This window comes from Amphiprion ocellaris, chromosome 8, assembly GCF_022539595.1.
Source record: "Amphiprion ocellaris isolate individual 3 ecotype Okinawa chromosome 8, ASM2253959v1, whole genome shotgun sequence".
Taxonomy (NCBI): domain Eukaryota; kingdom Metazoa; phylum Chordata; class Actinopteri; family Pomacentridae; genus Amphiprion; species Amphiprion ocellaris.
In genome coordinates this window covers 20,616,935-20,687,485 of record NC_072773.1, presented here as the reverse complement: position 1 = coordinate 20,687,485, position 70,551 = coordinate 20,616,935, and the positions used below count along the sequence as shown (strand labels likewise).

Sequence of the window (70,551 nt, the reverse complement as noted above, 5' to 3'; positions counted from 1 at the left end):
AAGGTGAGTGTGACACAGGTTTGCTGTACATATTCTATATACACATGTATGACATTCTATAGTTTGAAAAGAGTTCAAGGAAGGACAGAAACTCTTTAGTCATCCATTACATGACAAAATATGACAGTCTAAAAACTTTAAAAAAAAAAAAATTTCAGAAGTAGGTGACACAAGTTGATATGACAGTAATAAAGTGTAAGCAAACTATGCTGAGAGGTCAGCAGAGTAAGCCAAGGGGTTAAAGTCACTGGGAGACTGCAGTTAGCAAAGAAATCAATTGACTTCATCACTCCTTGCCAATCTTTCTGCAAGCTTGCCAAAGGATATTTCAGGTGATTCGAAAAAAAAAACGATATTAAAGCAATCCCCATTTTATAATCACACACTGGATTGACAAGATCTACCAACTGAGGGTTGGAGCTGATGTGTCTAAATCACATTAAAACGCTCGTTTCTACGCAATCATTTGTAAACGCTGAGACCGCACAACACATGTTAAGGACCGTTTAAATAATTACACGTTGGACAATTGCCTAAAATCTGCACGTGAAGGTCAACGAGGGTGGTGAATAAACACAAAGTTGAAGCTGAGTTTAAAGCCAACCCGAATGATTTTGAAAAGCCAACCACTGCAAAGCTTTATTAGTGACAATTAACGGGACAGGTGAAGTGTAACACGAAGTTGTCTGATCACTACCGATTGAAGAAACCTGTACAAGCTGTGACAATACCAGGCCAGCAAAAAAGCAACGCTTTCCAAGCTAACGGTAGCTAACAAGACAAGTTCACCAACAATACAAGTCAACGTTTTCCGATTTTCGTGTAAGACAACAAGAACTTGGGGGTACTGGTACAATCATTCATACAGTTTAAGCAATTTTTCGTCACTCTCAACTGCATTTTACAATGTGGCTGACAGTGCTAAGCTAGCTAAACGTTAACTAGCTTGCCATTACGTCGTTAGCCGGCTAACCTTAGCTTAAAGGTAACGTCCACAGCTTTGACTTAAAAGTGACATAGAGGCCATTTCTACTTCTCTTACCTTTGAATTGAGGAGTTTGGGTGCTAGCCTGCTGACAGTCAGAAACGACATTGTGTCTGTGTTAAAGTGTTATTTCACTTATTCTTTAGAACTAAGGAAGCCGCTGCCAATGCACCGCGGAGCTGGTTGAAGGTGCCCCTCCAGAAAGCAGAAGGTTGAAGAGGGATTCAGGCCTGTAACTACCGGCAGTGTTGATTGGACGGTGCACCGGATGAGCTCGATAGCGTTGAGGAATCTGATTGGTCGAGGCAGGATTAGGTGAATTCTGATTGGATAGCGGTTCTGCTTTATTCTGCGACGACAGCTGATGATCAGGGTTTATTCAAGAGCAGACTATATCAAGTATTACATTATTTTGTTTACTTGGAGTGAAACTGTGACAGTCCTCCTCCAGCGAACCTTATTTGACTAATTTAGCATGGATTCTCCGATATATTCATTTCTATGTGCTCCTGCCCAAGTAAAGCTAAAAGGATTAAACTAAATGGAAATTTAGGTGTCCACAATGTAAAATGTGGTAACACTTAATTGCTTGCATTTACTTAGAATCCCATATCTGACGGAAATAAGATTATGCCTGTTATTTGTTGCAAATAGTTTTAAGCTGCATTATCATTCTTGAAATCTGAATGGCATATGTTGCAAATACTGCTTTGGAAATCAAAAACATGAGTCACCATGGTCTTTGTAATTATTTGAAGCAAATGTTTATCAGTGTATGGAGCCCTGCTCAGTTCAGGGGAGACTTAATGAGTGTTTGTGAACAAATATTACATAAGTGATCACAGTAGATAATATAGGATTGCCTAAATATGCTATTTGGTTATAGAGGTGCAGTGGCTTTAGAGAATTCTAGTTTTTCCCACTTTCCCAGTCAGAAAGTCATAAATGCCTCAGGAAATATATGCTTGATACCTGGGGAAGATTTTTTAAAATTATATTGTGTAGTCTGAATTATGTCCAACAGCAATATTAGGCTCTGTTGGCTCTAGGCTCCGTTGTGCAGTGCCGATGGGATCAAATAACATTATCACAATCCTATTGGTATCCAGGAATGAAGCTAATCTAAGCCAGTAAACTAAGGGGCCACTTTTTTAAGTGTTGCAAATGGGGAGGCAAACAGTTTCAGACTTTGAAAACTCTTAATTTAGAACAAGAAGTGATGTGAAAGTGCTGGCATGATAGTTTTTTCATCATCTCTCCAAATGGCTGTGTTCAACTACAGCGCTGATAGTTATGGAAGTATAAAAAATTATTTCTCGCCATATAACAAGATGTTCAAACTTTATTTTCAGGGACTGCTGGAAAAAGAAGTAGCTAGTTGTCTGGAGTCAGTGGCATTCTTTTCAAACCAACTGCATGCATGCTTGATAGTTTGATGGCAGGCCCACTAGCTTTCTAAACTTTAACATAATGGCTCAACAGTTTGTCGAAAGAAATAATTTAATTCTGCAATACACAAGAAAATGTCAAGATGTATCAAAACAGAAACACTGTGCACTTTCAAATACAGTACACAGACAACTATGTAGATGTTCATTCTTGAATTGGAGCTTGTGGTAAATAGTCTCAGTTGCATATTCATTCTTAATCACACAATGCAAATAAAAACAGTGGATAAAGTCCACAAAATGTATTTGGCACATATAGAATGATCCTTATGCTTCATTTAACTTTATTTTAGCCGGGAACACACTGTAAAAAAGACAGAAACTCCAATTTCCCCATTGCATCTTCATGATTGTGCTGGGTATGCCCTGGCCATTAACCAATAGAGACAGTCTCCATTGTATCGTAGAGTTTGGGATTTGAATCTGTTCCGTCAGAGCTGTCCAAAATGTTTTGGTTTCATAAGACTTGAATCTGCCTCTGAAGGCGATCCTGGTTCATTCATTAAATGCGGAAAGAAAACGTCAAGCATTTTATGCAATCATTAAATGCGTAAGGCCGAAGTCTTATCAAAACAGGCCCCTTCACTATCCATTTTTAAAACTCATCTTAAAACACACTTTTACTCCCTGGCTTTCGATCCAGCATGAGACACCGATTTTATTTGTTTTTAGTGCCTTTATTGTGTATCTCTGATTTTATTTGTTTTTAGTGCTTTTATTGTGTATTTTTGTATTTTATTTGTTTTTAGTGCTTCTATTGTGTATTTCTGATTTTATTTGCCTTGTTCTGGATGTACAGCACTTTGGTTCAATCTGTGGTTGTTTAAAGTGCTATATAAATAAAGCTGGATTGGATTGGATGGAAAACATCAGTTAAGTATTTTTTAAAGTCTGCAAGTGTGTTCCCGGCTTTTGGCACATGTTGCACTTTTGACCCCTACAGACGATATTTAAAACCTGCAAAACACACAAAATGCAATGTAAACTAATCCACATCATGCAGCCATTACGACATGCATGTTTTAAAATCGTTGTAAACTTTTGGCAGAATCAGTAGCCGTCTAGTTCACATCATGTCATGTGAATTCTGTAAACAAACAGGGCCTCGAACATACGATAAAACAGCAGAAATAATTGTGTGCAACACCTTATACAGTACATAAATTTTTCCAGAAGTTGTAGGAGGTGATATGATGTGTTTGGTCCCCACTCCTGTGCTCTTGTGCCTGGTTATCCGACCCAAGGTAATGCATAAGATGGCCTACAGTCCTAAGAGAGTCCTTCCAGAAGAAGGGAAGGGGAACCTCGGGGTTCAGTCGTCTTCCTCCTCTTCGTCCTCTACGAGATCTAGGACAGCGCTGTGCTTCAAGCAGGTTTGGAGGTAGTTGACCACAGTCCGCTGGAAGTGCTGGATGCTGCGGGGCTCTCTCAGGATGTGGCCCTCGTCTGGGTACAGCTGGAGAGAGTAATTGGCCTCCACCTTCACCAGTCGGCTCAAGAGCTCAGCACTGTGCTGGAAATGTACCCTCGCTTTGGTCGAACACACACAGGTACGCAAACATATGTATTATGTAAGGGACATGCACATAAAAAGTAATTCTGGTCAAATTGAACAAAATCTCACCATCTGCAGTTCCGTGTAGAATAAGAAAGTTCTCTTCTTTCAGCTTGTTAACCTCCTCCAGCACCGATGCGGTCTGAAGACATTTAACATCACAATATTAATAGTTTAAAGGGTACAATTAGCTAAAATTATTGCAGTCTATTGCAACAACCCTGCAATAAATCGCACTTTGAGGTTTTGATTACATTTTGATTACATTTTATGATCTTTTTGGATGCCATGCTTGTGGTACTGTTGAATTAAACTGTGTTATAATGGGAGGTTGCTTCTAATATTTTGGTTGCCCCAGATGTATCATAGATGGTAGATGGGTCTACTAAAGGCAAATTCAAGTTAATCTTAGAGGCTAATTTGGTGTTAAATTGTGTTGCATTATGTCAAGAGACATCCAGTGATGGAGTCGTTACTCAAAAAAAAGTAATTTATCACACATCACTTGTTACTTCTTTAAAAAACAATGCATTACTTTACTTATTTGCTCCCTACGGAAAGTAATTAGTTACACTACTTCTTAGATTAATTACTTGATACTCTGCTATATTGCTTGAAAGACATTATCCTGCGATCTCTTGACAGAATTATAACATTAAACTTTACATTTAGCTACATATCAGCACAAATTTCTCTCCTAATGAGGAAAACACACATAAGATCTTAATGTTATGCTCTTTAATAAAAAAGAAAGAGCCATGAAGGCTCAGTTGTATGTCTAACAGAGTCAGATTTGCACTGACAGTGGACCCTGCAACACAACCAAAATGACCATGAGGCTAAATCCTTAAATCAGTTTGAACACAACATTATAACCTTCATGAAAATAACATTTATTACAGGGTTGTCCGATTACATTGCATTAGTTTTCATTGATTAACTTGCAACTGAGTGTATGTCCACTTCTGTTGTTGCTGTTAAAACATCAAACCCTGAAAAGTTGAGTTCTCCAGCTTCAGAACCTCACCGAGTAAGCGTGTTCCTCCTTTGCTGGAAGACCAAGATACCTCTCTGAGAAGGCAGCACCTGAAAACAGTAGGATCATTTTTTTTAATGCACAAACTGCCTCTGAGTTTGGACACAATTTTTATATCCTCATTCAATGAGTATTTAATGGCATGATCTCAACTCACTGTAAAGCCTGAAGTCTGTTATTGGTGCCACAGCGGCTGTGCACTGAAACAACTTATCTGTTGTAGCTAACATTTTGAGAGTCAAATAACCACCAAATGCCTGTAATGAGATATAGAAAAGCATTAAAATGTGCCTCAGCTCTGGAAAGAACTGAGCTTTTAAATTAAAAAAAATACTGTAACCTTTCCATAGAGGGCCATCCGGCGATCATCAATATAAGGCAGTTGCATCAACAGCCTGTGGAAACATCATAAAAGTCCTTTAATTTTTCAATTAACAGGCTTTATTCTCTCATTTCAGTTATATTGCCCTATATTGTTGCATAACTGCACTGACTCGACAACTCCCAGATAATCTTTGACTCTCAGTGAGCCGAGCTTGCGTGGATCCACAGCCGTGATCTTTTGTCCGCGGCCGACCCCATTCCTGCCGTCCACCCAGGCCAAGGCCACGCTGTGTGTGCTGGAGAGGACCTGAGGCCAGTCGAGGGCAAATTCCTCTGTCACAGACTGGCTGCCAGGAATGCCGTCACTGAGAGACAAGACAAACAGGATCAGCTAGTGCGGCGATAGTTGTTAAGATCGGAGGAGTAAAGGAAAGGTTAGAGGATCATAGGTTGCAAACCAGATGACTTTGATGAGCTCATGGCTGCTCAGCGTGCTCGTTCAATGACACTTACACAATGATGAGGAGAGGGTGCAGGTTGGCCTCGTAACCCTGAGGTAGAGATAGCTTCAGGTGCAGATCTAAGAAAAGTAAACAGGGCTTGAACTGTCCATTTATGGGTCAGACTTACTACTACATTTAGACATTGTGCCTGACATACATTTGAACCCCTGAACCACAGAGAGAATTATCTTTCACTATGATTTATTATTATCTCAGTACTAAGTACAAGAAACTACTGCTTTGGTTAATGCTTAACTGGAGTCCAGACAGAGATGTTTGGTTATCAGTGCTCCATTGTTACTGCTGATATAAGACAATCTGGATGAATGCTATCTAACAAAGTAAAAGCATACAAAAATGTTTTCTCTTTGTTGTACCGTGGTTGTCTGCTGGGAGCGTCCTGAAGAGAGTCTCAGGGAGACTTTTGTCCTCCAGAGCTTTAGACAGAAGGTTGTTGTCCTCCAAGATGACATATCCTGCAAGAAACAAAACACCACTGTGTTATATTTTAATTCTGAACTTCAAGACAGACACAGTAGAGCATCAGCTTGTGGACCAAATCGTCATCATCTCCATGCAAATTGCTCTAACTGAGAGCCACAGACAGAGGGCAGTGTTCACAAGTATCTACATGATTGGATTGCTCTCTGCAGGCTATCAAGGGAAACTGCAGAAACCTGGTGTGTGTGTGTGTGTGTGTGTATGAATGTGTGTTATTATACCATTAGTCAGACAAGCAGATGTAACACTCACTGGAGGGGTCCTTTGTACTGTGAACTGTCACTTTAGGGATTCCAGGGCCTGGGGAATTTTTCAAATGACAACATTATAAAACCGACTGTCAGAGTAATGTGAAGCTTTCACATTTATTCCACAAGTTTGAATGCATGGCTGTGTGTCTGAGTGTCTGTGGGATTTACCAAGGCAGTAGAGAGTGAAGTGGGTTTGATTGGGGCTGAAAATAGCTTTAAAGAAGCGACATCCGTCTACGAGGTTACAGGAGATGCACTGGCGCTGAAACACTCCATCCAGGTCCACACTTAGAAATAAAAGAAAAAGGGGTTATTGGCCACACTTAAAACAGGTCGGTCTAAGGCAGCTTGATTTGCTTCAGGAGAAGGTCAAATGATAGTGTCCCGAGACAGATTATTCAGGCAGTTGACTTTTCAGAAACAAATGGGGTTCAATAAGGTTAGACATAAAAGTCATTATATAGATTGCTGTTAGGCGTTGAGTTTCTAAATGTCCCTCTTACAAATTTCATACAGAACTAATCACAGACCAAGTTTAAACAAACCATCTCCCCTCTTCATCATGAGCTATCTCCTGAAGCCTAAAGCTATGTAAGCTAATAAAAAGATATGAAAGCTCGAAGGCTGATGAGGGAACAGACAAGTGTGTTTATTACAGTCGAGACCATCAGTCTCAAGTGACTCAGCTACAGCAACACACAGAGACCTCGTCCACTGAGATGTGATTTTTTTGTCATAACTGAACTCTTGTCTTGATAGGATTCCCATATCAATGCACTGCTGAGTGCAGTTACTCTTCTGATTGCTTTTTAGAATTAACAGACATTCACGGTCCCGAGACGATGCATCCTACTGATATTACACCTAATATTCCACAATGAGTTACATATTATTGGATTTAAGTAGAATGTCTTGACAACAACAAGATGAACTGTAATAACTCTGGTCATATCTTGATATCTCATTCAGTACCACAGATGAAAAACAAATGAAGTACATTATAGTTTGTCACATTTTATGACATTTCTGCAACAATAATGGCATTTCCATCAATCTCAGCTGTAAATTGATGCTACAGTGATGATGTATGCTATATGTGACTGCATTTTAGGTACTGAAATTAGCCTCTTCCCTTGTAAAAACTGTATTCATATTAACTAAAACAGCGATTACAGCTATCACAATTACGTTACATGCTAGCAGAAATTGTATTTCAATATATCTACATCTTTGATTGCTTTGGTCAAAATTTAAAAAAATATATTTTAAAGATTTAGGAAGTATCAGACAGGTAATTAATCAAATTTTATTTATTTTGGACTTTTCAAACAAATGACTGACAAAATATTGGATATTAAAAATATATTTTAAAGCGCACCAAAACAAGAAAACTAAATAAGACAAAATAAGAGATGGATAGTTAAGATATGAAAAGATATTTTAAGCAATAGAAAAAAAAACAATAAATGTGGCTGTTTAAAACATTTGATAGCTATTGCAGATATTTGATTCTTCACTTCCATTCCTCCTAGTCCAAGCGAACATTACAGATTCACGACGTCACCCTTCCCACAAGAAATGATGCCATTTTTGCCATTCTTGTGCATTGTTCTCAGTTTAGGATATCCACAGTTTCACACATTTCAGTCAGATTCTTAGAGAAAATACTCCTCTTTCAAATATCTACAGCTCAGTTGCTGCTTGACTTATTTTTATGGTCAGGTATTCCAAGTGAAAAAAGCAATTTCAGATATCTGTCAGTATACTATCTAAAACACACTGTGACAAGTAACGACACCATTTGTATATCAACAACTGGGCGTAGAAATGCAACTGTGGATATCAATGACAGAATTATGTCATTGTCACAAATACACTGCAGATATTTGCGTGTCATAAATCTGAAAGGAAGAATGATGTGTTTGATATCTGATGTGACAGCTGTGGACAGGAAGACTGTCATTGTGGAAATCGCAAATGCTCATTTTGACAAGGAGGAACTGAAATACGGATAGCTGCAATACATTTCCACCAGAGCCATTAAATGTTAAAATGACTTACAAGCTCAGGGTGATTTTTCACAGGGAGGTTTCATACCTGTAGAGATGTCTGCTCTGTCTGGATTCCTCTGTGCTCAGGAAATAACTGAGGATGAGAAAAACAAACCACATACACAGCCAATTACTTGCTGCTTAGTCAAAGCACTGCACATCATATTTGTGTGTCTTAACTTCATCCTAATTATTCTGGGTATCAATTATTCATGACAAGAACCTATCTTCACTTATTTACATACTTCAGCATGTTAATAAAATCAGTCTGGGATCACTTTTACTTCCTGAAGCAGCATCAGTGATGGTAAATTCAGTCCGTTCGATGTGCCTCACGGTATCAGTCATGTTGACTACCCACTGCTGCATAAATACTTTAAGATAGAATTACTTGTCTGGAGGCAAAAAGCAGCATCACCCCAAGGACTCTGAGACTGAAAATAACTGACTAGATTTACAATTGACTTTGCCTGCTTGTCTGCGGTGGTCACACCCCAGTAAATCGTTTCATGTGGGAGTTTTGCCCCCAGCAGGATAAAGACAGATTTAAGTAATAATCTGCTCTGGTCAAGTCCAAGTAATCATTTGTTCTCTTCACATTCAAAGTGATTTCCTTTGGCCTTTTAACTGAGGTTAATGCTACATGTTAAAATAGCTTCTTGAAAGCAATTTTTAATTACAATCGTATCTCTATTGTTCTGACCTAATGAAGGAATTAGCTCTCCAGCAGTTGACACATCTAGACCTTACTCTCCAGAGATGATCATTTTAATGATGGCCAATATTCAGCTCCACCCCTGCTGTCAGTCGTGTCTTCACAGTAAGAGGCTGAGAGCTGATAAAGGGTGATTTAAGTCAGCTCCACACACTGTGGCTCTCACATACATTTTTCCAGCCTTCTCGTCTAGAGCGCAGAGCGAGGTGACGTCCCAGCTCCCCGATGTCAAGAAGCGAGGAGGGACGGAGGGGATGGCAGGCTGCGTTACACAGAGAAACAGAGATGAAGAGAAATGTAGAAGCAGTCACAGATACAGAGTAAAAATAGGTGCAGCGATACAGCAAGTTTGTGTCAGAGGACAGGCACGAAAATGGAGATAGGTTCATGAAGTTAAACCTAATAAAGACAGCGATGGTTTAGAAAAAGTAATTTTGAATTACTATGTTTATTTTTGATGTTGGGACTGAAGCTAGAGAGACACGGAAGAGTTCAAGCAACATACATGAGCACAAAGATGTGGGCCTTCACTACCCAACACATGCCTTAAATTCTAAATTAAAATGAGAAAAGAATAAACAGATGTCATTCCCTTCTACATAGTTTTTTCAAAAAAGCACCAGTAAACATTTTTAATTGCCCCGCTTCGGATGAATACGTTGGTGGAATGAATTACTTCAAAAATGTGAATAGCAAAGGACCAAGAACATATTAATCAGAGAAATGACTCCTGAGAGAAAAATGTGTTTTAGCAATTGTTTGTATAATTAGGGAGGAAATAAATGCCATCAAATTGCTTTGCTAATTAAAATGGCGGAGATAGTGTGAAAAAGCAGACTTCATCCTCTGTGCTGCTGAGATCTGCAATCACACAGTTTTTCGTTATATCCTCCACCCCTCAACAGCCACTTTTCTCAGAAGTTAACTGTCCCAAAACTGACCTGAGCTGTAAGACCAGCAATGTGGTGAAACTCTCCCCGAGCGCCTTGTTTTGCTGGCAAGATCGTGTAAAAAACAGAGCTGTCTGCTGAAAACAGTGGCACGTCCTGTTGAAGAAAAGTATGGGGTCAAAAGAAAGTCAGCAATGATAAATAATAATCAGAAATAATTATAGATCATAATAAATAGGTGTACACAGATGGTAGAATGCAAGCGATACATACCTGCCGCTGGTTTTGCATCATGTCCATGGTCATTTTGTGTTTCTGTTGATTTCAATTTCAAACATAGAAGAAATTATTAGTCACACCACTTACATAGCATTTTACATCAACATCTAAAACAGATTTAAATAGCCTTGTATAAATATCACTTACCATGTTTATTAATTATTAAAAAAAGCAGTAACACTGAACTGTAATCTGCAAGCCTTCACAGAGGGGCCACGGCAATAAAATGCTGCAGTACATCACTGAAAATTCTTCTCATGCAGCAAATGACCTTAAATATTAATCCAGCCAGCAGAGATTTGGGAGCTTAAGGAAATCAATCCTAACTCCCAACACTGTGTAAATGAAGCACAAATTCTATTAAAGCTGTATACTGCAGCAGAGGCCGCACAGATTACTAATGTGGAACAAGTGATGTCCGCTCACCTCTGAGCATGCCCCTGTGGTGGCCTCGCACACGCAGAGCACTGATTGGTTCTGAGCTCGGTTCAGCCAACGAACCGCGAGCCGAGTGCTGCTGATCCAAGTCACCATGGAGATGTAGCTGTCTCTGAAGAGGCGATGCGGAAAATGATACACGGGGAAAGTATTGGAAAGTGATGCAAAAGCATAAAAAACAGAAGAGGAAGCAGTGAAGGGGACTGAAATTTGCACGTGTGTAATCATTTCTGACAGGTGGTGCCTGAAGCCTTAAAGGTTTATTTTATTTTCACATTCACTAAGATGTACTACCTGGCCCTGAGGGAGTCGGGAGGCATCATCTCCAGAGTGTGAGCCGGACCATACAGATTCACCACAAGCAGGCTGACTGATGGGATACTTGAGCCCGCCTGAGCAGATGCAGAAGGAAAAAATGGTCAAATAAACTTCTAAACTTATAAAGTCCTTGCAAATCTTTTTAGCCACGCTAGCAGCAAGAGTGTAGGGGTGGCAAAGAGGGTTTATCAGTCAGTCCTTCTACTGCTTGGTTCAGGCGGACATACAGTCACTCCAGAAACTATTCAGATGCCTCACTTTTTGTACAGTTTATTGTGTTGCAGATTGAATTGTATATTAACAAAATTTGCACATTTTCAATCCACAACAAGCACTTTAACAGCCACTATGGATTTGTGTCTTCTTAAGGAAATCTCTACAGGCTTTGCAAAACTACAATTGGGCAGTTTGGGCAGCTCTAACATGAGCTAAATTAGTTTATACACAACATTAAATTGACGGTCTGAACATTTTTTTGCAAATGAGAGATCTGACTTTTAGATCTTTTAAAAATTTGCCAACATTTCTATGAACACACTTTTCCCTTATCATTATTGTATAGGTGTAGAATGATAGGGAAATGCTAGTTTAATTTATTTCAAATAAAATCTAGTACACAATCAAGTGTGCAAAACTTCAATGACTATTGAAATTTTGGATGGAAATAAATGTCCCCACCTGGATAAATTGTAATAAATTAGATTTTCTGATAATTTTTCATGTAGAGGTCATCATTTTAATTTGTCTTACAAAACTAAAGGCATTTCCAAGTAGCAAACGTTAACATGCAGACATGCTAAGCTAAGATGGCGAGCACCGTAAACGCATCTGCTAGCGAGCATTGTGAGCATCTTAGTGCAGCATCACGGAGCTCCTAGCGTGACCGTTTTATAACCAGTTTTCACCTTGGGGTAGGGGAAGAACACGTTGGAGGGGTAGAGACCACCTAGGAAGTGAGGTATTTCCATCACAGGTGTAGCAGAGTTATTGATGCTGAGGTAAGCAAGCCGGGCGCCATCCATAGACCACCAGTGGGCTGCATATGTCAAGAGCACCTCCTCTGTTATAGAACAGAAAGTTTTTCATGTCAGACTCATAGCATAACTCAGCTTTTCATGACTGATGTTGTAAACCTGCCTCAGTGTGAAGCTGGACAGCATCCTACCTTCGTAGGTCCAGTCAGAGAGTCCGTTCATCACATTCTGCTCCAGGTCAGTGGATGTGAGGCGCAGTGATTTGCTGGTCACACTGGGCTTGTAGTAGATATCTCCGTCAAACACATAGGCCTGGCATGAGCAGCACAGACAGACAGCACCAATCCATCATCAAAGACAGCAAGGTTGCAGACTTCAGAGCTGGCTGCCGGATTTGAGCAGCGGAAACCGTCCAAGATTGAATGAATCATTGGCCAACACACACACGAGTGAGAGCCAATACATCTTTACTTGCCAGTTAATATGCTGTAGATGAGCACTGACATAGCAGCAAAAGCCAATTACATTACAGGGGAGGTAGATGAATTATGAGTGTAAAACAACCCCATTATAGTACACTATAGACACTGCGGCTGGAGTTCATCTCATAACGACATGGTACCATTGATGGTATCATGATGTAAATTATGTCAAATGGAGGACGCATTCATACATAGACGGTATTATATAGACTGTGAGGGGTGTGAAAATCTGCTTATCATATTGGCAGTTTGAACTGATGCAGCTTATAACACATAGATCCGGTATATGAGTAAGCGCCTCACGTACCAGCTGGTTCCCCTGAGGTCCCCAGGAAGCATACTGTATCACTGCCTTCTCCTTCTCCGGAGGGTTAAGCTCCTGCAGATCCCTGGAACACACACAAAAACTCAGACGTAAGCCATCCATTAGGGACGTCTGTCCCATTTGAAGCCCTGTGAGGTCCGTCCATGCCCTGCCCTTGACAGAGCTACTGCACTGTGAGGACAAAAGAGCAAGATGCAGAGAGGGAAAACAAAACAGAGAATGGGGTTGCTTCATGCAAGAGTGCAACATTTTTGTTTCCATATGTCTAGCCACACTTTTATCTTCCTCAGGACAGGCAAACATTTCCCTCTAAGGCAAGCAATGATCAATATTGCAGGTCGTCCTGAAATCTTGTCCGGAATCACTCCTCAGAAGTACCAGGGATCATCCACAGCTACCACAGAGTTGTCCCATTTATAATGCTGAATATGAATCTCAAGCAGTGAATCTGAAGTACAGCACAAACCTTATGTTGGTATACGGAGCCTGGCAGGAACACTGATGAATGAATGCATGTCTTACAGAAACATGAAGTTCTGACTCAATGAGACACACGTTTAGAGGAGGTTTATCAATTCGCAGGTCTGCTTGCATTGGTAACGCTCATGCCCAGTGCAGCCCATGCATTAGCATTCATGATTCCACCTACCCATTAGCCACATTGTAGATAGCATAGGAGGCTGTGAAGGACTGAGAGAACACCTGAAAGAGGTAGAGGATATCATGCACACAGGTGTGCCGCACATAGCTGTAAACACACATATTTTAGTGCTCACACATGCTCCTACACATGTATAAATAAAGGTAAATGCAAATGAAAGAAATGTTGTGAAGGACACTGCTGAGGTCAACCTTGTCATTAAGCAATAAGCAACAGGCTGCTGTGTTTCCATTCTCTAAGCTCTTTTAAAATCACTGCAAAGCACTGAGTCAAGTGGTCAGTGGTGGAAGAAGTATTCTGATGCGTTACTGAAGTAAAAGCACTAACAGAGCAATTTAAAAGTAAAGAATATGGTAAAATAAAAAAAAGAAAAGAAAATAGAAAGTAGATTAGTATAAGCAACAAAATGATATTGAAGTATTGAAGTAAAAGCCCTGTTTTGCTGCCTCTGACTGGTGTGTAATTTTATAGCAATGAAGCATCCATGTACCAGCAGCATGTTACTGGAATGACATTATTTACAGTTTACTAAACAGGGGTAGATAAATCTGAGGAGTCATCAGATGATTAATGGGAGGGGAAAGAGTGTTCTGATACATAGATCTGTTTTCAGTTTTGGGACCTCTTTTCCAATCTTTGATTGTTTTCCTGAGATACTGGATCACTTGAACATTTATTGAAATAAAAAAACTCACTATCTGGTGGAGCTGTTAACAACTCATAAAAATCTGAAATGTGACCCTGAATACACAATGCAGTCAGCAGCATACCAGAAGCCAAAAAGATTGGAAAACTCTAGTTGTATCTACAATATAACAATGTGTTGCATTTTAAACACTTTGTTGTTACTCAGTGTGTAAAATGTTCATCTTAAAACTAACCAGTAACTGAAACTATTAAATAAATGTGGTGGAGTGGTAGTGTAAATTAGCATAAAAAGGAAATACTTAAGTAACGTACCTCAAAACTGTACTTTAGCACAGTACTTGTATGAACATATTTAGTTACCTTCCACCCCTTTAAGTGCTTATTGTTGTATTTTACAAAATCTGACAGATATCTGCCAGAATTCTTTCACCTACAGCAGCAAGGTCTCCCTTACTTTAAGTATCTGTATGTGTGGTCATTATCAAGCGACAGTATTTTAATTTTGCTTGGATTGTTACAGAGCCAATCACATCTTCACATCTTCATGCTATAGACTTCATTTATACGAGCCATTAAACCACTGGAAGCAGTTTCATCCATATTACATCATTACCGTGATCACAAGTGAATAACAGAAAGACTGAATAAAGGAGACAACACTAAAGACACGACATGTGAAAGAAAAGTGCAAAAACTAAGACAGACATTGGCATTAAATGGCATCATTACAGCTAATATCCTTCCCACTGAGCTCTATTGTGTCTGGCAGCTGTGTCGCAACCTTGGCACAAGCATCAGCAGCTCTGAATAATTAAATTAACATGCTGAAGAAGACTAGAATCGATGAACGTGTGCGTGCGTATTCCTGTTAACCGCGACTGATCAAAGCATTACCTGATGAATTCTAGGTAATATATTGATTTCTACCATTCTCTCTTTTTTTTTTCAAGCAAATGGTTGGAAGCAGCGTATTTGCCCACTGGCCTCTGAAAGCTTCAGCCACCTGGAAAACCAGTCCCTAAAGAAATTAAATGTCACATCCTCTATACAGCACACTTAGCAGTGAAATTGGATTTTTCTACAGTGCTGTTTGTCTGTTGTTCTAAAATGCACGGATAGAGTGACACAGGGTTAAAGCTGCAGGGATAAAGGAGGGGAAATAAATTCTGAGGCTATCTAAATGAAATCGAAATCTGATTGCGGTGTAAAGTCTGAGCATGATGGGGAAATTGTGTGTACAGGAAAAGAGCTGTTTTACAGCAGAAAAAAGAGCAGCAAGAACAGGGAGAAGAAGGCAAGAATTGGTCAAACGTGAACATAAAATGTAAAAGAAGGAGGAAAAATAATCTTTGTAACAGTTTTAACATTATTTATAAGCATTTTAATGCTTTAAACATATTTTCCTGTTTTGTTAAATTACAAATATCTAGTAAAATCTCACAAAACATGCAAATGTACATGGTGACTGTACAAAACAGGTCAAAACTGTAAATAATTTCCACATTAAAAATCTGTATTTTTACTTTTAGAACATTTGCTGTCATAATTCCACATTTTTATTCACAGGTACTTACCATAATAAAGATTTTAAAAATGGTCATTAATTCTTTAAAGTGTGATTTTTCCTGTTATGGTAAACTACAAAAAAAAATCAGAGAACAAATTATTTTCAAACAAAACAAACGACAATAACAAAAAATTGGAAAAAACAGACTGCAACACTGTAAATATTGTCCGCATCAAGAATATGACTTTTTTCCAAAATTAAAGTAATAATAAAATTTGTGCTTTTAAAATGTTTGATCATAAATTTACAGTTTTACTGCATTTAAATCAGCAAAAAAAAATCTCTATTTTTTTTAGGCCTCTGCTTATATTTTTAATCTTTTACAGTTTTGAATCTAACAGTAATGTATTTTAACATGTATTTTTCTAGCACCCCTGCTGCTACATTTTCCTCATTTTTTACATCTTTTGTTTTTTTTTATACAGTGCAGAGAGAAGAAGTTAAAGGGAGCATCACTCTTTGAGACCGAAGAGGGCAGCATTGCCGTCAGCACCTTGTTTAATCAGCTGTTTATGATTCGTTTAGGAACCCAATGATTCTGCTTGTGATTTAACATTATGGAGCCGATGGCAGCGGCTGTACGTTATTGTGTGTTCGTGTGTGTCTGTGTGATGAACAGGCAGACAGAGTAAGAGCATCTGTCTTGGAGAGGCAGAGTGAATTCTAATGTGGCTGCCAGTAACATATCATAAATCCTGCAGATCGCTCTGCTTGTCACCCCCCCTTTTACTACCCGCCCCCTCCATGCTGCCAAAATGGGGGGTGGGGGCACAACACAGAGATTAAACACTCAGAAAGTAGAACGGGATAATGTGACAAAGGATATGTATGGAGATTACAACACCCTTTGCATGAGTAGAGATACTAGGGTCTATTGTACAATGTGAAACTCACAATGCAGAGATAATAGCATCCGTCCATCTCAACATCGTTCACAGACATTTCTTAGCCGCCCCACAATGCGCTGCCTTGATTCGGGCACCCATCAGCGTTTGCTGCAGAGTGCGGACACAACTCCCCTGGCATTTTATTTGTCCCTAAACTACACTGTCTTGGCGGGCGCCGGCTCGTTTGCCTCTGCTCATCAGTCCCAGAAACCTCCTCCTCCACTCAACTATCTCGCAATCACTCATTTGGAAATATGTTCTCTTTGTTGCTCAGCTCACAACACAAACTCTAAGGCAAACCTGCTTAATTCAAACAGGCTTTAAGGAAAGACATTTCCCTGTAGGAAATCTGCTTTCTCTTGTTCCTCTGTGGCAAAATCCCTAACTCACGTCTATGTATACCCTCTTATCAAAATCCATTTATTTTCACCCACCAGGCACAACTCCCCCCGACAAAACCTCCTAAGCTAATACAAAACCCAGGGAAGGCTTTTAACTTTACACACTGCCTGCTCATCCATTTCTCTCCACTGCAGCTCTCTCGTTTCCAGCATCTCTGACATTCTTTGATAATCATTCTGATTGATTTTAACTGGGCAGTGTATCTGAGGGCAAACGGTGCATATCCCATTTTTCAACCCTCTCTGTCGTGAGTGTCTTTCCCCGCTGCTTTCTGTTTTTCTCTTGCATTCTCTGCCACTCTCAGCAGCGTGTCGCTCCTCTTCTGAGCAGCAAAGCTGGTGCCTGGTGCAAACTGCCTCAGTCAGCACAAATCCCCCCAGAGATAGACAGAAAAAAGTGAGTGAGAGTGAGGAAGATGAAGCAGGAGAGGGAAGGAGGCAGCTAGAACGAATGGGAGAATGGAGGAATAACCCCCACGCACACAAATTGCCAGCCGTGCACACACACAAATATCCATTTCTAAATAAACACATGATTCCAGGTGGCGTTCCCACTGGTTTCCTTGAGTGTGCACACGCTCCGAGCATACAGATGGGACTGGACAATTCATGCTGATATCAAAGGAAGTATGCTAATGACACGGTGCAACTGAACCAAAGCAACCCACAACTGGGCAAAGATCTGAGCCTTTTCTCTACAGAGATATCTGAAACCTGATTGAATACATGCTAACCGCTCAATAATTCAGTTAGAATGGATGCACCATGTGTGACGAATGCTGTAACACAGCAACAGGCTCATTCGTTCCCCCCACACAGAGAAAATATGATACGCAGTGATTAGAGCAAAAGCAGGTCTCTGAGGGAAAGCCAGAGAGATAGAGGAGACTGAAAGGCTGAACAAATGAGAGTGAAAGAGAGCAGCAAAATCTGCTTTCAGATTTTTAATAAAAATGTGGGTGAAAATGTGCTGAGGACCTGCATTTCATCCGAATTCTGTTTTCTTCCCTTGCTGATTACTTGCACATTACCCAGCCTGCCTGCCCTTTGAGGAAAGAGTCAACTATTTATTAAGGTTGCGGGTATTTACAGAGTGAGACGGCTGGTGGGAGGGTGGAGGAACTGAACAGCGTGGCGTTAAGGCAAAATGAGCAAAAGATCTGTGTTTTGTCTGCCTCAATGATTATCTGAAACCACCTGCGATTGTGATTCCCGTCAGCTCCTCATTAAAATTCCCCCCCGAACTGGCAGGGCGATTTCATTACTGCAGCTCCAACTTTACCTCTCCATCTCCTTGATCTCGCCTTCCCCCCGTTTGCACCTTACTGCAATCCGCTTCACAGCGATCACTCATTCTAAACTTTCTCACACCCCCCTCCCCTGCACCTTCCGCCATCAGCCAGTTTAAATATTCAACTCCTCATATGTTATCCCAGTCGTTCAGCGGGCGGTGGTACAGAGGTAAAGACTGCTGCAGTGGCAGAAATGAGCTCATACACAGACGCACACACACACACACACACACACACACACACACACACACACACACACACACACACACACACACACACACACACACACACACACACACACACACACACACACACACACACACACACACACACACTTTCTCCTCAACCTCCTCCTCCATGTTCTTGCTCCTTCTCTCCGTTGTTTCATTGAGGTTCTGATCAGAATTCACATCACTGTCGCTTCACAGCTACTAGCGGCCTGCCAGCCATGTGGAGGTTTGTGAGCCGTAATAGCTGCTCTTTGATATTAGTGGATAATTTATGGCCCTGGATATTTTCTGGGAGTAAAATGCTTGACGCTGCTGTCTGGAATGAATCTTAGCCAACTTGACATTTAGAGAAAACTTACCAGTTGAATGTTATACGCCAACAGGACAAACCTCTTGTCTGCAGACACTTGGAATTTAGTCGTGGTCAGATCCTGCAGAAAAAAGGCAAGATTAAATTAGTCACCACATTATCAGAAACTTCTATTTCGACATTTGTGCAAAAAGTCTTGGTCTAGCTCTTCTTCCTGCTTATCCAATTGCAATTTCTTTAGATTTATGTATGCTTTATTACTGTTTTCCTCTGACCTCTGGAGGTCTTCAAGGGTCAATTCCTGTCTCCTTCTCCCTTATTGCATTTTCTTTATAAGGCACATTAGGTGCCAATTTGCCTGTTTCTTACCATTTTTTTGTGAAACCTGAAAAACTAGCAAATGTTTACAATCCTGTCAGACTGAAGCGGGAGTTAGTGCTTCCTCAGTCTCTAGCCAGATCATTCTGTAGTCTAATTATCTTTCTGCCATAGGGGGAAAAACACTCTGGCTTGTTTGTATTTCTTCCTACCAATCACAATCGTCTTAGGCAGAGCGAAGCGAAGGGTGCAGCTTTGGAGTTCCCTCAATATAGTGACAGGTGGAATTGTTTTGGTGGAACATTTGCAGGCAGAAAGACAATCACTGTGATTAAAATGGATAATCCACAGAAGAAAAAAAAAATAGCAGGGCTGTCTTACTGCACAATCCAAATCCTCTGCAAAACTTGAAATTTTCAGTGTGGCAGGCTGCAGCCTGGAAGTTGTTGCTGAGGGGGAGAAATTCAGCTGAAAAGCGCAGCCAATGGCAGGCTTTTACCCATAGCCTCCGTCAAACTGGTGCATCCTAATCTTAATAATTAATAATGTGGTTCCAAATGAAGCGGAACACTCTCAAGTTCAAGATGAGGCATCAAAAATATTGTTTTGTTTTACACAAAGGGAGAGGTTAAGCATTTGGAAATAAAAATACTGAAAATGGTTTTCTAATATATTTAGATTATAACAGGAGCTGACTGAAACACAGCAGAATACAGTGTTGCAAAGGGTACGAATTTGAAAAATTTACTTTTTCCACTGTGTCTGAGGGTGTTGAGATCAGTGTTCATGTTCAATAGATTGTTGCAGTTATAAATAACAAAATAAAACTGAACGTCTTTTCTTTGTCCCTAACAGAAAATGTGCAGCAAGACACAGAAAGCTGGGTTCTGTTTGTGCACAACTGGCTAACTTTACTCCTTTTTCAAGAACAACAGAAATCAATTTTTTACTTTTTCCTTAAGAAAAAAAAGAAGAGCATTTGAATACTGTGTTTATATTTTTGTTCAGTGTATTTACCCTCACAATGAGAAAATTCAAATCAAAGATAATTAACGTACTTAGGTCCTCAGAGAGGCTAATAAAAGAAAATTAAACTCAGACTACAGCAACCTGAACTGCAACCTCACAGAGCAACGCAAACTAAACTCTTGTGAATATGTCAGCTCAGTTCCTCATTTTTCTTGCTATAAGACGACCCACAGACCTGTCAGATGGACTCTACAGTTTCCTCACAATTTCAGCAGCTAGCCTAATAATTTTAAAAGGTGAATTCCCAATTTCAGGGAGCGATTTCAATTGTTTGCCCATTATGTCTAACTATTTGTCGCAGCTGTTAGCTGCTGCAATACTTCAACATGGCCGTCTTATTGGTCAGGAGAAGCTGCACTAATGAATGCATGGATGTCTGTTGAGTCGGGTTGAAGAATAAATCTAAATACTACCGAATTCTCAATATGGACACATACAACATCCAAATTACAGGAGCTTGCCATTATACATGATGTAGCCCACAGCAGAAATCTCATCTTCATTTTTACATCTTTTTTTCAGAGAAGAAATGCAAATATTACCACTCCCACTACAATTATGACTCATATCACAATGTTAAAATGATCACAATATGATTATTTTTGCACATCGTTGAGCCCTACTGTGGAGGCTGGAAGGAAATAACAATCAATATAACTCACTGAACTGACTTTCAAATGGTTTAGTCTGTTAGAAATGCGAAACAAGTATCGGGACAACGGGTTAAACGAAAAATGTTCACACCAAAATGCTTCATCTTTTGTAGATAGCAGCAATTCAATACCAAAGTATGCTAAGTAATTAATCTTTCTGTATATTTTTAACTGTGAAATAACTTTCTTCATAATTGTTTTTTTAAATAAATGCCAATTTACATTATAGGTAATTATGCAACAACAAGATTATGCAGTTCAAGCACATGTGCTAACTGTTAGTGTAAAGCAACATAACTGACTGACAAGTATCATTTTACGCATCTTGCTGACATACTACTTATATAAAAATATTACCCTGGCACTACAGAAGTACCCCATGAGGTACTTGGAACCCTCGCTGGAAATCACTGTTGGAGGAAGCAAACTGCACTCCTTCTTATCTTACCAAAACCTCAAACATATCATCCACGTTTGACAATTTTAATGTGTTAAATTCTTGTTTAAGCCAAGAAGTAGTGGGCAAAATTAGAATTTAGTTCAAAATATTGCTGCACTCCACAGTGTTCTTATCACCTTGATGCTTCATAGCACAATTGCTCTCAAATTTACGACAGAATTAAAAATCCCTCTAATTACAAGGCCGTGTGGCTCCACTGTGTATCAGCGAGTGGCCCATATAAAGTAGGACCACTCAGGTCATCAGAACAAGAGCTCCTGCCCAATGTTAAGGCTTGCAGTGATCTAATTTCTGCTGCCGAGGAATTTATTCAAGTTTCCTTTCCCTTATGTCTTGTTCTGATCTGACCATTAAAGATTTCATCTTTTTTGCAGCCCTGAAGCCTTGTGTAACACTGGGTTTGAAACGTGATATGGATTGTGTTTTACCTACTGACCGTGCATCTTAATCTCAAAGGCTGACACTATATTTAGGTCAAATTGTCTCCACAGGTAATTTATTTAGGGAAATCCCGTGTGCTTCTTCGCATTCATACAAGATAATATTTTCTTTCTGGAACTGGAAACAGTAGCATAGATGACAAACCACATCACAGCGCTAAGGAGAGACTTCTCAACCTGACAACACAACCCTACTTTAAGCTCCTCGGCGATGACCCATATAAGTCTGTCAGTGTCGCGCAGAGGCGGTGTTCAAAATGATGCCCTTGCTTGGAAAATTCTCTTTGAAGGCACATGCTGAGGGCTCACAGAGCAGCCAGATTGGGGGGGAAATGAGCTGATGCTGTCACACTGCCAAGTCTTTTTTTGTCTGAACTGTGGGATGTGGAGCAGTGGGGACTCTACAGCTTCTCGCTCTCAATCTAGAAACACCTCCTTCTCTATTCGCCCGTCAATTTGTCCAGCTGTCTCTGGATATGAGTCAATCAATACTGAAATCTGTCCCCGGTGCTCATACGCTGCGTTGCCGTTACTCACCAGGGAGCTGTTGTCCAGCAGAGTGGTGGTCAGGTTGTTGGTGAGGCTGAAAGACAGGACATGTCCCTCTCTGGTGCGCAGAGCCACTTCATTTTCTGAAATTTTTTAAGACAGTTCAGGGAGGAGATTATTAGAGTTAATAGAGTGAATACATAAATCCAGTTAGGGGTGACACTAAAGTGGTGTTAAGCCGTCAAGAGCACTTTGTCAGTCAGGAGTAAATTACAAGTCTGAACATGGATCCTACCATTCAGCCATGCCACACAGGGGTCATGAACTTTGAACTCCTCCCTCTCCAGATCCTCCATGGTGAGACGGGAACGGAGTAACAAGTGAGACTCATCTTTAAAGGCAGAGAGACAGAATTAACCAGTTCATCAGGAACACTCCTTTGTTTACAGAAATGCAAAGTCTGAGCCCTTTTCTCAGCTTGGCCTACATTTCTGCTTCATCTTGGATTCGTTCATCATACATGCAGCTCTGTAACATCTGCAGCAATTGGAAAATGCCTGCCCACTGTATACCTCCCTTTAAAGCAAGTTCAGCATTCTGGAAGATATGTTCATTCAGTTGTTGCTGGAGAGTTAAACGGCAAGACTGATTGTATATGCATGTATAGGCAGAAGGATTTCAGAGATGTAGGTCATTTTTGAGAATACAGTTTGCTTTGATGCCTTTGGAGCCGTTTCATTATGACAATACTGTTGATGCATTTGAATCTCTGAATTGCAATACTTAAGTAACTGTAATTTTTTTTTCATGATAGATAATCCACAGTATTGGCTTGTAGCATTTGGATTATAGTAATTTACCCATTGCATGTAAACAATGTTGGAGTCTAGTAATGGTTGCTCCTATGTAGTGTTTTAAATTTTTGACTTACTGTAAATTAATTTAAAATGTCACTGAGTAGAAAAATGTTCATAAAGAGATTCAAGCGTTCATATTCTTTATGGGGAATGTGATTGGTTTTGGACTTACACCCACTCCCAATTTAAGATTGCTTGTCTTTGTAAGAAACTATCTGCCTCATGAAGAATTAGCACCAAAAAAATCAAAAAATAAATATATTTTTACATGTTTGCCAGTGTGCAGGAAGTTTTTAAAATGCCTGCCTCTACTTTACACATGCCTAATGAGACAGATGTGCGAAGAGTCCCTTTATCTTGAATTGAAGTGGATACTGATCTCTTATCTGTCTTTAGATGGACGGCTGCAGCCTGCAGTTAGTTAGCTTAGCTTAAGACTGGAGACAAAATCCATGTACCAGCACCTACTCTATAGCTCATTAATTAGCACATTATCTCTTGTTTGTTTAATTTGTATTAAAACCAAAGTGTAAAACCAAGAAGTCACTGTTTTAGGATTCTCCCCTGGTTGCCTGGCAACTGCTCGGAGCCAAGAAATAGTCACAGAGATCATAACCCCATAAAAGGGTAAATCATTGGATTTACACTGTGGTTTCAGTACAGATTGCACAAAGAGGATAGAAAGTGTTCATTAGCAAACTTCACAGGAGGACTTTGTTGTATTTGGAAAGAGCCTGGTTTGTGGTTTCTCGCTGTAAGAGTCTTTGTGCTAAGCTACCAGGCTGTAGCTTCATCTATATACCCCACAGACATTAGAGCAATATTGATTCTCTCGTCTAAGTAACCACCAGAAAGCAAATCTTCCAAAATGTCAAAGTATTCCTTTAGTTTCCCACATCACAACTCCTCCCTGCTTTGATGTGTTTTCTTCCCTCCAGCTCTTCACACCCTCCTTGTCCTTTCTTTCTCTTCTTCCACATTCTTACCAGGCGTGAGGAGGATGACAGAGAGAATAACCAGAGACATAACAGCCAGGATCACCACCATCGCAATCCCGATGCCCTTCCAGTTCCGCGGGGGACCGTCTGAACTCCCCAGGTCCTGACATTGAAGAGAACATAAACACAGTGATTGGTGCGAGCACAGCCAAGAAGGAGGATATTAGTGCAGCTTCATTTCCACAGTCTCACAGAAATATCTCCCTGACAGGCATATCAGTAGAGCATTCCTCTGGGGACTGAGACCAGCCTTCAGCATCAGAGACCTTGCTGGATTGCACTAATTTTCCATATAAGAACTGCATAAAATTGTTGCATACGAGGGGATCTGCCTTTAATTGTGGGAGCAATTTTGGCCGCCCCATAATTCTTCACCCTCGCCTCATTTCACCTGTTACATGACTGATGGGCCATGTGGCACTGCTAAAACAGAAACGAAAGCCTAAGACTATAGTGTGCTTTTATAGGCAAACCTCCATCTCCAAAGAAGCAACAAGATTTATTCAGCAGCTCAGGATGAAATTGTTAACAAGGCAATAAAAACAAAGCAGAAGATGGGACTATATAGCCAGAAGATGAGTTACAGCCAAAGCTACAGATGCCAGGAGAGAAAAACTTTAGGTCTCGACTCAAGTCGTTGTATACGCTCTGAATGCAATCAAGGGGAACTGATGGAATGAGCCTGCATCGGTATCAGTCACAATTAAACACAATTGCGTGCCGTTCCCAGGCTGTGCTCCGCTCCCTCATACTCATTATGAGGGAGGGCTGCCGCTGCTGTAGCCACACGCCTGCTGGAGTGTGAGAGTTCAGTCACAGAGCAGCCATAAAACTCAGCCTTCATAATGCCCACCCCTTTGGCTTAACCCTCAAAACCTCACCTTCCTCCAGGCCTTGGAGAGGCGGGCAGCAGAAAAAGGGCATCTATGCACTTTACTCATCGACAGATTGTATCTCTTCCGTACTCCCTGGGTGACACCAGCTGTCCCTGATTCTGCGCTATTGGCCATGCTTTTACTCCACTACCATACACTTCTTTACCTCCTTTCACCATCTGACCCAAAGTTCCTGGCAGCGGAGTGTATTAAAGCACTAGAAAGTGAAAATGTACTTACATAACGGGAGTCAAGGTGTCTAAAACCCCATTTCAGAAAAGGGGAACATGGGTAATTCTGCAGGAACTGCGGATTAAAGACTATTGCAGTGAAACCAGAAGCAGCAGGGCTTCTCAATTTCTGTGTGCTTCTATGTGCATCTATTTTTTTTTGTTGCTGTGGGTTTGACACAGATTTTTATCACTTTCAAGAGCATTTCGCATGCTTTTATCTCTTGATGTAAGGAAGCAAGTGTACTTTATCCCCGAGATGACTGCAAGACATACAAGGTCCACCAGCACAGAACTCCTGCCAAGGTCTCATCTTCAATAGATCTTCCTGGCTGCAGTATCATAACAAATTAAAAAAGCACTACCAGTTGCACCTGCAGGGACAACTTTTAAGTGTGGATTGAACTTTCAATGCAGGCCACAGCTGGGTGATTGATGTCCAAGGCTGTGTATCTACTGGCCTTTCTAACACTGTTTTTATCTCGTTCTCTGTCGTCTTGGTGCAGAGTCTCTCAGTGAACCACCATTATGCTTCTATCAGATAAGGTAACCTCCCGGCTACAGTCAGCACTGAACCATGGTGCACCTTTAGTACTTTCAATTATAAGTTTGAAAAACTGAGAATTTTGAATGGTGCTTCCTTAACGTGGGGCAGTCCAGTGGTGCAGTAGTGAGCACTGTGCCCACAGCAAGAAAATCCTGGGGAAAAATATGAGCCTTGAATTGGTTGATTGGTTAGATTTCTTTCTGTGTGGAGGTTGCATTTTCTCCACTCTGCAAGACAAAGCAGGTATAGCTAATGGGTGGATGGATGGACCTCCTTAAACATCACCTCAGATCTTTTTTTAGCCTTGTTAACATGTCCATATGGTGATTTTTATTAGCTCTGCGGCATATCATGAAAGAAACGAGTAGGCAATGCCATGGTAGAGCATTTCCACCTTAAAATTGCGGAGTGCCAATGACAGTATTTCAAGGTTTCATATGTAACAAATCCAGTGGAGCTTTCTGATCATTCTTGTTCTTCAGAGAAATTACTCCAATATTACAGCTTACAATTGTGTTACAGAATCTCTACAGTGTTTGAGCAGAGTCATAGTTGGTGAAATCGGCTGCAGCGAGTGGTGGAGGGGTGGAAAAAGAGAGCAGCAAGGGCTTTACAGATCCATGCATTCCGGAGGGCACAATTGTGTAGCAAAATGTACACCATCTTAAGGCCAGAGCATATATATTCATGGAGAAGCCTTATAAATATGTAACTTTGATACACAGAGATTTGTTTTTATGGGTTAAATCTACAACTGGAGAGAGACTTTACCACAACAAATCAGCTACATGCTGGAAAAAAAAATTGTAATCCATGATTAATGATGGTTGTGTATCATGAGCTTACCGTAAAAACTTATTATAAAGTAAAATTACATTGTGGTTCCAGGATCTCATACTGGGAGGAGACACTAAATTTTTCACTTGACTGATTCCAGTACAGAGTGTTTTCATTTGCAAGTCCTCGCTGTAATTATTTGAGCAACATGAGACCAAAGATCCTCCTAATGAGATGCACAGCTCCTATCATTCCCCCGAGCTGAGACACCAGGCTATACTTCCAATTAAGGTCACATCATTGTTAAGACAGACAGGGAGAATCCCACACTCGGGCGAATAAGGAGTTTTGTCACACTGGTAAATGAGGTGCAGATGCGCTGAGCAGAGTCCCCAGAGTGAACACTGGAGAAGCTGTTAGTGCCGACTGGCTGCTGGTCACAATGCATGTGGGGAATCTAATGCAGAGCAAACTGCTGCCAGGGTTCTGTGACAGACCAGGTTTATATCAGTCAGCATGCTGATGGACAAGCAAAAATATCTCTTGAGCAGCTTTTCTGCTGAGCCAAGTTCAAAAAATTAATCACACATAGGCCTTCCCCGGTGCTCCGTGTTTTCACTCAGCCTGCCTGATCCCGCAGGAGTTAGATGAGGTATCAGTCAAACACCAAAGGCTACGAGGATGCAAATAAAAGGTCTTTATGTTTATGGATAACTCTCGTGCAGAGATCCCCCTGAGAGGACTTTTTGGCAAACCATGCAGAACTGAGAGAGCTCTTACATTTGCCAGCGGAGCCAAGGGATTTTCACTCAACTAAATGAGAGAATCGATAAGGTGTACAGTTGTACAGAATCCAGGGTGAAACAATTAATAGTGGGAATACAGCCATGAAGGAGACTTTTAGATAGAAACACTGTTGAACATGCTTTCTTGCACAGTATGACACCTCTCAGTGGAATACCAGGACCTTTTTAAACATTTCAACTTAAAATTTCAGACTAGATCTGTTTATGACGCTGCACACAAACTGATTCCAATTAACTGGCTCCTTTTTCTCAAAGCACTGCACAGAAAATCAAACAATCCCAACTGTATTGATTGAGTTTGAACGCTAAAAAAGCAAGTCACACCAAACACAATTACTCAATCTGCACAGCATGCACCACAACTAGGTTGCGCAGAATCCAGGCGGTGCTTAGAATTCATAAATTAGGCTCAGGAGACCTCCTTAACTCCATCTTCTGTGTCTTTGAGGCATCCGACAATAAATCAAATGCAGAGAAATGAGGGAACCAAAGCAGGCTGTTCGGGGATTCTGGTTTCAGATTTACATAACTCTAACCCCCTTTAACATCGGCCGATAATGTTTATGACACAAATGACATCAGCAAAGACATCAGTGAAAATGACTACACACATTAAAAGGGGGAGATCTACAGGCAGACACATACAGCCCTCAGTATAACCTATATGCTCCTGATTTTAATGATCCGCTGTAATTGCTCACAAGGGAAACTGTAGATTAGCAAGTAACCCACGTATGTATTACCTTGTCAATTTTTCTCACTGCCTCATTACAAATGAAGGTCATCATTAGAATGGACTGTAACTTTGACATGGCCAGAATAGATGGTAGCCAAATTGCCATAGTGAGATACTACAGCTCAGTATTGATTCATATCTAGGCTATCTTTCATCACATCCAGAGGAATTTCTGTGCTCCTACTCACTGCACCAGTATTTCTCCCTTTGTGTTTCTTATCTTAAAAAAAAAGAAAACAGTAGGTGGTACAGACACCATATGAGACTAACTGGGCAGATTTTTTTTTTTTGTCCTCCAGGCTATTGCCAGACAATGCAGCAAAAGCCTTAGTGAAATGAAAGAGCAACTGCTTTAGCCTCTGCTGCTGCAAGGCTCCCCTATCTTCTTTTCATGCTTCCCATCACACGCAACAAATTTACTGTACAAAAGGGTCCTGTACGAAGGAGCTTTTCCTCGGCATGTCCAGCCACTCAAAGTGACTGAGTTCCTGCCTAAGCAGCATCAGAAAAACACACGTGGGAGAGCTACGGGTGACATGATATAAAGTTACAGTAATATATGAGAAAGCATGTGCCATTTTTCATCAGTTTAAGGCTTTACGTCGATATTTCACCAGCAAATAATATGCGTATAATATTCTCGCTCTAAGAATTCACTGTGCCAGATTGTCAATTTAGCAGTGTGGATATTAAAACAATACTGCATTTGAAAAAACTATTTAAACCACTGTTTCTTTTCTTCCTCGATGCCAGGGATTAACTGAACCGGAACAAAAGCATTATGCTTTTCTGGCATGAAACTGTGGTATTACTTTCTTAGTTGGTTTTGGCAATAAGTGGCATCCCAAAGCATTTAAAGTGATTCTGCTATCCACTTTGCATCTTCTATACATCTAGTAATATTACAACCAAAATACAACAAAGGTAGCAGCCACAGTCTCAACACAATAACAGAGACAACAGACTTTTTCTTTATCTGAACTGAGGGTCAGAAAACACAGGGTGTTCTACTCTGCACAGAATGTAGATTGTCGTTTTGTGATAATGAGCTAAATAAAATTTAACTTGACTTGACGCACACGTGAACCCAGTGAAGCAGCAATAAAGACTGCTATTGAAAACGAGCAAGTAGGACTTGTCTTGTAATTGCTTTACAGTGTAAAGCAAATTGATTACACTGTAGCATGAGACGTTGCGACATTTGCAGGTATAATGAATCTTCTATGAGCCCTGCAGGCTTGTGTGGCCCTTTCAGGGAGACTATAGTGCAGCAGGATTATCATACAGCTCTTTTCAGACAAGTTTTCTCAAGATTTCATCACATCATAATGAAAGTAAAAGCCCTAAAGATGAGGGGGTCACCGAATGTCAAACATCGATATGCTCAAAGCACAATACAATTAGACCTAATTTAACTGCTTAATCTAGTCTCTCCAGCACTTTCTCCTCCAGAAACACATGACTGAAAGTGTTTCTCAAGAAGCCTGACAGTTTGATGTGTCAATTATGTGACTTGACAAGGGTTGAAATTGTTGCAGTGCACTGTAGAGAAAGAAAAGCGGGTGAGCAAAATTGACTGATTAAAGCGGGGGAAAGTTTTGCACGTTAGCTATGATCAATAAACCTGATCAAAATCAAAGCGTGTTGATTAAACTGATGCAAGACTGTACCACTATCTGTAATATTACATTAATCCATCACAGAAATTCAAGCTGAGCAACATCTTGTGTAAAATGCACCTACTGTACAATGGTTCTCATTCATGCAACATTAAAAAATAAGCACAAGCTGATATAAAAATAGAAGTGAAAGACTGGGTTAAATCAGAATTCAGACGGCACTGTAGATATTTAACTATCAGCATGTTACCATCAGCACTGGCTGTAGGTGTGGGTTCATAATCTCTGTTCATTGACAATACACCTATGCAGCAGAGGGCTAATCAATCATACAGTGCAGGCAGCCCCTTTGTCACTGTGCAGGTTCATGCTGGAGGGGACAAGCTGCTGGGACAAATTCCCATATCAGAACACTGGGAGAGGGGGCAAATGAGCTTCGTTGCTGGTGCAAACAATATGCAGTAAAAGTGTGCATGGGACAAAAAAAAAAAAAAAAAAGAAGAAGCAGAAATGTAAAGAGTGATCGGGACAGGACGTCGAGTTAGTCCAGGCTGCACCGCAGTGCTCAGAGTCAAGCCCGTCCAGGAGATGGATATTGACGAGGCAAAGTGGGAATGGACGAACAAACACCAGTTTATCCACCGCAAATCGGAAAACCTCCCCTCACAAACACACACATCTGCTCTGAATCTGGCAAAAACTGGGAATGAAAGAATGAAAAACACACACGTACCAGCTCCGTGGTCATGTTTTGTTGAGTTGTGGCAATCATGGTAATCCGCAACAAGCTCCGCCGCCTGTGTAGCTTCGGAAGCCGCCGAGCAGCTGCACTGTTGTCTTGCGGAGCTTTTTCTGCTGCTCTGCTTCTTCAAGTTTGTCCTCAGTGGGCTGGATGGTCTCTCTCCCCTCCTCTCTCCCTTCCTCTCTCTCTCTCTCTGCCTGGGTGACACTCCTTCACTCATTCGCCCATTTCCAACCTGTTTATAGGTTATTGATTGAGTCAGAAATCAATCATGACAAGGTGTTGTGTGTATAGATATACTATCTACGGCTCCAGCTGTTTCAGCACTCCTCAGTCAAAATGAGGGATTATGCCTCAACAGAATATTTAGGATATGATAAAAAGCCACTTTAACTGAAAGGCACACGTGTAGCTTCTAGTGTCATAATTCAATAATCTACACCTGAATAGAACAGTTTTATCACACATGATGGCTTTACGTTGTATTGCTGTTTATAATTAAATGTTAGAAGTTATTACAGGACACTAAAAATCTAATTGGAGGAATTACTCAATAATCAATATTTACTGACATACATGAACTGAGTAAATTTACTCAAGTACTGTACTAGTACCTGATTATTTCTATTTGCTGCTAGCCTATACTTCCATTCCATTACATTTATCTGAAAGTTTTAGTGACTTTCAAGATGAAGATTTTACATAATGGATAACTGAAAAGGCTTTTAAAAAGATACAGCACATTGTTAAAGATCAAATCAATGGTTTATAACCTTTTATTGCTTCTTCTGACGTGTCAGAAAGAGCATTGTGTATTCAGGGTCACACTTCAGATCGTTAACAGCTGCACCAATTAGTGATTTATCTCTCTAAATTTACCACATGGAATTATTTCAATAAAAGTTCAAATGATTCAACATATTACCAAAAATTTAATAAAATGAAAACAGATTTGTGCATCACAATTCATATAGAAAAGCACTGTCATGCTCCGAAATTTGGAGCAAAATTGTATTATTTTATTATTTTTATTTTGTCTATACAAATATTATGAACTGTGAAAATGACTTATAAACATTTATTTACTACACAAACACATATTTGTTACAAGCTTGGCATTATTATTTTATGTTAAGTCAGCAGGTTTTGTTTTTTTTAGTTGAAAAAGGCTTATTAATTCAAGCTGAGTTACCATTTCAATTGAATTAAAGTATGCATTGTACAAAATATGTTTTTAACCAGTTTATTATAAACAAAAAACCCATTAAAATGTATAAGCTGTGTTCACTGAACACATTTTGTATATTTTTTTAAAATGCTATGCTGTTGAACAGAAAAATATTTTATGTGTTAATATAAAGGTACTAGTGTACAAATTAGTAGGTTGTTTTCTAACAGATGCCAGCTTTGTAATTACAAGACTTGAGGATGTTGGGAATCATTATCTCACAAGTCATTTTAATCTATATTAACCTGTGACTTGTGCAGAATATTAATGTTATTACATTACTGGAACATTATAGGAATGTGGCGCAGTTATGTGACAATTGGCGTACGTTTGTCTGTCCATCTGTTATTCCATCTGTGCACATCATTACTCAAAAACAGACTTTAAGGAAAGACAGACAGATTTGGATGAAATTTTCAGGGAAGGTCAGAAATGACAAGGACCACCTAATTAGATTTTGGCAGTGATGTGGCTTATAGTCTAGATCCACAGATTTGTTAAAGATCTCTGTATCATTGAGAGACAGCGGCACTATCTATACTGCCATGATTTCTGATCATCAATAACTAATAAACAAATGCTGCATTTCTTAAAAAATAAATGCTGCATTTCTGACAATGCCATGTGGGGGGATGAACAGCTGTGGCGGAGTACTGTGCTCTCTGAATGCATTTCTTGTTTTCAAAATTTGTTGTTGCTCTGACCTTGCTGGCAATATAAATGTTAGCTAACACACACAGAAATTAATTTGAATAATTTCAAACCGTATAATTAAAACCAGTTAATTTAGAACTGACTGACTTAGGGCAAAAGCTATAATTCAGCAACAACTTTATTATCATTGATATGAGCATTTCTGACATAACAGCAATGTCAAATTACCAAATTCAAGCTAGTTAGCTAGGCAGTGCTACAGCAAGCTAATATAGCATAGCGTCATTAGCTTAACATAAAGTCAGCTAGTTAGTTAATGATACATTTTCTTCTGCTGGTTAGCTAATGTGTTACTTTTTAAGATAATTGTGCACATAACTAATCACAAGTTTAAGATTATAAAAACCAGCAGACTGTATTGGAATTGAAGACTGGAATTTGTTTAATTTCTATTTATCTGCATTTTTCATGTCTGCTACATTCAGATTACTGCAAAATCAAAATGCAGTTATAGCGATTATATTCAACATTTTACAATTTTTTGTAAACTAAAGCACTTTCAGTGTCTTCTAAAGTGGTCTATTATGGGATGGCTACACCGTTAGCCCTTAGCAGGACTGCTGTAGCTAACGTTAGCTCTGGTGCTAACAGCAACATGTTTAGCATTGAAGTGATGCCGTCGGCTTGAAGAGCTGCAGTGATCAGAAAACTCTTTGTTGCACAATTTGCAAACAACCACGCTTTTATCCAAGCTGTCATAAGGAAGACTTTTAAAAGAAAACTTTCCTCCCAACAAACACAATGAGTCTCATCTTCCTTTGCTGTTCACCAAACCTACTTGTTCGCTGTGTATCTTCTTCTCTGCAGACCATAGACTGTATGCTGCAGACAGACGTTAGGTTCATTACCACCACCTACTGGGCTGGAGTGTTCTTCCGAGTTAACGGTGTGCCACAAATGAGAGAACTGAGAAAGGTGCGATTAAAATGCCTTAATTTATTTATTCTGTAATTAATTAATTAATTAATTAATTAATCTAAATTAACGTGTTAAGGTCCCAGCCCTAATTTTTTTTCCATGTTTCTGTAACGGTCATTCAGGTTTGTTTTTCTTGTCAAGTTTGAAAGAAAACAGGAGGGCGCCGGTGATGCGGCAGCCTGTTATAGGGCAGCTTTTTAGTCCTGTGTTTTTTAGTTTAGCGGCTTTTTTTCCTTGAAGCCAAATGTTTTTACAATTGTTATTTTACTTTTGTTGATTATCTAGGAGCAGTGACGAGCGAGAATGGAGTGGAAAAGACCGTCGCTACCATTGCTCAGTGGAGTTCTACGTGCGGAGCAACGGAGCCAGTCGGCTATTGTTTACTACCGACAGGAACCTCTTGATCTCGTTGAGCTCTCTAAAACTGCTGGGATGAGACATGAAATTTCGGAGGAATTACTACGGAAGAAACGTAGAGGGAGATGAGCTGGAGTAAAAGGGAACTGGAGGAACAGGGAGAGAGTTTGGAGAGAGCCTTATAGACCGGCTCTTCCGCCTATTATTATGGAAAATATTTGCTCCATGACAAACAAGATGGCAGAGCTTCAGACGCTCATCAGGAGCCAAAGACTCTACCAGGAAAGCAGCCTCATGTTTTTAAACGGAAACACAGCCGAAAGACTATTAACAAGAACAACACCAGAATCAGCGACTTCCAGACTATATGAGCAGACTGGGACGCTTCACCCTTTCAAGCTTGCCCCTCTTCCCTCCCCCCACCAGCCAGCTCAGTCCCACCTCTCCTCACTCCTTCTCTGTTGTCTCGATTGTCTATGTTGTTGCCGTTACAAATAATTTCCATTTAAGGATCAATAAAGTGTATATGTTATCTATCTTATCTTAGTATGTCCAAATTAAAGTACTTCATTATGCTTGATGGTCTTTGAGAGAAATACAGAGTGAGACATAAAGTGTTCACACAGTGTGGTCAAGTATGCCTTGGACTTGATTGCAGAGACTGGTACTCACGAAATGCGACAAGGAAGAGGCAGAAAAAAATGAACGCTAACTAAACAAATGTCAGGAACCTAAACATTTTAAATAGAGACAGAAGTAAGACCATTGCTGATATTCAAGCAGAGATTAAAGCTTCTAGATCAGAATCTGAAAAAGTCTCCAGAATGACCATAAGCAGATGACTGAAGGAACAAGGCTTAAAGAGCAGAACAGCTGCTGAGAAACCATTTTTGAGGATGCATTGCACCCACAGTGAAACATCGTGGAGATTCCATTATGGTATGGGGTTCCATTTGTGGAAATGGCATGGATAAATTAGTTAAATTGATGATATCCTGAACCAGAAGGTCTATTACAGCATCTTGGTGCATCATGGAATATCCTTCTGGATTGAACCCGATTGGTCGTGGGTTCATATACCAAGAAGACAATGACCCCTACTTCAAAGCTGTGCAGAGACTACTGTACCAAGAAAAAGGAATCTGGACTTCTGGAACTGATGGACTGACCAAGTCAAAGTACAGACTTGAATCCAGTTGAACAGATCTGGGATTTATTGCATTCAAAAATAAACTGCACAAAAGTTTCATCCAAAGCAAATCTCTGGGAGCTAGAAACTTTGGAACTCAATAACAAAGGAGAATGTGAGAAAAGTAGATGAAAACAATGCCAACAAGAATGCAAAATGTTATCAGGGCCAAAGAAGGTCACACAAAATATTAAGTGGTGAATATATGCAAATAAGGACTAGTTAGTTCTTCCAGTTTGTTGTTTGCCTCATAAATAATAAAATTTTTAGCTTGAAACAAGTTTTTGACAGGTTTCTATAATATTTGTGTTTTCTCATTTTTATGACAGATGGTCGGATAAATTTGTTAAGCACTGTACATTTTTCACTCTAAGAGGCTTTTTCCCCCTGTGATTGGCAACAATAGGAGCTTTAAAAATGTAGAGTACGGTGCCAGTCAGAGGCACACTTCATAAGAAAAAAAAACCATAAAATTTAATTTTTTTTTGCATTTATGACCAATATTTGAATATGCATTGAACATTTGGCAAGTGTAGCCACTTTAATAGAAGACCCAACTGTAAGAGTTAATTTGCACCATCATATATCTGGTTTGCATTATAGTATCAAAGAAGGGGTGGACCATTGAATTCCATATATGCATGTAAATACATATAAAAAAAAACTTACAAAATTTCAGGACTTGTGCTACATTATTCTCAAATTATAGGACTTCAAACATTGTCCCACAGATCAGCGCATCGAAAACACAAAATCTGACTTGACCCCATGCTTCTTTAAGAATGTTTCATTCAAAACTGATGTTACCTATGACTCCAGATGTTCAAGACTTTAAAAAATAAGAATTAAAAAAAAGTCAAATTGAAGATGGTCAGGCATGGGACATTCATGAATTGAGGCGGAATGACCCTCAAATCAGTTCATCCTTGAAATCAAGTCAACATTTGTGTCAGAATTGAAGAAATTCCTCAAGGCTTTCCTGAGATTATATCATGCCTTTGACCACACCTGTCAGGAGGAGGCATAGTTATTTAAATTATAATATTTTTCAAACATTCAATGAAATTACCATTATTTAATAGACAGACATTTAATAGACATATCCAACACTTTTGACATTGTGTTTCTGTAGACCTACAGGTATGTTTTTGCTGAGACATGACCAGTTTTATACTGTAAATTTAAATGTTAATATCAAAATGCACAGCAAGGGTTCTGGAATCAAACTCGTGAAAGGGGTTTGACTCTCTTCTTTTCCAGAATTGCCCAGAGTGAGAGGTGTGGGGATACTCACAAGGCCCCGGCTGGAATTTGATATACTGGGCTCACTATTACAAGCCATTCAGTCCCTATACAACCAAATGTAGAGCTGCATTTGCTTTCTTAGCAAGTCAGACATATTTCCGGTGGGTGATGGACATCGCCAGGGCTGCTCCTTGTCTCCAATCCTGTTTGTGGTGTTCATGGACAGGATATTAAGGAGTAGCTGATGTGAGGAGAGCAGGGCCGGAGTGGAACTCATTTTCAGCTCTGAAGTTTCATGCCTCAGACCGGTCCTACTACTATTAAAATCATGTAATTATAACCTTACATGTTGAGTCTACAATAGATTTTAAATACAATTTTATTTTTAAGACCAGGCTTAAAACCTTCCTTTTCGACAAAGCTTATAGTTAGGGCTGACTGGGTGACCCTGACGGGGTGAGCTGGTGTTTTCATTTGCACAACTGACTTCCCCTCTTGACGTCCCTTTAGTTTGCCCCTAGTTATGCTGCTATAGGCCTAGGCTGCTGGGGAACCTCTCTTGATGCACTGAGCCCTTCTCTAACTACCTATGTATTTACTATATATACCATTATTGCATTACATTCACTCTGTTTCTTTCTGTGTCCTTTCTCCGAGTGTCCCTGGTCCCAGAGCTGGATGCTGGATGCTTCAGATATGTGGCTGTGTTTTATGGTCCTTGTGTCCCACCCCCCACCTCTCCATCTCTACCCCTCTATCTGTATCCCTCTATCTCTACCTCTACCCCTCTATCTCTACCTCTCTACTTCTTCTGTCCCTCTCAACCCTCCCGGCCAGCAGCAGATGGGTCCCCCCACATTAGAGCCGGGTTCTGCTCGAGGTTTTTTTCCCTGTTAAAAGGGTGTTTTCCTTGCCACTGTCGCCTTTTGGCTTGCTCTGGGGGTCAGGCATATGGGTTCTGTAAAGCGTCTCGAGACAATTTGACTGTAATTGGCGCTATATAAATAAAATTGAATTGAATTGAATTGAATAGCACTCTGTTCTGTAAAGCCTTGTAATTCAGTGTATTTTTCTCAAATATTTCCAATTCAGTGTAAGTGAGGGTTGCTTCACAATGTGGATTTATTTCAACATGAGTGCACATCTCCAACATTATTCTTTACAACAATATCAGAATCTATAATCTGTTCAAATAATTGTTCACAGATATCCAAACCTTAAAAATGAAATTAAAAAATAAATCAAAATATTAAATTAAAAAAATAAAATAAAAAGTGTTGCACTTTCTAACAACACTATAATCTCTTTTTCCTCTGCAAGGAAACACTTCCATGACAACTTACATTTCACAAATATGAGAACATGAGTTAAAGGGCAAATCTCCAACACTATTCTTTACATCACATTATCAAATATCAAGCAAATAAGTGTTCATAAGACAAAGTTTCCCAGCATCATACTATTCTTTAAATTAAATAACGTTATGTTAGATGCCACAATGCCACACAATTCACTGACTTGATAATTAACGGTTTGCAAAGTTCTACATCTTGCTGTAACCGTTTCATCGTCCTCGTTTCAAACCACGAGCTTGTTTTAGTGACAAAGTTTCTAATGTCAGCACATCTGGCTGTGTCAGTTTCCAGAGCTTTCCTCTTTTTAATTCTTGCCGTCTCTGTGCCACCCTTGCTCTTTCTATTTCCATCTTTCAAACACCACTGACCGTGTGCACGAACGTGTTACGTCGGGGTGCGTCTGCAAAAAAAAGAAAAAGCAGAAAAAAAAAGAGAAGAGTTGCCAGTGGAGGCAGAGGAGGCCCTGGGACATAATGATCAACCCAGTGCCATGAGTGAACACCTGCCCTCATGGCCCAAACATCAGACCAGCCCACCGGGAATTGTCCCGGTCCTCCCGATTAGCCACTCCAGGCCTGGAGGAGAGTGTCTGATTTGGGGACCTCATAATCACATTTCTGCATTTTGCAGATGACGTGGTACTGTTGGCTTCATCAGACCATGACTATTAGCATGCACTGGAGCAGTTTGCAGTAGAGTGTAAAGCGACTGGGTAGCGAGTCAGCACCTCCCAGTCCGAGGCCATGGTTCTCTGCTGGAAACCAGTGGAATGCTCCTTGCAGGTTTGTAGGGGAGTTGCTTCACCAAGCAATTTACCAGTCCATCTACATTCCAACACTCACTACTGGTCATGACCTCTGGGTAGTGACCGAAAGAATGAGACTGCAAGCATGAGCGGTCGAAACAAGTTTACTCTGTGGGGCTCAGTCTTAGAGACAGGGTGAAAAGCTTGGACATCCAGAGGAAGCTTGGAGTAGAGTCACTTCTCCTTTTTGTCGAAAGGAGCCATTTGAGGTGATTTGGACTTCTGATTTGGGTGCCTTCTGGGAGACTTCCTTTGGAAGTTTTCCAAGCACGTCCGTCTTGGAGGAGACCACGGAGTAGACTCAAAACAGGAGGCATTATATATCTTGTCTGGCCTGTGAATGCCTCAGGATCCCCCAGGAAGAACTGGAAAGCATTGGCATCAGGAGGGACGTATGGAACGACGTCCCTCTCACAGGCCAATATTTGCCTGTGAGATGAGAAATCTAAAGTTGAACAAAACAGTCAAATAAAGTATATCAAGTGTATACTTAGTATTTGAATATATATACCGAATTACATTCCACCACTTAGTATTGGTATCTTAAAATGGTACAGTATTTTAGTACTTACTCATTTTCCACCACTGAAAATTGAAACATGAGGCAGGCAAATCCTGCATCAGCATGAATGTCAAAAGTGATAATAGTACAGCAATGATACAATAAATAATACATGTACAATTTATAAATTAAAAAAATCACACAGGAAATATGAAAATCACACGTTAGCCAGTGTTCAGCTGTGTAAATCAATATTCAGAAGTTTTTTGTTTTTTTTTTTTTAATATTTTTTATTTTCTTTATTTGATCCATGGGACAGCGCACAAACAACATTAACCCCGTGGGGAGAGATGCATTATGCCAGGTTATAGCACAAGTGCTAATTTCCACCTGTGACACTGGTGGTTTAAAATGAAGAAAGGTGTCACCAATAGAAACTCTCGCAGTACTGTATAGATAGTGAATCGGGAATAGGCAGTGACATACAAGACCTTAACAACATTTTACCAGTACGAAACAAGAACATAGTTCTATCATGGTACTGAACAAAGTGCTTCTGGGACAATCTTGAATTTATTTTTATAATCTTCAATGCCTTAGTGTTTATGTTTGAATGTTGCTTGTCACTGTTGCTTGGCAGACTGATCGTAAGCACACCTGTCTTATTCATGTATCAAAGCAATACAAATCCAATGTATTAAAGTCCTATTTGTCCTGCAAATAACTATGAGATGCTTCAGCTGCATCCAGCTCCTATCTGTGGAGATACATCTGTAAATAGGAGGCTCTACTATCTACTGGAGCACTGTGGAGCTAAAGAATGCTCTCACATTCCTTCAGGACAGCAGAACAGCAGAACAGGACAGCAGACACAGGACAGACAGGTAACAGAGCCTCTCCACCAGCTGTTTGTGCTGAGGTGAAACACACAATTATTACAAGTGTTAACAAATAGACAATGAAATGATGCAGAAGACTGTTTAAAGCCACCTTTTTATTTGGAGTAATAACTCAAGATATCAGGATGTCACACAGTTTGTCTGAACATAGATTTCATCTTTGCACTTTTAAACTTTATTTTTATTTTTTCTGTTAAGCCACTTTATCCTCATCTCTCACCCTTGTATATAATGTAAATATTATTACTATTGTTCTATTATTATTTTATTCTTATCACTACGTCTACTGTTACATAAGCTGCTGTAACAATGTAAATTTCCCCTGGCGTGGGGAGAAATAAAGAACTTTATCTCTTATCTCTTTTCACAGCTTTAACAGTGTCTATGGAGACGTTGCAATTCAGAAAGGTTACCTTTGGAATTAGTCAAAGCCGTTCTTCTTTCTTTTCTTTGGTCTGACTCTTCTTTTTCTGTTTGGGGCTTTTTGTCGTCTCATCTTGGCATAATTCTTCCATTTTTGATCATCCTGGGGTTCCTCTCACTGTTTCTTCGTCCTATAAGAAAAAAAATGGACACAGATGCAGCGATTAGCACAGTCAGCTAACAGCACCAACCAGCCAACAGCACCAACCTGCTGGTTCTGTCTGTGTGGAGTTCATGTTCTCTCTGGACCTGGGTGGGTTCTCTGCAGATGCTCCAACTTCTTCCTGCAATCCAAACATGCATGGAAGGTAAATCTACAATTCTAAATGTGTGAGTGTGAGCATGAATGGTTGTCTTTCTTTGTGTAGCTCTGTGATGGACTGGTGTCCTCCAGCTCCTGCAGCCCTCTATGAGATAAAACAGGAACAGCTAATGGATGGATGACGCCTCTTGATATGGAGCACAAGATACACAAAATAGTAACACACAAATGAATTAGATTTCATTTTTGCATGACATATATGTAACATTACAGATCTTTGACACGAGGAGGTGTTAATTTCAAAAAAATGGCAGAAATGTATTCAAGTCTTACTTCTAAAGTATGTTTTCTTCCAGGCTTCGTCAAAATGTTCATGTGGGCCTACTGAAACGTGCTGTGCAGTGAGAAGTATCTGTAGTCATAAAGTCGGCTCCATGTATGCATTGTATGTGTGCAAATGACGTGAGTCATGATGACATACTTAGTAAATGTAAGAACTTCATTTTTTATACACATTAACCTTGGCTTCACTTTAATCAATAGCAAACATCACACTGTCATCAGTTTGACTGTGACTCACCCAATGCGATGTCTTTATAGGCTGGTCCACAAGTGGCCTCTGCTTTCACCCCTTCAGCTCTTGGTGTGATGGCTGGATAGACAGTCTGTCATCTTCTGAGCCTGAAGTCTTTGCATCAATGTCCACACTGGCAGCACAGATAGGGCTGAAGACTGCAATCAAAATGATCACACATGCGACCACTTGTTGCGAGTGTGTGAGCTAAAATTTCATGTGAGTGAATGGTGATCATTTAGCTGTATTGTTGTCGCTTTAACCAGCTCAGGCAGCCACTGCGTTAGCCATAGTGGTGGAAAACAACTTTTATGACTTCATGGCTCTGCCAGTCTTTTCTTGCCTGATGTGTAAAATGATTTATTAAGCTGTTGTGCGTTCCTCAACAACAACTGAGGAAAGAAAAGGCCAAGAGGGAGAAGTCAGAGTCATACACACCTGATGATCAGACTGTAGATGCAGGCAGGACCACCTTTCCTGCGTCCTTGTCCTCTGCCTCACCCTCATCTTGACATTTCTGTCATTGCCTGACACACGGTCAGCTGAGAACTTTCAATTTTTTTTTAGGGAGCAGTCTTCATGTTCTCATTTCATTCATGCAACTGGTTTTCTGCCTTTTCAGTCTGCTGCAGGATGTCTGCCTCTTGGGCCTTAATTTAACTGCTGCTGTGGTCTATTGCAAGGGAGGTGGGATGAGGGGGACCTGAGGGAGGCCTATAAATAAACAAGAATAAAAGGAGTTAGTCCACTCTCACAAGGCACACCCTCAGATCTTTTCATCTACAGGCCCTGCAAGGCCGGGCAGGCTAACTACAGCAAACAAATCTGAACAGTCACTGTGAAAAGCACAAACAAGAGATACAAAATTAACGATTAAATGAATGATTAAAAAAATGTTCACCTGCAATACATTCCTGCATACCTGCTATACCGACATCTCACACACAACAAGAAATCAAACCCCCCCATAAAAGTTGTGTGGCCATACTGCAATATCCAGAGACATACAGCTATTAAAAAGGCACACCTTAACTTTTGTGGAACGAGCTACCCCTTAAACATCCAACAAATGTCTTACCACAAATCATGACAACTGAGGCATTGTGTCTTCTCTGTCCTCCCACATAAAATATTCAGCACCTCCCCACTCACTTAACTCAAGTTATTGCTTCCTCTCCCAATCAGAGGCCGATAGTGGAGCACCATCCCATGCCACTGGTTTCATGAAGTTAGTGAAATTGGGTTCAGTAACAATAACAACTATGAGAAGATCTTAAATACAGCACTAGCCAAGAAGATGGATACCAAAGATGATGGACATGCCACAAAATTTTTTGCAAAAATACCTGGGGTTTGATGGCTTAACAACCCAATGAAACCCAGAGGATACATTCAGCAAAAAGACATAAATAGGTTTGTAAATGTCACTGTTCTCAACCACCTGGTTGATCTGTTAGCAGTTGGGCATGTGAAAATCCTGACCACAGAACTGTGTGGGTTTCAATTCCCTATGGGTTGAGGCTCACCATCTGATAAATACAAAGTTCTCAAATCTTCTAGGACTCTCTGGAAGGCCTGAAGAAAAATCCTGTGTTTCGAGATTTTCACAGTCAAACTACATTTAAGCTTCGAGCGAACCTGTCAACATTAATGACCACAGAATGAAGCTAAAAAGAAATTAGCATACTGGTCAGTTGTAATTCAGTTGTACAACTGCTTACGAGGAAAGGGGATTAAAACACAAACCATCCATGACAAACCAGCATCCAATCTATTAGTTTCACGGAGCTAATACAATGTGTTGCTAATCATATAAGGCACTAATATTATCTCATGAGCAGCGTTTACCAACACAACATTCACATTACACTGAATATAAAACAGTCTTACAAATACACCAGTATACAGAACATGTGTGTCTGGCATTTTTAAAAACTCAGAACAGTCTGTTAGTCGGCTAACGCAATTAGCACGAGTAAACGTGGATTAACCGTTCGGCTAACGCTGCTAGCTTGCTAATGTACTCAGCACAAGTCAACTCGGTAAACAATACTACAGTTTAGCATAACGGCTAGCTGCCTCACGCTTGTACTGAACTCACCAAAGTGTCGGCGCAAAATGTCAACTACTAGCGGAGAAACGGCGTCAGATCTCTCTAGACTCAGGCAGAAATGCCAACAGCCGCTATGACAAGCACAACAACGTTTCACTACCTGTGTAGCTGTGACTTTCAACGGGCGCACGGACCGAAACAGTCCGAGGCGGGACAACGACCTTACCGGTAAGCCACATGAACCACTGGCCGCTTATCAAAGTCAATAAGCGAATAATTATTTTATTAAAATTATTTTACATTATACTTCACACTTATTGGGCATACACCCTGTGCAGTGTTGTCTTTTGAAGCCCTGTGTTGTTTTTTAAACTTTTCGGCCGTTGGTGGAATCTGCGCGGAGCTTGTGCATAGAACGTGAGGTCACAATCAATCACAGCCTGTGAAATATTATGACATCATTGATGACGCCACGCTCAAAACTGTATAAATGCAGACAGTCAGATAATGTAGCCACACTTTGAGAGAACAGTCGTTTGAAAACACCAGCTCAGAGAGAGTAAGATTCTTCAGTAAATTCACCTATCAACAATCCTTTGGAATAGCATCTATCGACATGGCAAAGAACCTCAGTATTAGAAAAGGAAACACGCTTGGCAGTTTCCACGTGGTAGAAGACATTCTTGGTGAAGGAGCCTTTGGTGTTGTGGCAAAATGCCGCAATACAGAGACCCAAAAGTCAGTTGCAGTCAAAGTGAACAAGGGCCAGGAAGGCGTTCTGCAACAGGCCATCTATGAAATTGCCGTACTGAAGCGGATGCAGTGTCTGGATCATGACATCTGCAACATTGTCCAATGGGACGGATTTTTCTTTGACAAAGAAAATATCTGCATCACCTTTGAGCTACTTGATATGAGTCTCCGCGGTTACATGAAGGAGCAGGACAGGTTCTTTACCATTGGAGAGCTGAAGCCGATATTACATCAGCTGGCCACAGCTCTCGCCAGCCTGCACTCCATTGGTATCACACACATGGACTTAAAACCTGATAACATCATGGTTGTTGACCGCAGTCATCAACCATTGAAAGTCAAACTTATTGACTTTGGCCTAGCACGTCCAGTGTCAGCGCTACACCAAGGTGAATTTGTGGGGACGCGCGTTTACCGTGCACCAGAAATGTTACTGGGAGTACCCTTCGATGAGTCCGTTGATATGTGGGCTCTGGGTCTAGTGATGGCAGAGCTGGCCATGGGGTGCTGTATGTACCCGGGCAATTCGCATTACGATATGGTCAGATATATCGTAGAAACCCAAGGCCAGCCACCGGATGACCTCCTGGATAATGGGTTGTACACTAGTGATTATTTCTATCCCCAAGACAACAGCAGCTCACGCTGGAGATTCAAGACTCCAAAGGATATTTATCGTGAACGCGGGTTCCGTGCGTCCGAGACCAGGAGTGTTATGCTCAAATCTCTGGATGAAATTGAGCAAAACATGAAGCAAGACACTGACCACCCCAGGGATCAGAAGATGTTCATTAGCTTGATCAAAAGCATGCTGAACCTTGATGCGTCCAACCGGATCACAGCTCAACAGGTTCTGGACCATGAATTTTTTGCTGCCAGCATCCCTCAGAGCCCATCAAGAGATGCTGGGACTCAATTAACACACATAGACAACCAACAACATGGAAGTTTCAACGTCCAGCATCCAGTTCCTTTCCGGGCTGCTATGTCGCTGCAGGAACATGTACACTTTCACCTCCGACATTCAGTTTCCTCCCGGGCTGCTGTTTCATTGGAGGAACATGTCAACTTGAACTTCCAACATCCAGTTCGCACATCGTGGCAGGAATCTGAAGACTTAAGTGTCCAATTACCAACTACACCCGTGGCTGTTACATCACCCAAAAACTCTGTGGATACCGGCCTACCTAAAATCTCTGGCATCGAAATGATCCCCACCGGAGATGCTGATGTCAAAATAACCCACACAGAAGTTCTACATCAAACTCCTTCTGAGGCTGGTACAATGGGTGAGTGCTGTCCAGGGGCAGGCGGTCAGATTGAGGACATTTCCATTAAAAGAAGCCACATCAAAGATGAAGTCCTTCATCCAACTCTCTCCTCGACATCATCGGAGCAGAGCTCAGAGGCCGACACTAGAACTGAGGTCAAGACAAAGAAGAAGAGCTTGTGGAAACGCATCAAGAGAAGAGTTACAAAGGCTTTCCACAAATACATCTTGTGTGGATCAGTAAGCCCTTCTCCAACTTCTCCACCCTGATTCCTCTCTCTATCTTATCTATCTATCTATATAAATTGATTAATCGGACTCTCTAAATTGCTCCCCAAAAACAAAAAGATAACAAAAAAATAAAACCAAATTAAAATAAAACAACAAAAAATCTATTATCAGTCATTATCAGTAAATAAATATAATTTGCCCTTAATTCTACTTTTGTTTGTTTCTCTCAGTAAATGCACCACTGCACTACATTCTGGTTGTTGTTGTTCAAACACTGGTGGTTCTGATTTAAACAGAACTAAAGCTCAGAAGGTAGTTTTTAGTACTGAACAGGGTTCATATGGTGGACAACAGCTTGTTGTTCCAACAATGTCATTGTTTTTTCATTTAATGTGTACATACTGTATCCTACTTGCACACAGCTGATCTGCACCACAACTTTTAATTCATTGTATTGGACAGTAAATGCATTGTCTTGTATTTCTCTTTGTATAAAGTTGGATGTAAAGAAGAATCTTACTGTAACATTAAACCTGATTACTCAAAACTTTAGCGCACAGGGAAACTAGTCAAAGTAATGTTTCCAAGAATTTCTACATGTGTCTGTCTGAAGCAAGAACTTGGGAATTTCCCCATAATCTTCCAGATTGTGGTCTTTCATTCCATTTTCTTTCTCAGTGTAGCCAAATATTTACAATTATTTTGTTATGTGGTTGTTGGTTATCAGATCCAGTGTGAGCAGTATATTTTTGGACACTTTTATGTGAGTCATGTAGAATCAAATGATTTTATGGAAATATCACAATTTTCAGTTTACAATGTTGGAATTTTCCCAATGGAACCAAGCATCACATATGATTTGCTCAGGGACTGTTGCAAAGTTGAAAACCTCACCATCCTTTCTGTTTTTACAGGGTGTTTTTCTTTTTATCATTATTAATGTTTAAATGGTAAATTACTTTATATAGCAAAGGATTGTGGGAAAATATATGCTCACTACAGGAAATCTTCTGTACTGTGAATCCATTCACATTAGCAAACCTGAACACAAAACGCTGTCCAAAGGCCAGGGAAATTTGTTCATTTTTTAAAAAACTGTTTTTGGGGAATTTGTGGTGAAAGTACAGAAGAGAAAAATGGCATTAAGGCAACAAAAAGGTTGTTATATTTCATGTAAAACTGACTTTTTCTACATGTCAACTTTCTGTCAAGTTGACTAGCTTTTCTTTTGTTTTTTGTTTGAAGATTCTACATTTGTCAGTGTCAACGTATCAGCTTTATGTTAGACATATATTTTGACAGATAAAGAACCATCACTAGATAGATGATGAACCTGGTATTTTTTTTAGTGGTGGGGCGCGATTAAAAAAATTAGTCTAATTAATTACAGGCTTTGTAATTAATTAATCAAAATGAATCGCATTTGTCAAACAGCAATATGTGACAATAGATAATTATTTTCAATTCAAATAAATTTTGGTTGACAGTTGAATCAATGAATAGACATATACATGTGTATAATTTAAAATTTATAAAATTAATACCATTTTAAAATGGAACATAAAGAAAATAAAGTGATTTTGATAATTTAAGGCCTAGATTTAGTTCAGTTTTCCCACTGTATGGCACATAACAAAAGCATAAGCAGTTGAAGGACCTTCAAAAAGTTGAAAATCCATAGATTCATTCTGTTTTCATAATTTCTGGGTCTGATAAATGGTGTCATTTTGATGGTTCTTAAAAACAAAAATATTTTTTCATAAACTAAAAGTTTATAATTAAGTTATTAAAAGACAAACATTTTTGTAGTTTAACTCAGTGGTTCCCAACCTGGGGTCTGCGCCCCCTCAGGGGGGCGCCAGAGATCTGAGAGGGGGCGTGAAGCTTTGTCTGCTCTGAGGCTGTGATGTTATAAAAAATAGATTTTTACATTCTGGATAAAATCAGAGTAACAGACTCACTGTGACGTCACAAGTCTATCTATAAAACATTTTAAAAACACATTTATTTGGTCTTTCTTCAGGTTGGCTTCTAGTTCATCCCGATTCATTAGTTTGTGTGCAGTTAGAAAATTACTGACGGAAACGGTGTCTGAAAAACGCAAAACGGGTGAAGATTCATCAGTACCTAAAAACTCCGGCGATACCTCGAGAGTTACCTTAAATTTGGTTTTATTAAAGGACAAGACAGAATTATGTTATTTGTGGTGAAATGCTCACAAATGACAGCATGAAGCCAGCGAATTACGGCGACGTCAGGAAACAAAACAGTTCGGTAAAGTCGGAAAGATATTCACAAATTCGAATTTCCGGCATCAATAAGTCATTAAATATACGTTGTCTAAACATAAACGATGCCTCTTTTCCATCGTTGTTAGATAGACAATGTACTACAAGCCCAGGTAAATCAAAAGTAGCTGTCTTTCGAGCTGCAGAAATAACATTGGTGTCTATGAGCAGCCGGCTGTGCGACGAGTGAACAGGGACCGTCTGCAAAATGCAAAACCGCTGCAAACAGCGAAGAGACACAAATATTCAACAAATTTACTGCAGCCAGCAACTGACTCCTGCTGGTCATACTACAACTCTTGGTTTGACTCTGTTAGTAATACAATTCAATAACTTCCCTCTTACGTTTTGTAGTGTACTTATGGGGTGGTTTTGGTGGGGGTGGGGGTGGGTTGGGGGTGGTAGGCACCGCGCTGGGGGGCGCTGGGGCTGGGGCGCAGCTTATAGGGGGGGCTCCAAGCCTAACAGGTTGAGAACCACTGCTCTAAACCTTTCACATATTACAGAAAAAAAAGTCATTTTTTTGGTTAAAATTAATGGACAATCCTCCACAAGGCTCTCTATTCATAGTGGAAAAAAAGATTGTGTTTGTATATTCCTATAAAACTGCACAGAGACTAATCTTATACAGTCAAAATACTACATAAACATACCTCAAAACACCTCTTTTGATTTCCTCCCACCAGCTACATGATTATTTAATAAAGATTAACAAGGAAATTAACATCCTAGAAAAGGATTCAGTCTAGTGGTCAGGAGGGGAATTATGTGTCATGTCTTAAGTACAGTGAGTAAGTTGGGATTTACAGTGTAGTTATGACGGTTGATAAATATTAACTTCATTCACTACTATAATGGTGGCAGTCATAGTTTTTGGCACATCTCTGTTGCTCTCAGCTGTCGTTATTTTTCCACTTATAGGCTCCAAGAAATAGCCGTTTCTTCGCAAGTATGGACTTTATTTTGAAAGTTGCGACTGAAAGGCACTTTTTAAAATCTCATACACTTCGTTTTTATTAAAAATGATTTGTTTTTAATGTTACATTGTGCTATACTTCTATATATTATATGTGTTACACTATATTTGTACTTTGCCATTCTTTTTTTATCGTGTATTTTTTGTGGCCGTTACAAACCTTTTATTTTGAAGATGTTTTCTTCTTCGTCGCCGTGACAGCAGCGGGGTGCTCTTCTCCGATTGGCCAGCGGCGAAATTTGAAATGCAACGCGCTCAGTGTAGCTGTGGCTGCGTAAGGATGTGGACAAAGGTGCAGGAAGCTGGGTGTTAAAAAACAGAAAAGGAAATTAAAAAAAACATCATTCTAACTAGTAATCACCGAGAGGTTTCACCGCACAACATTTCTCCAGGTACGTAGCTAACTGTTGTTTTTTGACATTTACTAACAGAGGAGATAAAACAAAAGTTGACGTTAGTAGCTACGGTTTGACCCAATATAACCGCCGTGTTGCTTTTCTATTTTACAGTGTAGTGCGTGTAACTTTAGCAACAAGCTAACGAGGTAGCGTCCGAAGAAAACAAAAGGAGCAGATTTTTCCACAGATGATTAAACATGATTGCAAAGAACAGATATTTAAGTGAACCTGTGAATTCATCAGTGCTACTTTGGTGTATTGGTTTTGTTCATTGTTTGGCTACATTAAAATACAAACATAGAGCAGCACAATCAAAAGGATGTAAAGCCACAACCTTTATGATTTAAATGCAGTTAACTTACAATCTGTTTCTTTTCAGAGGGTCTAAAACCGTAGGACACCATGGAGTCGGCGGTGCTGAGCCTCCAGAGCTTATATGATAAGCTGAGAATGCAAGTTGACGTTCTCAATGAGAACATTGAACCTAGTGAGTAGCTGATAAGTCTTGGCTTCAGATTTGTTGTCTGATATTTGACACAGGTCCCTATACAGTTCTCTGCCACATTAATACGTGTGCCCTCTTTCCCCAGACTTCATTCAGATGGTACAGAACTTTGAGGACTGCCGTCGCAAGTGGCTGAGGGCTGAGCAGGAGCTGGGATCCTGCAAAGAAGTTCTCAGAAACGCCGAGACAGAGAGAGGAGCTCTGGAGGTCAAGCTAAAACATGCCCGGAACCAAGTAGATGTGGAAATCCGCCGCAGACAAAAGGCTGAGGCTGACTGTGACAAACTGGTATGTTTGATGATTGGCTAATATGCCAGCCCCCTCTTTAATGCTGCTGTTGATTAAGTCTGCTGTGTTATTTCACTTGGCTCTTATTTGTGATCTGCTTGGTTATTTATGATACAGGACCGTCAAATTCAGTTGATGCGGGACCTCTTGACCAGTGAGGGATCCTCTAACAGCATCCAGTTGAGTGCAGAGCAGCGCTCGGCTCTGGCCTTCCTGAACACAAACTGTCAGGCAGCAGCCAACCTAAACACCAGCCGAAGGTGAGTAACTTACATGCTTATCGTATATTAGTTTTGTTTGTGACCAGTGTTGTTGGGAGCTTGAAATTCACTTTAGAGTCTGATGCGATAGCTGTAAACTTTACTGAATGCATTTACTGTTTCAACCTAGTTTCAAATCAGTAACTGCTCTTATATTTATAAATATGGCAAATAAAACGGTTTTATTAAAGGTACTTGGTAGAAGCAAATGTGAATAAACTCTCAACATGAAAAACAACATTGGTGGGACTAACGTGTTTTTCTGTCACTCCCGATAGACTGTTGACGATAGATGAGTCTGCCTCCATCCTATCAGATATCAGCTATGACAAGACAGATGATTCTCTTGTAAGTACTTCCCTCTTTAACTTCATCTAGTCTTAAAGCAACATTATACTGTAAAGTTTACTCTGAATCTGATTGCAATGTGCTTGATCTGCGGCAGGATTGGGACTCCTCCACTGTGAGAACAGTACGACTCAAGAAACGTGAAAAAAGGGTATGTTGAATACATGTGCCCTACTCCTGTTTAAAAACTGAGAAATAAAAAAGAATGCTTCATGTTTGCTGGAAGTTTAGGTGTCATGTCTTGTCATGTCTCGATTTCAGCGCTCCTCAAGGAATCATGTCGATGGCCCTCCACTCGCCTCCAAAAGGTCTCGATCAACAGGCAGAACTTCAGGGAAGGTAGGGTTGGTTGGTTTGTTTGTTTTTTGCCACAATCTGGATGTTGTTGTCACTTTTTAATAACTGTTACATGTGACATTATTACACAAGACCACAGTCACTGACTTTAAATAGCATGGCAACTAATCTGTCACCTTTGGCAACCGAAAGGTCTTAGGGCTGAAAAAAAAAAAGAAAATTAGCCTATAGGGCCAATGATTTTTATTTTATTTTTATTTTTTTAAAAGAAAGGTCTCAAGACTCATTTTCTTACTGTGACAGGTAAATGAAACCCTTGTGACGAAGACCACAGTGACTGTCCCTGTAAGTGGAGGACCTGTTGAGGCTGTTTCTACCATTGAGACTGTTCCTTACTGGACTCGCAGCAGGAGAAAGACCAGTAAGATTTCTGTAATGAGGCAATATGTGTCCAGTATCTGCAGGTCATCTGTCTGTCTATTTCACCTGTTGCTTGCCATAGTCATATTACATTGTTTTTCTATCTAATTGTAGGCTGTTGTAAACTTCAGTTAAAAGTTGGAGTCAGCATCATTTTCAGCCCTGCTGCTCTTCTTAGACATACCAGCTAAGACACCCACTGAAGTGTTGGACTTCACAAAAAAACTTTAAATTAATTAATGATTTTACTTTGACTTATCCATCCGTCTGTGTTTTGCAGCTCATTTGAGTCCATTACCAGGAAGTATTGCTATATATTGTGGGTCATTACATAAAGAAAATGTAATATAATATAATTTTCAACCCTCTCACTCCTACCAGTCTATCATATTTTCATACTTGGTAGCTGCACAGTTTTTCCTGACTTAGAGTAGGTCTTTGAGAGGATGACTACACACAACAGTGAGCATGGTGGCTCTGTGTACAGTAAAGGCACAGAGTCTATGTAGCCTTATTGGAGAGAAGTCTTTGCAGTTTCCTGGTATTTCTGACCAGTTGATGAATAAAATTGTCTATTATGTGTGAGTAAATGAAATCCCAACTAACAAAAGTGGTTATAAAACTGAATTGCTATTTTTATTCTCAGTTCTCCTCAGGGCCTGGCGAAAGCCTCATTGGGGGGGTGCCAGAAATTCCTCTATGAAGCAAAAGCCCTGCACTATAATCATGAAAGGGATATGAAATTGCATTCTGTGTGCTCTTAAAAGTTAATTTAATTATGCAGAAACATTTTCTTTATACATGGCTTTATCAGTTCAGGATAGCATCTTGGCTTAAATGATCTTGTTCATTTTTAGAAGTGTCCATCAAAACACAATTTATTGAAAAGTAAACACCCTGATGGATGTATTGAATAAACTTCAATGTGCTGAAGCCGTGATTCAACAGTGCATTTTCCTTAAACATGCGGAATATTCATGGTTTTAACAAACGGGTATTTGTTGTCTATCTCTCCTGTTCAGCTGCTATGGAATGGGACTCCGAATCTGTCAAGTCTGAGGATGTCTTCAAGCAGCCGAGCAACCCTGACGGAGAGATGAAAGCTGAGCCCAGTACTCCACAGAGCAACGGCGGCGTCCGTCTTCATGAATTCGTCTCCAAAACTGTAAGCATGACATTTGCGTGACAGAACTGCATTGGCTTAATTTGACAAAAAAAGCCTATTTTCTTTTTGGGATTTGTGAGGAATTCCGGTTATCTTTAACGTGAATGTTTTTCTTCTCTGTTATATTGTTGTTGTTTTCAACTTTAAAGTTTCTTTATATATTCTCAGAATTAAATGCGACTGCTTTATTTGGATCTATTTTGGTGTCTGTACAGAAACCTTTTGGCACCAGCACTTAAATTGTCGCTTGCTCGTTCTGAGCCCTATTTATACAGGCCAGTTAGCGAAGTGTAATTTCTTGGTTGAGCTGCAAACATCCAAAGCTTTATGGCCTCCTGTTCAATGTCTTTTACAGGTCATTAAGCCGGAATCCTGCGTGCCCTGTGGGAAGAGGATCAAGTTTGGAAAGATTTCACTGAAGTGTCGTGACTGCAGGGTTGTCTCGCACCCCGAGTGTAGAGAGCGTTGTCCTCTGCCCTGCATCCCCAACCTGGGTGGCACACCAGTCCGAATTGGGGAGGTGTGTGATTACATTTTCACTAATTGCTTTCTTGATGTGCAGACAAATGTTTGGATCCACTAATATTTCATCACAACACTGACAGTTTACTCCAATTGTTTCCAGGGTGTCCTTGCTGACTATGTCCCTGACACATCTCCCATGATTCCTCCTCTCGTGGTCCACTGTGTCAGTGAGATTGAGCAAAGGGGCTTGCATGAGGTGAGTGGTGCTTTGCAGTCTTAATAGTATGCAGAAATTTGAAGAACCGTAAAGCCTCTCATCTCAGTAGTTATTTTTAATGTCTTCCCTTTAAGCCAAGACAGAGAGCTGTAACTAAGATTTTACAATCTGTTCCCAGGAGATTAAATGCGTAATTGGACGGTGGAAGGACTGAAAATCTGTTGATTGCTGTATGACTGCTGCTGTCTCCTCTCTCTGTTGCTTTATGTTTTGATCCTCTCTCACTTTCCCACTTTCCTTCCATAAAATTCTTTTCTGCAGCTGCTGTTATGAAATGTTGGCTTTTTTTCATCTGAGGCAAATCAGCCTTTTCAGCTGTTGCTTTTGTATAAGATATGCTTTGTCCTCATGGCTCTTAACCTGACAAATATCACCCTGTCACCATTTGGTGATGTGAGGAAAATGTCACATTTCTGCTGCTTGCAGCTTCTTAGAATTCAATGCTCTTTTTGTCATCTTTTTTTTTTTAAAGCAAATATTATTGGGAGGAGGTTTATGCCTTTAATAATATGGAGGTGGTGAAGGGATGACGAAACACTAGAGAGAACTAGACAAGGCCACAGGTTGAAATTAAACTGGGGATGTTGGGTTCGTGGTCAGCATCTTAACTCTTCAGCCATTAAAGTGCTACATCTTTGTCTCTTCACATATTACAACAATGATGTATGGCTGCTCTACTGTTGATACTATATAACTATCATTTCAAATATATTACCCTGTGCTGTATTGAATTTAAATACTACTGTTCACTATAAAAAATCTGAGCTGTAAACACAATCAGGAGACTCACTGAAAATTACTATCGTTTGTTGCGTCTCCAGTTGGGTCTAAGTTCAAAGTATAATTAAACGGTATATAATTGTACTTTTTGTCTCTAAAGGCTGGACTTTACCGTCTGTCCGGTGCTGACCGCACAGTGAAGGAGCTGAAAGAGAAGTTTCTCCGCAGCAAAACTGTCCCTGTGCTCAGCAAGGTGGACGATATCCACGCCATCACTGGCCTCCTCAAGGACTTCCTGAGGAACCTCAAGGAGCCTCTTCTCACCTTCCGCCTCAACCGTCCCTTCATGGAAGCAGCCGGTGTGTGTTTCTGTCTGTGTGTGTTTGGCAGGTCTGATGCGTAGGGCACTGCAGCAAAAGTACCAGCACATTAATAAAAGAAATTTACAGCAGAACTTCAAATAACTGCATTGTAACTTCTTAATGGGGAGCAGAAATGTACCCAACACAGCCATTAAGTGCAGGTTTCACAAGGGCCTCTGGTTTGTTTTTGCAATGTTTTCTGAGCAGTGATTGAAACCTCTAGCAGGAAGTTGCCCTGAAAGAGAAAAGAGATTAACCTTTTAGCCTGTTGGCCTTTCTAGTGTTTGTTTGTTAGTGGAGTCAGGTATACTTTCTTTCAAGGTGCTTCTAAATCCACACAACATCCTATTTCTCAGTCTGTGCTCACAGAAGTGTTTTCTTTATTCCCCCACAGAGGTTTCAGATGACGACAACAGCTTGGCTCTGATGTACCAAACCATTGGTGACCTGCCACAGCCCAACAGAGACACGCTGGCTTTCTTAGTCCTCCACCTTCAGAGGTGAGCACGTACCATCTTGTAATTATAACGGTAGTATACCTGCTTGATCTTTGATGCCTTGTACATTCCTGCTTCTAATTCATTGTAGGGGATTTGCTGATATTCACAGAATGTTCTCGTCTCTCTGTAAATGAACTTTTCCTCTAAATTTAATTGGACAAAATTGCTTCAGGCAAAAATGTGCTGAGAATTTTAGAATCTACTTAATTATATCTGACTTTCGGATTTGTAGACAGGGAAATGATTTGCTTGACTAGATATTCAACTATCAGTGTTTAACCTGCCTCTAGTTGTGGCTGTTTGATTTTATATACATCAGGCAGACGTAACTGAATCTAATGACATCTTTCAGAGTCGCTGATAGTTTGGACACTAAGATGGACAACCATAACCTGGCCCGTGTTTTTGGTCCAACTATTGTGGGACATGCAGTTCCAAACCCAGAGCCTATGACAATCCTGCAGGACACCAAACGACAGCCTAAGGTAGGCCTGACCCGTTCGTTGGACTCTGTTGGCAGAAAACACTGGTTGAGCTTCATCAGAAATACTAAAGAGGAAAAAATGCTTATCTGGGCTTGTTATCTTAGGAGTCAAGAGGTGTGCCGCTTGAACAAACTTACTTGTTCCACCACTTCCTGCAATATTTACAATCGAACCACTGACAGAAAAAATCAATTAAAATACTCGTGCTTGTAACAGTATGGTTTGGATGTCTGTTTTCTGCAGGCATTAGCAAATAAAATGTAGTTACTCAGGGGTAGTCACACTTTTCTGCAACTGTACCTTAAATTTCATTAGCTGTGATTACTTCACAACAAAAGCCCCCCTTTGTGTTTTGCCACTTGAATATTTTTAGTGTGAAAAAGCTAATTAACTAATGAAAACACTGAGACTGATATTAGTAAAATAAAATTACACAGTAATGCACTTTTCCTCTTGCGGGGGTTTAATCCAGCACAGGAATGGCAGACTCTACCACCAACAATTACAACTACTATTTAGAGAGTATTCATAATTTAACATAATGTGGGGAAAAATGCAACACATAAATACATTTTAAGCTGGGATAGATTCAGTTAAATCACAGGGATTATAAATGTAATTTAGTTTCATCCCACAATGAGGCAAAGCATGAAAAATAGGTGTTAATATTTAAAAATGTATTAAGCAATTGTTTTCAGATGAATTTTTATGAACAATCACAATGTCGAGCAATGAATGTATTCAAATTGTGTAAACAAGCGTGATTTGAGAGACTGAACTCCCACAACAGTTACAGGCCACCAAAAATCTCTTTACTGTGTCGTTTTACACACCAGAAAATCATAATATCATCCGCCGTTTTTAAGTAATCCCCCCTCTGTGTTGCTCAAGGCGAAGCTAACCGGCGTAGCACTGGTGGAAGAAGATGAGGCAATACACTGAAATAACTCTGATCTTTTGCATTCATGCTAATCCCTCTGTGTTCAGGTTGTGGAGCGTCTCTTGGCTCTGCCGGTGGATTACTGGGGCCAGTTTGTGATGGCAGAGAGTGAGCAGCCGAACTTGAACCATTTGATCATCGAGAACGCAAACTGCTATGCCACCCCAGAGAGAGGTACAGGGCTCACTAAACTTTCTTTGTTGTGGCTGCAGTGTTTGTATGTACGTGTATGAGCACATTTGTTCACTGCCTGACAGTTCACAGGAGCCCAAAATCGTAATGTTTGACTGTTTTGTAATTTTGCAGCGAGCATGCTGGGACCTCTGACCACTCCAGAGCACCAGCTCAATAAAACTCCCTCCTCCAGCTCCCTGTCTCAGCGCATGAAGTCCACTCTGACCCCCAGGTAAACACACACCTGCACAGCCCCCCTCCTGCCCAGCTTTAACGCTGCTTTTATAGTCAGTCAATGAACGCAGGAGGCAAAGAAAGCTATAATTTGTTTTCTTTTCCTCAAACGCTGACTCCTTTCAACATTTTTCATAGGACTTAATCTCCTGTGCAATATCCCATTATCCTTCATTGACTCTTTTTTTTTTTTACTGACTTCGGTTCCTAATTAATAATTTCATTATGTGCTCTGGTTGTTGCAGATTCGGGAGCAAAAGCAAATCAGCGGTCGGATTTTCTCGCCAAGGAAAGTTCTTTGCCTCGCCGCTCCTCAAATAATACAAAGCAGCTCCACTTAATCCTTCAATAACAACCAAAACATTTTTGCATTTATGCATAACATTTGATAATAGCTGTAAAATGCTTCAATTTTAGTCATCCTCTTTCTACTTATATTTTACAATGGTAAGAGTTGCATTTTGATGGTTTTACATGTTTGTTAAAGGTTTTTTTTTTTTAACCAAATTGTAGCTTTTACCATCTATGCACACGTGTGTCTTTAGAGTCTTTGCTTTTACTAAATGTTTAACATGTTATTCTCATTTCAGATCATGAGAGTGTACTTTAGTCACTCTTTTTGAGAAGTGTGCTCATAGATGAAAATATGTACTGTATATGCAGCTTTATTGTGACCTGCTTTTGTGTGTAATCATTACTTTTAAGGGTTTTCAGCTCATGTGTCACTCAGAAGTTGAAGAACAGATTGGCATTTCATTCTACGTTGTAATTGAATATGTGGCTGCTTGTAGCTGTTAGTTTTGATGTTTTATTTCTGTTTCTATTTGAGTTGAATTGTCTTGATTCCCCAATGATTTGTAATGTAAATGTTTAGAATCACACAAGATCCTTGATTTTCCATACCTCAACTACAAACAGTGGTTGTAAGACCACACAGAAGACCTTTCTCATTGGCAGCATCTTCTCAGTGATCAACTACAAGCTTAACCAGTTGTGGGTTTTTGCTCACCAGTTGTTATTTTTGCATTGTCCGATCATTTTGCTCCTCCCATGATAATTGCTCCGTGTATTGTCTGTACAGTCGGAAGTTGCTTTGTAATATCACCAATTCAGTTTCCGCGGCATTATTCGATTAACTATTAGCACAATTTTTGTACACAAATACGCTCTCCAAAATTCATGTAACTTATAAAATACATTTCTAACATTTACAAAGATGTCTCCTGTCCTCTCTGTGAAATGAGTCATGAAGTTTAACTTCCTGAATGTTATTGCTCTTTGACCTCAGCACTGCATTCATTTATGAGAGGTGACCTATAAAGTCAACTCTGTTGAAAAGTGGTAAGTCAAAGGCAACTGCACTTGCTTTAGATTCTTTAAGGCCACTTCTGACAAGTGAGTCCCAAGCCCTTCTGCTGTTTTACATGTTGGATAGATGGTGGAGATGGGAAATATTACAATGTTCATAAGTGTGTTTTTTAAGGACGAATGTGTGCACTGACAATAACCATTAACTTAATTTCAACTGCACTTAACAGTAGTCTTGCTGAAGGGTTATTCCTTAGTTAACCAAATTTCTAAAAAAAAATCCCTCATGACTTCCTCATGATAACATGCTTTTCTTGTACAATAACCTTAGTATATTTAATGACACCATACAAAATGTTCATACTTCATACTATGAGTATTTTGGAAGGTACAGGTGTTTGAAGTACATAAGGGTGGATCAAAATGTCCTTTTTAATTCACATTACATTTTTCCAGCGTTTTGGAGCCCTTATAACTTAATATGTACAAGAGATGGACACTAAGGAGTTCTATTTAAAACAGCAACCAAATCAAGTTTACATCCACTTGAGGTGTCATGATCTAAAGCCAAAATCTTGTTTTTATTCATTTTTCATCAATATCATGAGACATATAGTTTCCACAGCAAATCTGCAACTTCTATAACACAGACTAGTAGGACCAGGCATTGGCTCCCTGGGCTTTTTTCTCCTGATAAATCCATGTATAACATTTTTTAAAAGTGCATTTTGGGTAAAACTTGAGGGGCCATATCACCATGTGGGAAATGTGGTGGGTTGTGAGCTATAGCAAATGAAATATTTCAATTTACCTACATTTTGAAACCAGGCCTGTCGTCCAGCCCCGATTCCTTGTGTCAGAACAGTTTTCTGATTTTTGATTTTTCCTGGATTGAACCTGATGTGAGGCATCCATACTTGGTTTTCAGGTAAGTTGCAGGTTAGATATTTTGAGCTTTCATAATTTAGTTGTGGAGGAAGTATTCAGATTCCTAATAAGTAAGTTGAAGTACTAATGACACATTATAAAACACTCAAGTAAACATCCTGCATTCAATAACTTAAGTATGAGTGTTTAAGTATCATCAGCAAAATGTACTTCTGCATTTTACTGCTATAGATGTTTGAGGTTAAGTATTTTATACAATACTGAGTAGTTTAGTCTACAGTCTTGCATCAAATGATCACTATATATATTTGTCACACTGCTGTCCTCTGAGAACCACCCATCTCTAGGAAGTCTGCTTTTCATGAGTTCAGCCTTGTACAAATATAGTGAGATAAAAAGTACAGTATTTGCCCATGTGACGTGGTGGAGTAGAAGTACAACAATGTACTAAATTGAATTGCTCAAGTGAAGTATAAGGGTATGGATGGGTTTTAAAATTGCCTTGTACGGGACATTAGGAGGGCATTGTAAGTAATGGTGAACACAGCCTCCTCTTGTTAGTGATGGTTTTTTCAACAGCCTCCCTCACTCCTCTTTAAAACCTCCCATTAGCAACTCCACTCATGACTCTGAACATCCTGGATGACTGATATAACAATTTGTTGTGTAATTTGACAATAAAAATGCCTCTACAGTCCTGACAATAATTTAGCTCTCACCATGAGACTCCACAGCAAGATGTGACACTGAAGTCTTTCATGTAATGACTTGGTGTGAAAAAGTCAATTTATTTTAGAATGACTACAAAGTGACAATAAAAGTATCTTACAACCCTTTTCAATATGATCTGCTCAGAACACTCAGTGGCTTGAATGAGTGTAGCTTCTTCAGTTTTGACACAATTAATGTTCAGACATTATAACAAACAAGTAACATCAAAATTTAGGCCATGGCCAGAGAAGAGGAGTGTTCTTGATGTATTCCTGAAAGGCTGGCTCAGATCCCCACTTCTTCATGGCCTGCTTCTCCAGGATGGGGATACCGCTGACGTAGCGCAGCAGGAACCAGACAAACAGTGGCGACACCACACTCAGGTACTGTGGACCCTCCATCACAGACGAGGCTGAAAGCCAGAGACCCGACCACTGCAGGATCTCTCCAAAATAGTTTGGATGTCTGCTGTAGGCCCACAGTCCACTCTGGATGAACCTCCCCTGGAGGAGCACAAGTAAATTGGGCATTCAGTGAAAGAGGCATTAATGCAGTTTAGGGTTGCACAACACGAGGTCTCTTAACTTACAGCGTTTTCTGGGTCACGCTTGAAAAGCCATTTCTGCTGGTCAGCAATAGCCTCAGCAGCGAAGCCGAGGCCCCAAACAGACCAGCCAATGTAGTCCCTCGTTCCCAGAGGCACATCTCGCCTCTCACTGTTCAACATGAGGGTTGGCAGGAGGGTCATAAATACCCATACGGCTGAGAGAAACAGGAAAAAATAATCATTTCCAGCAAGCCTTGCCTTAATCCTGCCATGAAATAAATGCACTTAACTTACAGTAACTGCAGCTCCGACCTAGAATAAATGCATATAAGGAGCCGGCAACTAGACAGTGATTTATATGGGGCGACCCTGCTTTAAGTTGGGTGTTGAGCGGGTCAAGGACTATGGTAACGAGAGGGAGGCGTGTACGATGCTTCCAAGTACCTTGAACAGTCCAATACACAAAGAAAGTCCCTGGGCTGTCTCTGACATTGTTGAACCTGCGATCATGACCGTCCTTCAAGATCCGCATGAAGAGGAATGTCCCCAGCCTGCAGAAAGAACAGTTAACAACCATTCACATTAACCAAGGCATTATACATTAACCTGGATCCCCTGACTTCAACACATTCATTAGCTCCTCCTCTGACCTCACCAAGAACCCTCCATGACTACGATTACACAAATTCTAAAAAAAAAAGATCAACTCTCTTGGTGCTTCTGCTAAGTTTTATTCAACCGCAGAGGTGTGTCTGACTCTTGGGGTCTTGTTGCCTTCCTCACCTGAGCCCCCATGCTGTCACCAGCCCGGTCTGCACCTTCTGCCGGGTATGACTGGCTCCTCCCCACATACGACTCAGGTGTGCAAGGAGTATAAATGTGCCGGAACCTGGAAAAGATAACAAGAGTTGTAAACTCAGTGGTTAGGACGTGGGCATGGTGGTGGCTCTAGACTAAGGCGTGTCCAATAAATCTTTTACTCAGGATACTGCAGACTATTGGTTCCAAAGTTCAAGGGTAAAAATATACAGGAGTCCAGAGCGGAGTGGCGAACAAGAAGACGAGTACAGGAGAAGTGTCAAGGTGATTCATTTGTAAAATTTAAAGAAGTACTTAATCACTGGTGTCAAGAGGTAAGCTGCAATGTTCTGTATTCAGGACTAGATGCACCTTTTTGCTGACTGACTGAATTCATTCGTAAATCTGTAACTTCCTCATTGTTCATGTACTTAGCATTCATTTTGTGAGCTGCACGGATATATACTAACTAACTCAAAATCACAGTCTGAATGGGTAAAATATTACAAAACCTCTCATTGTCAATCAATCTGCCATTTATCCTCTAAATTAGCTGATTAATTATAGGAGGTGTAAGATGTTAGCGAATGGTGTAAGAAATTGAAAAAATTCCCAATTCCTGTGCTTGTTTTGTCCAGAAATGAAAGATGATCAGAGAGATTAGGCCAGACAAATTATGTAAAAGATGCTAATTATTCAAAATAGTTGCAGATAACTTTATCGCTTGTCATTTCAATGCTGTAGCTATTAAAACAACACTATTAACCTTCTGATACTTTAATAAGTGTGTTTAAAATTGGCATAAATTTGTTTTAACTACTGAAAATGTGAGCTCAGGCTGCAACAAAGGAGATTTTGATTAGATATGCTAGACTAGGGGCCATAAACCCCAATTTTGGCTCCTATTAGAGGTTTCCAAGATTTCCCTGTGCGTCCCTGAGGACGCAGGCGCGGATTGGATCTGTGCTTTTAATCTGAAGGAGGAGCTCTCGGGCTGTTTCACAACAAAGCTGTTTTGCAAGTTTTGTAATGATGACAACTCAACAATTACGTGCGGTGCAAAACCACTGTTATTCCATATAAATTACACGATTAAATAACCGAAATACAGGCTGTTTTATCGCGTAAATGTGATCCGCTTTTCAGTCGAGACGTGTTTACGCACAATAGTTATGCAGAACACTAACCAAAGCTGCACAAGCAGGAAGCACATGGCTACAAATGACTGCTTCGAATGTGTTTCTATTCCACATTACCTGCTAAATCATAGAACTTCTCGGTCTTGAGAGCCGCAGCCAGAGCCCAGCCGGCCCACTGGATGCCCAGGTCGGTGGCGGCGCATTTGGCCAGAGCGCTGCCCATGATCATGTCCGTCAGCCCGGCGAGCAGCTCCAGAATGTGCGGGTCTATCATGGGGCCACTCCTCCAGCAGCCACAGAAATATAAACACGGGCTAAAGTTCACGGCTGCACAACACTACTGGGTTAAGTGGGTTACCGCGGGGTACTCTGGGTGTTGTAGTCACGAGAGGATCAGAAGCGCACTGAGAGGCAGAGGCGGAAAGTTCATTTACTTACTTTTGCGGGATTTGCGCCTTACTTCAGTTTCTACTTTTAGCCAGTGGTGGAATAAATATTGATCCTGTTACTTAAGTTAAAGCTTAACTACCAGCTTAAGCAGTAAATGGTGCTTATGATGCTGGATTACTATTTCTAATGGGCATTTTGCTGCTGTAGCCTGGGAGAGTAATTGAAGATTTCATTTTTTATACACTGCATAGTATAATCAGTTGTAACAGTGTGCCTAATTGTGGAAAGCATATTGATCTGAGACACAAGAGGCAGGCATTCATGGCCTTGCCCAGTTTTATTACAGCAGACAGACCTAAACTCAAAGCACAGCTGGAATCAAGAGGAGAAACCAACCAACTGTGCAGACTAATAAAATATAACATTCTGAATCACTTTAAAACAAAGAACTTATCCAGCTATTCTCTACATTTTTAATTAGAATGGGGAAATGGCATTTGTTTTGCTTTAATAGCTTCAGTATTCTAATAAGATTATGTTTTTGTGTGGAATATGTAGTAATCAAAAGTGCAGCGTTTCCCTCTGAAATTCTGTTGAGTAAAGCATACAGGTGTCTGAAATAAAGTACGTTCACATGTAAACTTATTTTTCTAGTGAAACTGGGCATATAAGTAAATATAAACTTATCTATCTTATCAGTTGTAGTGGAGTCAACTGTTCTAGAAGTCTGGAAGGGAGTCAAACTTAACTCCACATCCATCAAATGCAACAGTGATATTCTTCTTAGACATTTATTTTAGGATAATAATAACTAGTAATGGAAATTAAGTAATAATTTATGTATGAAAGGAGTTATCCTGCCACATAATGACCACTTTCACTTATATTTATATTAGTTGAAATAAAATTCCTGATGATTCCAAACTTTACTTCAGTGAAGTTTTGACTGCAGCACTTTTACTTGTAATGAAATAGTTTCATAAGACCTTATTGATGTTTTTACATAATGTATGGATATGATTGTTTTCCACCAGTGCTGAGAGGGTTCCAAAGGCCCTTGCAAATTAGCAGCTTCTCTCAGAACTGTGCTCACTGAGGTGAAAGTTTAGAGGTTATTTGGATATACTTCACTTTTCCCATTGTTGCGATCTCACTGGATATCTTAAGATTGAACCATTTTAATAAATGCTGTGGGGTAAATTCCACAAAAGTCTCACATTACAGCAGCACTGACACAAGCCAAAAGGTAAGAATACAGTCAATTCAGATTGCATTTTTATATAAGAAATACAGCAGTAATATTACATGTAAATATTTCAAAGTCACCTATAAGGTACAGCATTTGCAGTCTGGGTATTATACGCTGCATACAGTGCCTATAAAAAGTATTCACACCTCCATGGAACTTTCTCCTTTTCTTGCCTTTCAACATTGAGTCGCGGTTAATATAATTTGCCTTTTTTGACAAGAATTTACAGAAAAACTCTCTTTTATGTCCAAGTGAAAACAGATTTCTCCAAAGTAATGTCAATTTCAAATTTAGAATTAGTGATTGCATGGGTATTTAACTGAAGTTTGTAACTCCTTTAGAGGAGTCATATGTGTCATGGTGGCCTGGCTCATTTGTCTCTTTTTTACACATGGTACCTCAATTTTTTAGGTTTTAGATTCACACATGTACCATATTCCCTCTTCCCCTTTCTTTTGTATTCATGGTGTAGCTATTGTCAGGAGAACTGATTCACCAGTGACTGGACCTTCCAGATGAAAGTGTCTTTTAGGGAATGATGCTGCCATAGTCTAAACTGTGCTAATATAACTAAATATAACCCAAATGTCTATATTACCCTCAGGTAAAATGTGTTTGATCCTGGCATTCTGTGCAGCTACACCCAGCAGGCCTGTGCTGTGATACAGAAATTCTCTTTTCTCTGTTTCATCTCAGGAATAAACACAGATAAGATCAAAGATGGCAGAAAACACAAGTCCAAAAGGCTCCTCGGGTGACTTTGCTAAAAAATTGCAAAGACAGTTGAGCAGAAGCAAAGAAAAGGTACACAGTCAGTGACGGCTTGTTTCCTGAACAACAAGAGAAAGAATTTATCTCCATTTAATTGCTGCTGCTTTGGAATTTAGCTTTTTCTGTGCTTTTTCTGCAGGTACTGCAAAGACTGGGAAAGACCGTGGAAACAAGAGATGACCAATTTGAACATTGTCTCCAATTATTTAATGACCAGCAGGTAATAATGCTTCATGAAAGAGTTTGCATGTTTGTCTGGACAGTGAAACATTTGACTTCAGTTGAGAACTCTGTGCTGTTGCCTCAACATGTTCTGTTGTGTGTTTACTGGGTTGATTTATTGACGATAGGCAGTGAATCCATCCATCCATTATCTATACACCACTTTATCCTCATTAGAGGGGCTGGAGTCTATGCCAGCTGACTTAGGGTGAAGGCAGGGGGATCCTCTCTATTACAGGGCTACATATACAGACAAAACAAGCACACTCACAACTACAGACAATTTAGAATCACCGATTACCATCAGTATGTTTTTGGACTGTGGGAGGAAGCTGGAGAAACCCACATGCACAGGGAGAACATGCAAGAAAGATCACAGGCTGGGACGCAAACCGGGGATCTTCTATCTGCAAGGCAACAGTGCTAACCACTGAGCCACTGTGCAGCCCCAGGCAGTCAATCAAACAACATAAAAGTAATAAATATAAAGACTGAGAATCAAACATCTCTTGTGTATTTTCAGACTGATGGAAACCGAATATACAAGGACCTGAGGAACTACATCAGTGCAGTCAGAGGTGAAAATGCTCTTTGCTTGCAGGGGCTGCAGAACTGTGAATTTGTGCCCTCTGCAGGTCTCAATTAGTCGGTTCTGCTTGTTACAGACATGCGTGAGGCTTCAAGGCGCCTTTCCCAGTCTTTGTTTGACGTTTATGAAACCGACTGGGCTGGAGAGGAAGATTTGGGAGCCATCGTGGAGGTCAGCGGTCAAAAAAGAAGCTGCCACAGCATCACCACTGCACATTTAAATATGTTGTAAAAGCAGCAACATTCACGAATCATCAGGGGACCAAAACCCCTTATTTCTCCCCCTCTCTTTAAATAATTAATGCAATATTTACGCTGCATCTTTTAATGAAGGGGGAGGACCTCCTGTGGAATGACTACGAGGTGAAGCTATTAGACCAGGCTGTTCGCACCATGGAGTCCTACGTGGGCCAATTCCCAGATGTCAGGGTAAGCAGGAGGAGACAAGCAAACAAAAGAGAACACACAGACTGAACAGACAGAAGAGCCTGAGAGCAAACACACAAACCCCCCAACACAGACACATTTATAGTTCACACACAGACACATGTATGCACAGATAATATATAGAAATATTCTGTCTGTGGCCTGGAGAGACAGTTTTTCAGAGTTTTTTTTTAAGAGCTACAGAGCTACAAATCAAGATATAAACTTTAATATTTAAACTAGTCAGGCAATTTGGTATAGTATTTAATACTGTAGGGTATGAACCTTCATATTTAATTATTCACTTAAATTTGTAGAATAAAATACATTACAGGGTCTCCACTTTAATATTTAAATTTAGTCATGTAAATTGGAATAATAAATAATATTCTTTGGTATTAACTTTAATGTTTAAGTTAGATTCATTTGTGTCATTTATAATATTGTGGGGTTTTAACCTTAATATTTAAATTAGTCAGGTGAATTTGTATAATAGATCATATTGTAGGATGTTAAAATTAATATTTAAATGAGTCAGGTGAAGTTGTATATTAGATAATATTGTAAAGACTTGACCTCAGCGTCTGTTGTTTTAAATGTACGACACATATCATGGTGTCTTGACGGAACTTTTGCTTCAGGAAAAAATTAACAAGAGGGGAAGAAAGCTGGTCGATTATGACTCCTCACTCCACCACCTGGAGGCACTGCAGACTGCGAAGAAGAGGGACGATATCAAGATTAAAAAGGTAATTGAAGCAAGATAAATAGCTCTTTGTTACTATGTTTAAATATATATATTATAAAGAACTATTTTCTTCACTCTGCAGGCAGATGAAGAGATGAAAAGTGCCAAAAGTGTTTACGAGTGGATCAACAACGAGCTCAAAGAGGAGCTCCCCGTTCTCTTTGACAGGTCTTGTAGAATAATTTTTATCACAGCATGATTTGTCTGAGTTAAATTGTTTTACATTCTGTGTCCATGTTTTCCTCCTTCAGCCGTATCGGATGCTATGTGACCGTCTTCTCAGCTGTGTCAAATTTACGAGACATCTTCTACAAGGAAATGAGCACGGTATGTTCAGCCCTATCCTACACATGACATTCATAGTTAAAAAACAGTTTCTTGACCTTTCTTGTCCTCTTTCAGCTCAATCGTGATCTACACAATGTGGTAAAGGAGCTGCAGGCTCAGTATCCAGACAGAGTGTTTGCTGTGAAGGGAATCCAGCGGTAAGTTGTTCTTTTTTAAGTTTGAAGTCAACTGGCACTTCAAAGGAATAGTTTTTCACATCTACTTTTGACAGCTGAACCTTCACTAAACTCAGCAGATAACAAAACACTGTAAACTTTCCTCCACAGTCTTGTCTCAGTCTTCTCTCAAAGTATTGCAGCTCCAAGAAGCATTTTATGTCTTCAGAGATGTACTTTTCCGATGTGTTTTCCGATATGACAATGCCTTGGTCACTGAATTTCCAACAGCATTGAGCAGAGAATGCTTTTTTAATGAGTTGATTTCTCTCTATTCTAAATATTTCAGGTACGGTTCTCTGAGGAGACGGACTCTGATGTCTCCTAAAGCCTGGAAAACCAGTTTTTCCGAGTTCCACAGAAACTACAGCCCTAACACTGGACAACGGTTTAGTTTGAAGTCCCCAGAAAAACCTCGCCACAGCACCCTGTCCAGAGATAGCAGCCTCACAGTCTCCTCAACGTCTCCGTCTCTGGAGGATCCCATGTCTGGGTCCAGGGAGCTGGAGGCCAGATCAAGCCACAGTGAGAACCAGAGCTCTGCAACACAAGAAGATGGAGCAGTGGGAACATCGGGGAACGAGTCAAAGACAGGAGAAGACAGCAGTCAGGTCGAAGAGGAGAAGAGCTTAAAGGAAGAGGAGCCAAAGCCTACTGCAGAATCTGATAATAAGGAAGACGGTAAAAAAGCTCCACCAAGTGTGAGCAGCTCTGAACCGAACAACTCGTTTGATTCAGAGAGCCTGGACCTGCAGCTGTCTGCAGCAGACAGCGGCCCACTGCACATCGAGGAAAGGGAAGACAGCCCAGTAACCCTTGATGCTCCTAAACCAAACGGACTGGGGAATGGTGGCGTTTCAGGGTTGAACGCTGACACTAAAGACGCACACAAGGTTTGTCATCTAGTTGCCTCACATTAGAGGCACAGTGCTGCAGGGCTTTTCTATGTATTTCCCCCTGTTTTGTGTTCCTAACTCTCTTTGTGTCCTGTCTAGGACGCTCCTGCAGGACAAGAGGTTTCCACGGACTCAAAAAACACAGTGGTTTAAAGTTTGATCAAAGGTTAGTGTGTTTTTCATGCAAACAAGATGGCACATATTACTATTCCTCTTCTTTCTTTGTCTGTTGCTGCTGTGTTTGACTTTTCATGAATCTTTAAATACCAGAACAGAACAACACGGAAGAGATGGAAGTCAACAGCTGCACAAGAGGAAAAAAATGTGGAGGCAGCCACACTGACGTGTCCAACTGTGTGTCATGACTGATGTACTGTTGCTCTTAGTTTTCTTATTTATCTTTTATTGAAATCAACATTGCACCCACTATATAGTGTCTTTGGGTAAAATGTTTTCATAATAGCCAAGTTAGATTTGAATTATTCTTTCAAATATGAACTCATGCAGTACAGTAGAGTTTTGTAAAGCAAATACATTTCAAAATTAGATTTATATGTCTAATTTTAACAAAGATAAATGCATTATATAGGTTTACATGCATGAGGAACACATGCAGACTGACTACAGCATACAGATGTTCAGTGTTGTGGTCTCAGTTTTGAAAGGAACTGAACTTTACTCCACTCGTATGTTGCAACTGACTGAAACTAAATAGAAGTTTTAATTATTTTCTTTCATTCTCTTTTGTCTTTTTTGAGTTTTAATGTAATTCTATTAACCGCATTTAATGGCAAGGATTCAGAAGGGATTTATTTTTTAGGCTTGAATTAAATGTACATACGCTTGACTCTTTGTACTCACAAATCTGTCAATTAGCCGTGCACTTTGAAGATAGTTTTTGTAATTCTGAAACAACACATTTTAAAAACATGTTTATTGTTCAAGCTGACTCTTAATTTGAATTATTTGATGAATGTACTCAGCCAACACTGAGATATGTAGTAATTCTGAAGAAATATGAACAAAATATATAATAAAATGCAGTTAATTTAAAAAATGTGTCGGTTGCTGTGGTTCCTTCTCTGCCAATGGAAGTTTAAGATGATGGGAAAAAACAGCGACCTCTCACTCTGCACAGATTTCAATGCTTGTTCAACTGTTTGCATTTGCTACAAGATATGACATGTACCTGCAAGCAGCCTTCACTTAAAAGCACTTATTTGGACCAAATTCCAAAAAGTTAAAAGTTAAATATTGAACTCCTCCAGTGAAATGATTGATTTTGTTTGGATGAATCAGTTTGGAAAAGCCTGACTAACAGAGATTAGTGAGTACCACAGTGATTAGACAATACAGTGTGTTTTTGTTCATGCTTCTTTTATTACCAGAAAAAAAAACCCACGAAGCAGGATCTTCTTGAAATTTGTTGTGGTTAAGTAACCCGAGCGTCTCTCACATTTATTGGACTTGTGGCTTCTGCCTCACAGATTTTGGCAAACCTTATGTAAAAAACAGTCACCCCTGATTCCTTCTTACAGGTTTTTCCTGACTCAGATTGAGCCCTTGGGGGGTGACTATTCACAGCAGTAAGCATGATAGGTGCTCACACAGAAAAGGCAATGGGTCTGTGTTACTTTACTTGACAGAGATCTGTGTATTGTTCTGTTATTTCAGACCGTTTAATAAACGCAGATTTCTACAATAATTCCTCTATGCAGGAAAACCAAGTCCATATTTCAGAAAATGCAGCAATGAATTGCTGTAGTACCTCATTAACATGCAGTTAAAGTACAATACAATCTGAGCATTCTGAATTTGTAATGTCCGTATGATGTTTTATGTGCTGGAAGATTCTGTTGGCCAGCAGGATTTCTGTATCATTACTCTTCTTCAGAATTGGTTTTCATTTCAAGCATGGATGCCTGAATTACCCCAATATTACAACTTTCCATAGTTTTACAGAGTCCTAGATGAGCTGGTGTGCTCGAGCTGCAGCGAGTGCGAGGTAGTGGGTGTAAATCAAATGACCAGTGAGTCAGTCTCCATAGACCCCAATGGTAAAATGCCCACCTTTACAGAAGAAATAAACATGTTTCCAACCTGGTACACAAAACTGTTTGTTCTCTAGAGTTCATTTCCCTGTTAATCACAACTGTACAGGGAATGTTTTTTTTTTAATATATACCTTCATTTGTTTAAATTGCATTAAGGCTTAAAGTTATGAGTGAAAGGCAATTACAGTACATGGCCCAGAGACATTTGCATGGCCCGCCTCAGCTCCTCTCATGCTCCACCTAATTTTTTTGGATTAGTCAGCAGTTAGGCTGCTGTTATATTTTCTGTGTCTGTCAGGGTTTGTGTCATCTTCCCAGTCATGTGAGGATCCTAATGGACTCCACTGCACATAGCTGTGTGTAGCTCAACACAATGACTACACTATAAAGACAGTCGTGTGCATGCTTGAGAGTAGTGTGCATGTTCAGAATAAGTAGATGCTACATACTGAGCATGTATGCAACACAGTTGACTCCCGAGTACGACTAGAAAAGCAGTATAATAGCAACAAGCGTGCATTCATGGGTGTCCGCAGCTGTCTATGTGCACGTCTGTTGTCGAGTATAATCAAGGTTGAGAAAGAAAAGGTTAAGATAGCACCAGACAGAGAACCACACTGAGCTTCAAAACCTCCCTTCAGGACACCTATGGGTGATGTCACTGAGGGTTTGTCCATCTTTACACACAGTCAACAGTGTAAATAGAGGCAGGGACTTCATAGATTTGCACATTGTGCCGTTTAAGACATGGAGGGATTATTTTTATGGAGAAACTTAATTATGTAA

General features: G+C 40.1%; 5 protein-coding genes and 1 long non-coding RNA gene across 9 annotated transcripts in view; 2 read left to right on the top strand and 4 right to left on the bottom strand.

The window, feature by feature from the left end:
* cs (citrate synthase) overlaps positions 1–1,204 on the bottom strand; it is a 13,343-nt gene extending 12,139 nt beyond the window's left edge. The window contains exon 1 of the mRNA XM_023290197.3: positions 1,043–1,204. Within this exon, the coding sequence (XP_023145965.1) occupies positions 1,043–1,093 (51 nt within the window). The 5' untranslated portion in view covers positions 1,094–1,204. The remainder of the gene's footprint in view (positions 1–1,042) is intronic.
* A 1,105-nt stretch (positions 1,205–2,309) lies between these two features.
* On the bottom strand, positions 2,310–30,797 carry LOC111581034 (inactive dipeptidyl peptidase 10). Its single transcript, XM_023289054.3, has 25 exons — positions 30,639–30,797; positions 24,304–24,418; positions 22,756–22,851; positions 22,509–22,603; positions 19,121–19,192; positions 13,725–13,777; positions 13,058–13,139; positions 12,460–12,580; positions 12,200–12,354; positions 11,271–11,368; positions 10,965–11,088; positions 10,533–10,574; positions 10,311–10,415; positions 9,540–9,631; positions 8,701–8,748; positions 6,772–6,890; positions 6,605–6,652; positions 6,229–6,327; positions 5,862–5,928; positions 5,519–5,713; positions 5,365–5,419; positions 5,182–5,281; positions 5,016–5,074; positions 4,058–4,130; positions 2,310–3,963 (listed from the first exon to the last, which is right to left on the bottom strand). Exons 1-25 carry the CDS (start codon positions 30,675–30,677, stop codon positions 3,746–3,748), a joined length of 2,370 nt encoding a protein of 789 aa, XP_023144822.2. The 5' UTR covers positions 30,678–30,797; the 3' UTR covers positions 2,310–3,745.
* A 5,806-nt stretch (positions 30,798–36,603) lies between these two features.
* On the bottom strand, positions 36,604–43,568 carry LOC129349466 (uncharacterized). Of its 3 annotated transcripts, none has more exons than XR_008602478.1 (5): positions 43,220–43,568; positions 41,557–41,832; positions 41,125–41,276; positions 40,273–40,566; positions 36,604–39,874 (listed from the first exon to the last, which is right to left on the bottom strand). It is a non-coding gene; the product is annotated as an uncharacterized LOC129349466 (long non-coding RNA). The 3 variants fall into 3 exon arrangements; XR_008602479.1 differs by having other exon boundaries at positions 36,604–40,413; positions 40,491–40,566; XR_008602477.1 differs by having other exon boundaries at positions 36,604–40,566; positions 43,220–43,566.
* A 5,357-nt stretch (positions 43,569–48,925) lies between these two features.
* On the top strand, positions 48,926–57,742 carry racgap1 (Rac GTPase activating protein 1). The gene is made up of 17 exons (XM_023291432.3): positions 48,926–49,081; positions 49,467–49,574; positions 49,678–49,880; positions 49,998–50,140; positions 50,419–50,488; positions 50,586–50,639; positions 50,750–50,827; positions 51,089–51,206; positions 52,228–52,370; positions 52,726–52,890; positions 52,996–53,091; positions 53,993–54,191; positions 54,589–54,694; positions 55,047–55,179; positions 56,167–56,293; positions 56,426–56,525; positions 56,773–57,742. Exons 2-17 carry the CDS (start codon positions 49,490–49,492, stop codon positions 56,846–56,848), a joined length of 1,896 nt encoding a protein of 631 aa, XP_023147200.2. The 5' UTR covers positions 48,926–49,081; positions 49,467–49,489; the 3' UTR covers positions 56,849–57,742.
* Positions 57,743–59,477: 1,735 nt separating this feature from the next.
* Positions 59,478–62,244, bottom strand: si:ch211-210c8.6 (uncharacterized). Its single transcript, XM_023290762.3, has 5 exons — positions 62,036–62,244; positions 60,765–60,870; positions 60,426–60,532; positions 60,024–60,196; positions 59,478–59,937 (listed from the first exon to the last, which is right to left on the bottom strand). Exons 1-5 carry the CDS (start codon positions 62,190–62,192, stop codon positions 59,659–59,661), a joined length of 822 nt encoding a protein of 273 aa, XP_023146530.2. The 5' UTR covers positions 62,193–62,244; the 3' UTR covers positions 59,478–59,658.
* bin2a (bridging integrator 2a) lies at positions 60,893–68,768 on the top strand. 2 transcript variants are annotated; one of them, XM_023290554.3, is made up of 13 exons: positions 60,893–61,064; positions 64,254–64,361; positions 64,468–64,548; positions 65,074–65,128; positions 65,216–65,310; positions 65,472–65,567; positions 66,206–66,313; positions 66,395–66,480; positions 66,564–66,639; positions 66,715–66,797; positions 67,105–67,708; positions 67,811–67,877; positions 67,982–68,768. In XM_023290554.3, the coding sequence occupies exons 2-12, from the start codon at positions 64,278–64,280 to the stop codon at positions 67,862–67,864; spliced, it is 1,422 nt and encodes a 473-aa protein (XP_023146322.1). In that variant the 5' UTR covers positions 60,893–61,064; positions 64,254–64,277; the 3' UTR covers positions 67,865–67,877; positions 67,982–68,768. The 2 variants fall into 2 exon arrangements, with proteins under 2 accessions (XP_023146322.1, XP_023146402.1); XM_023290634.3 differs by having other exon boundaries at positions 60,893–61,114.
* Positions 68,769–70,551: the final 1,783 nt, after the last annotated feature.

Bases quoted from the DNA above. Each gene is read 5' to 3' on its own strand.
- LOC111581034 (XM_023289054.3), bottom strand. From the start codon at position 30,677: ATGATTGCCACAACTCAACAAAACATGACCACGGAGCTG. The intron at 12,581-13,057 runs GTACGTGAGGCG...TGCTCATGCCAG, and splicing joins GACCTCAGGGGAACCAGCTG to GCCTATGTGTTTGACGGAGA. The intron at 5,714-5,861 runs GTAAGTGTCATT...CTTGTCTCTCAG, and splicing joins CACCCTCTCCTCATCATTGT to TGACGGCATTCCTGGCAGCC.
- racgap1 (XM_023291432.3), top strand. From the start codon at position 49,490: ATGGAGTCGGCGGTGCTGAGCCTCCAGAGCTTATATGATAAGCTGAGA. The intron at 54,192-54,588 runs GTGTGTGTTTCT...ATTCCCCCACAG, and splicing joins TCCCTTCATGGAAGCAGCCG to AGGTTTCAGATGACGACAAC. The intron at 55,180-56,166 runs GTAGGCCTGACC...CTCTGTGTTCAG, and splicing joins ACACCAAACGACAGCCTAAG to GTTGTGGAGCGTCTCTTGGC.
- si:ch211-210c8.6 (XM_023290762.3), bottom strand. From the start codon at position 62,192: ATGATAGACCCGCACATTCTGGAGCTGCTCGCCGGGCTGACGGACATG. The intron at 60,533-60,764 runs GTGAGGAAGGCA...TTCTTTCTGCAG, and splicing joins GTGACAGCATGGGGGCTCAG to GCTGGGGACATTCCTCTTCA. The intron at 60,197-60,425 runs GTACTTGGAAGC...TGTTTCTCTCAG, and splicing joins TGTGTATTGGACTGTTCAAG to CCGTATGGGTATTTATGACC.
- bin2a (XM_023290554.3), top strand. From the start codon at position 64,278: ATGGCAGAAAACACAAGTCCAAAAGGCTCCTCGGGTGACTTTGCTAAA. The intron at 65,311-65,471 runs GTCAGCGGTCAA...CTTTTAATGAAG, and splicing joins ATTTGGGAGCCATCGTGGAG to GGGGAGGACCTCCTGTGGAA. The intron at 66,481-66,563 runs GTCTTGTAGAAT...TTCCTCCTTCAG, and splicing joins CTCCCCGTTCTCTTTGACAG to CCGTATCGGATGCTATGTGA.